At 34.1% G+C, this 72089-nt stretch overlaps 4 protein-coding genes and 1 long non-coding RNA gene across 5 annotated transcripts; 3 read left to right on the plus strand and 2 right to left on the minus strand.

The window, feature by feature from the left end:
* Positions 1-14451: 14451 nt before the first annotated feature.
* On the minus strand, positions 14452-15146 carry LOC136067811 (L10-interacting MYB domain-containing protein-like). The gene is made up of 2 exons (XM_065774125.1): positions 14751-15146; positions 14452-14660 (listed from the first exon to the last, which is right to left on the minus strand). The coding sequence occupies exons 1-2, from the start codon at positions 15096-15098 to the stop codon at positions 14556-14558; spliced, it is 453 nt and encodes a 150-aa protein (XP_065630197.1). The 5' UTR covers positions 15099-15146; the 3' UTR covers positions 14452-14555.
* Positions 15147-22223: 7077 nt separating this feature from the next.
* On the plus strand, positions 22224-26201 carry LOC112027862 (MDIS1-interacting receptor like kinase 2). Its single transcript, XM_024060510.2, is given in 5 exon segments — positions 22224-22569; positions 22572-23036; positions 23039-24094; positions 24097-24756; positions 25768-26201. Coding segments are annotated over 5 exon segments (2835 nt in total). The 3' UTR covers positions 26076-26201.
* Positions 26202-26928: 727 nt separating this feature from the next.
* On the plus strand, positions 26929-39329 carry LOC136067820 (serine/threonine-protein kinase RIPK-like). The gene is made up of 4 exons (XM_065774134.1): positions 26929-27183; positions 37194-37472; positions 38197-38254; positions 38953-39329. The coding sequence occupies exons 1-4, from the start codon at positions 26929-26931 to the stop codon at positions 39327-39329; spliced, it is 969 nt and encodes a 322-aa protein (XP_065630206.1).
* A 4874-nt stretch (positions 39330-44203) lies between these two features.
* On the minus strand, positions 44204-49665 carry LOC136067822 (uncharacterized). Its single transcript, XM_065774135.1, has 2 exons — positions 49630-49665; positions 44204-45043 (listed from the first exon to the last, which is right to left on the minus strand). Exons 1-2 carry the CDS (start codon positions 49663-49665, stop codon positions 44204-44206), a joined length of 876 nt encoding a protein of 291 aa, XP_065630207.1.
* A 12643-nt stretch (positions 49666-62308) lies between these two features.
* Positions 62309-65425, plus strand: LOC112030902 (uncharacterized). The gene is made up of 3 exons (XR_010629219.1): positions 62309-62323; positions 64265-64443; positions 65005-65425. It is a non-coding gene; the product is annotated as an uncharacterized LOC112030902 (long non-coding RNA).
* The last annotated feature ends 6664 nt before the right edge of the window (positions 65426-72089 follow it).

Below are 72089 nucleotides of genomic sequence, written 5' to 3' on the forward strand. Positions count from 1 at the left end.
ACTGGTCTATTCTTGGGAGGGGGAAGCTGTCCTTCGAGCATGCTTTATTCAGGTCTATGAAGTCTATGCACATTCTCCACTTCCCATTTGCTTTTTTCACCAGGACGACATTTGGGAGCCAATCTGGGTAATATACTTCGCGGATAAAGCCAGCAGCCAAGAGCTTATTAACTTCGTCAGTAACCGCTTGATCCCTTTCTGATGCGAAAAAGGTCTCTGTTTGACAGGCTTCCTTTCTGGGTCTACATTCAGCCTGTGTTGGATGACTTCTGGGGATATGCCTGGCATGTCATCATGACTCCAAGTAAAGACGTCTAAGTTTTCTTTAAGAAATTGAACCAGCTTTGTCCTCATCTCAGGACTTAAGGTCGTCCCTATCCTGGTCGTCTTGCTTGGTTCTTCATCGGATAATTCTACTGTCTCCAAGGCCTCCATTTTTTCTTTCTCCTTTTCTTCGATCGTCCATGTATGGTTCTCCTTTGCGCCCACGACGGCCTGGTAACACTCCCGAGCTAAGACTTGATCTCCTTTGACTTCTCCTACCCCATTCTTCGTTGGGAATTTTATCTTCAGGCAGTAGGTTGACGTGGATGATTTCCACTTGTTAAGCGCTAGTCTTCCAATGATTACATTGTAAGTCGAGGGACAATCCACCACCAAGAAGTCCAGATCATAGGTCAACTGTTTCGGGTAGGTTCCCACTGTCACCGTCAACGTCACTATGCCCTTGGGGTTTACCCTGTCTCCACTGAAGCTGACAAGTGGGGAGTCAAACGGGCGTAATTTTTTTGGATCCAGTTTCAACTGCTAGAACGCAGGGAAGTAAATGATGTCAGCAGAGCTCCCATTGTCCACGAGGATTCTCTTTGTGTTGAACCCTTCTATTGTAAGTGTTATGACCAGGGGGTCATTGTGAGGTTGTTTCACTCCCCTAGCATCTCCTTCATTGAAAATCATGTCCTGATAGGTTCGTCTCTGTTTCAACGAGGGTGTCATGTGGACGCTGTTCACCTATTGTTGATATGCTATCTTGAGGGACCTGAATGACCCACCTGCCATGGGTCCTCCTACGATCGTCTGTATTTCCCCTATCACATTTTAAGGGGGCTGGTACTGGCAGTTATTTCCCCCAGAGGTGGACTCGCGCTGACCTTTGTTTCCATCTCGGAATATACTGTGTTCCCCTTTCTTGATGAACTTCTGTAGCTTTCCCCTCTGTATTAACTCCTCAATCTGTTCTTTGAGGTCTGGACAATCCTCAGTGTAATGGTCGTGGTCCTTGTGAAATCGGCAGTATTTATTCTTATCACGGACGTTAGGGGATGAGTGCAGTGGTCACGACCACTTAAGGTAATGCTCGTCCTTAATCTCGATCAAGATTTTATCGACTGGCATAACGAGAGGGGTAAATTTTACCGCTTACGGCCCTTTGTCATCCTTCCTTCTGATTCCGTCACTGGTCTGATGATTTGGACGCTCCCGCTTTTGCCCTCTACGGTCGTCATCTTTCCTTTCTTCTTTGTCTCTGGGTCTTCCTCCATCCCTGATGGCGACTAATGCGTCTTCGATGTTCATGCACTTCTGTGCTTTCAGGAGCATTTTGGCCATCGTTTTTGGGGGATTCTTTGCGTGTAACGAAACAAGCTCTCTGGATCTCAACCCTGCCTTGAAGGTCGTCAGTTGCACCTTATCGTCTGCGTTGTCCACTTCCAGTGTTTTGCGAGTAAAGTGTTTCACGTATGACCTTAGAGTTTCCTTTTCTCCCTACCTGATGGTAAGTAAATGATTCGCGGTTCTCTTAGGACGCTGTCCTCCAATGAAGTGACGCAATAAGGCATTGCTCAGCTGCTCGAAGTTGTCTATGAACGACGTTGGCAGCTTCGTGAACCATTCCCTTGCAGCTCCTTTGAGGGTGGTGGGGAAAGAGCGACACAGTATCTCATCTGGGGGTTGCTGGAGCCCTAGGGTCGTCTTAAAAGTATTCAAATGATCCTGAAGGTCCTTTAGCCCATCGAATGGTTCAAGCTGGGGCAGCCGAAATTTCGACGGTACTAGACACTCAAGTACTGCTAGGGTGAATGGCGAATCCGTTGCCCTAAACATTCGGTCTACACTTCGATCTATTTTCTCTTTGATGGCGTTTCTGAGTTTGTCCATCTCCTGCCTCATCTCCTAGAGAAGGTCCGAGTTGTGCTCGGTTGGAGTAGCGGGCCTTTGATGGTTACTTATTCTGTGGCTATCTCCTTCGTCGTTTTGGTTCCCTTTAGATCGATTCTCTTCTTGTTGAAGCCGTAGTTTCAACTCCTAATTTTGTCTGGTCAGTTCTTCAACGGTGGCTGCAAGGGCTTGAACTTGTTGAGCTAAGGCTGCAGAATCCGAATTAGACTCCATGTGAGACTATTTTTCTGTATTGAACATGAAAATGTCGATTCCCACAGATGGCGCCAAACTGATAAAGTGTGAATTCGTCAGCCAATGCGTGTAGACAGAAATGATCTCTGGCCTCCTGCAAGTATGTACCCTCGAATGTGGTCACCGGTGTGGTGCTTGCCACAACGTCTCTGATGCCAAAGTCAGTATTGGAAATTATCTAAGAAAGGGCAATGTAATGTATCTGAGAAATTTTACAGTAACTATCTCAATGTGCACATACCTTTTTCTTGGGCATTTGAGGGCTTTATATATATTGTTGTAACCTCTAGCCGTTGGGTAATTATGGTGGTTCTTAATATCCTTATGGGTAACGTTTTCTGACCTCATCATGTTGCTTTAATTCTGTCCCAACGGTCTGTACAACTGGTTTTGTAATCGTCCATGGCATTGAATGAGATGTTTAACTTCATCAGTGAAGTGGATACTCGTCACTGCAGGCTTGTCTCGTTGGTCCAAATTATCTCGTCTATGCTTGACTTCGTCAGTCCCATCATCTTCCACCCTATTCTCCTCCCAATCCCAAAGAAAGCCATTCACTGTATTGGCTAATGTGAGGACGTGGAGGGTAGAAGTTCTCTACCTTTTTTTTTCCATTGATTTTCTCGAAACCCAGAACGGCAAAGAGGCTTTTGTATTTTGGGTAACTAAATAGGCTTTACTATACATAAAAGGCCAAACAATCTGAGACTTTATTTATTTATTTATTTATTGCTTATAAATTCCCAAACAAGGCCCAGAAAAACACCAAAACAGTCCTCACTGAAAAATCATGCTAAAAACAGAAAATCCCACCACAAACATCACAAGTGATCCCAGAAAATTACACAAGAAACTACACATATCTTTCGAAAAATCCCCCCATCCAAATCAACCAGAAAACTCATTTGAAATCCACCATTAATAGAGCACAGCAAGCACAATAGAGAAAAGAGAAGAGCAAGGAGAAAGAAGCAACAAATAATGTGAATGCTAATTTATAACTCTAACATCAAAATCTCATTTTATTTTACTCATTTGTTCAACCGAGTTGACCCAAACAATGGGTTGTGTACGATTGAAAAGGAGTTTGTGTTTTGTGTTTTTTGCAAAAATTTTGTAATCTCCGTGGGCATTTGATTTTGTACCTTGTTTGCAATTTTAAACAATTTGATTTGTAATTGTTCTAAAAATTTTAAAACGTAGCTTTTTAATTCATGCTGTTTATTTTTGTCTAAAAATGTGTTTTTCTAATGGCAAAAGGAGAAGTGGGTTATGGAGTCCTAACCGAACCAACTTCAGGTAGGCAAAGTAACATTTTTGCTACGTCCACAATATTTTTACAATATTTTTACAACAAATCATAGGTGGTTGGTTATTATTAGTTCAAATTTGAACCTAACACTAAAATTACTTTTTTACTCCAACAATAACAACCAATAACAATTTGCTATTTAGGATTTGTTATAAAAATGTTGTAAAAATATTGTGGACATATCATTTCTCTTTCAAATTACGGCAATATGAATTCGGATCAAACCACAACTAAGTTTGCTGTAATTACCCATTTTTTATTTATCAAGTCAATTAAATAAAAATTATTTTTATTGTTTGTTAAAAAAATAAAAGGAAATGTTAATGAATGCCCTTAAGACAATGATAAACAATCCATTTAAAGAAAGTTTTTATAAGAAAGAAAAAAAAAATATTTTGACTGCTTTTTCCATTTCTCATAAAAGTAGTGTCAAAACTTTCTTAAAATAAATTGTTAACTATTGCCCTAAAAGCACTCTTTAGCATGACCCAAAAATAAAATAAGTGATGTGATGTCTCCTTAAAATTTTCAAAACTCATTATTTTCTAAAGAAAACTTCGGTTATGGCACACAAAGTAGGGATCATTATTTACTCTAGAGTATCATAAATACATACTCTTCCTTCTGATATAATTATGAGTCTCACTAATTAACTTCATGATTAGACTTACAATTTATGTGAGAGAGAGAATACACATTTCAATCATTTTTCCACGAAGTATGAGGTTGATAGATCATAGATGAAACTAGTCAAACTACACCGTATAGAGACATGCACTTTGTCAATAATTTTCCTGACTCAACTGAATTTTCTTTTTCTTCGGGGAGGTAGACTTATTAGGGACTTTCGATGCATTAATTTACCCTTGCTCTACGGGGCAATGACATTTCTTTTTCGAACCGACTGAATTTAACGAGATGTGACATGCATGTGTGTGACTTTATAGATGATACAAAGGCTTTAAAAATCGAATAAACCGGTTTATACGACTGTGTTTTTGGGAATCATTTAAAAATTAAAATCTCATATAGACTTTGATTTTTCTTTAGTCGAGGTCAAGCTTTTGGCTGAATTTTACTTTTGATTTATTTATTCTGACTTTTTTATGGAATTATTTGAAGGAGAAGATTTGGGTTTCAATTTTTTAATTAAAATTAGCAGCTAATCCGCACGAGATAATTTTGCAGTATTTTAATCACATATATAAGATTGTTAATTTAATATATATATATATATATATATATTCATTCTTTGAATGGTTTAATGTTTAAAAAATTGATAATGTGGCTATTTTAAAAAATTGGTTCAACTAGATCTCGAGTCTTTGACTAAACTTTGGAAATCATCTCTTCAAGAACACTTCAATTTTATGTCTTTTCCTAAGAGCACCTATTAACAGGACACATGTTTTAATTATGAAAAAATTTAATGGATGCATTGATTTAGAACTATTTTTAGAAAATTTTCATTGGAAAAAAAAGTAATTGGTTTTTTTTTTTTTTTTTTTCCATAAAAGTTGTATCAAAACTATCATAAAATGGTTTATTAATAATATTCTAAGGCATCTATTAATCGGATCCTTTTAATTATTTATTGTTGTTTCCAATCCCTAAATTCTTTTCCTCCTGTACTTCCTCACAGGCTCACGCCCTATCACTTCAATAGTTACCTATGTTAAGAAAAAATAATTTTCCTATATTTTGACTCGTCCTTTTTAGATAGTTCCCTATGTCTTCACAAAATTTATAATCACTTTTAATAAATTGAATACTGAATTATTATTATTGCAAATTGCAAAACTTATAACTTTATTTTATTTTTATTTCTTAAGAGCCATAATACGCGCTTGTAACTGATAGCTATATATATAACTATAATCTTTGTCCTAGATAGGGGTGTCAATTCGGGTTAGCGTGTCAGGTTTGTATTGTATCGAGGTAGGGGTATTCGACTAAATGGCTTAACCCTAACCCAACCCATTTAATCGTGTCATGATCCTTCAACCCTAACCTGACCTGTTAATAAGGCGGGTTGACTTGACCCAACTGCTTGCTCACTCCCAAGTGCAGGAGATCGTAGCAATATAATTCTCAGAGTACCGAGGTCGAACCACAGGGAGCAGGGTAAATTTAAAGACAATATAATTAAGCAACAATTTGGGTGAAGAATAAAAGTACTTTTGCTTGGTGATTGTTAACAAGAATAAATATAAAAACTTATTTAAATCAATAATGTAAATACCAGGGCATCGGGGTGTTTCCCTATATCAATATGAAATTATTTGTGATCTAAGAAAATATATATTTCATAATTGATTGTTCTTATATAATTAAAAACTTATAATTCGGTTAAACTGAGACAATTCAAGAATGCATGATAACCTTGATTAATAATGCGGTTAGAAACGTTTTCAAAAAAACCCATTCACTTTAAAACCTGATTTTGATTTGAAACTATTAGAAATTCATCTAAACAATAAGAAAAACATGATTGAATTTATTGAAAGTATGGAAGAACTAATACATCAAAAGAAATCTAATTGAACAATCAAATACGTCGTTAATAAAATCCTAGAAAGAATCACATTAAATATTCATATCGTATAGAAGAAACATAACTCTTATCCCTAGCAAAGAGTTTAGGCTGCCATTAGAGAAAGAAAAATACAAGGTTTTCTCTGTCAAAATTCATTCTACTCAGCCTCCCTTCCAAACCCTAGCATCTTAAGTATCCAAAGAAAATAAAACTTTTACTATTTTAATTTCCATCCAAGTTTACAGCAGTAACTTGTGAGTTAATTTCAACCTTCAAAAATTAATAATTTTGAAAAATTCAAAACTAGAAAGTTGTAGATATTTAAGTCACGGTTCCAACCCATCCAGCCTTGTGTCAATTGGAGTTTTGAGGAGAGAGATACACCCAAAATAATGATCAGTGCTCAAATCAGATTTTTCCTTTTCAGATTCTGCCTCTTTAATTTCTTTCCTTATTTGAAGCTTCCAACCATGGTAGACGATCCAAGCACTCCAGCTGCACCTCCTTAGACATTTAAGCATGGTCCTTTAACTCCACTTTAATTCTAGTCTGGCCTCCATTCTCTCACAAATTCCTGTAAATTCATCTTTCTCATATGACTTCCTAAAAGTAGAAAATTACACACATTGAATAGCATCTTATTCAAGAAATTATGTAAAGATAAATAATAGGGACTAATGCCAATCATGGCTTAATTATACAAATTAAGCATAGTAATAAGAAGACAACGCCTATATAAATATATAACAAGTATACATTTTAAGGCATTATCATCAACCCATTTGACACGTTTAATAAACGAGTCATGTTGGGTTGACACGAATGTAATACAACTCATTTCAACTTGCATAATATTAAATATAACATCCATCTAGAAATAATTTTTTTTACATCTCAAAAAGCAATGCATATACTTCAAGTTTTCAACCCACATTCAAAATGATATAATTCAACAAAAATATAACATTCATCTAAAAATAAGTTCTTTACACTTCAAAAGAAGTGCATACACTTCAACCAAAATTCAAAATAACAAAGTTTAACAAAAATAAAATAACATAGTTCAACAAAAATATAATATCCTTAGAACTCGCCAAATGCTAAGTATCAATATTGAAAAAATTTGAGCAAACAGAAAACTAATCCTGACTATGACCACGATTATCATCCCTAGATTCTTTGTTGATGTCCAAATTCATAACATCTTCCACAAGCTCATTTAATTTCATTTGTGCATGTTCTATGCCCCAAAAAAAAAAAGTATTAGTAGTTCTAGGGTTTGTAAAGTTTCAATTTCCAATTATATCTCTTGTAAATTTTTGTAATTACTCACTTTTCTTTTTAAATTTAAAATATATGTTGGATATAAAAGGTATTTGACAAATCTAAAATAAAATAAATATTTATTTGTTATACGAGTTAAACATGTTGTGTTAAGTGGGTCATTTCGAGTTGACACAAATAAATTAGTGTGTCAAACGTGTCTATTACGGGTTATGTGGGATGACCCGCTTATGACACGTTTTTTATTGTGTCGCTTTCGGGTCGACCCGTTTATGATCCAAACCCATTAAGGCCCAACCCTAACCTGAAAAAGCCCATGTCAGGTTTGTGTCGTGTTCGTGAGTTGGGTCGAACATTAACACCCCTAGTCCTAGACAAGCTTTTGTGTGCTAAAAGACCAAAACAATGTCTTATAAGAAGTTCATCACCTTGCTGGTTCTCTTCATTTTGATGTTTTCCTACGCCTCAAGTGCGCATCTCAGAACGGTGTCTCGATTAGCAATCCACCCTGGTATGACAACTATATCTGCCCTTATTCATGGTTTTAATGTTCAGTTTATTTCATTTTGGTTGAAACAACTGAAGAGAAAGCTATATCATTTTCCATTGATCTTCTCCCCTCACTTATTGCTTGCAGAAGGTTTTAATTCTCCTAAAAGCTTTTATCTACGTTTTAAGGGAAAAAATAACTAATACCCTAAGGTATTGATTTAGAAAGTATTTTAAAAAATTTATAGGAAAATAAAGATTAAAGAGTACAAAAAAGTTTTAATAACTTTTTATATTTTCCATAAAAGTAAGTGTGGGCGGTGTCTACCGTAAATACTAAAATTTTCCTAAAATAATATATTTACAAATCTCCTAATGGCACCTTAATAGATGCCCTAAGAGTATTAGTTTAAAAAAATATTTTTTTAAATGTTTTTGGAAAAATAAAAATAAAGTAATTTATTTTTTAAATAATTTTTTATATTTATCATAAAAGTAATATTAAAACTTTTCTAAAATTGTCTATTAACAAATATCATAACTCCTAAGAGTAACCGTTAACTGGATTTAAGTTTTAATTATGAGAAAAGTTAACGAATACCTTAAAAGGGTATTGATTTAAGAAATTTTTTTAAAATTTTTTTATGGAAAAATAAAAAAAGTAATTAATTATTTTTACAGTTTTTTATATTTCTTATAAAAGTTGCATGAATACTGCCATAAAATAGTCTATTAACAATATCATATGAGCACCCATTAACCGGACCATTTAATTAATGTTGTTTTCAATCCTTAAATTATTTTCCTTTAGGATTGAAAACCAACAATAATGGGTCACACCCTATTGTTGTGTAGTTAGATTTATAGAGAAATATATATATATATATATACATACACATATACCTTAAAATTTTCTTGTTCTTTCAGATGATCGTCCCAGATCGGACAATTATTCTCCTGGTACGTACTGAGGGCCCTTAATTTCAAGTGAAACTGTCTGTTTAAGTCTTGAATAAAAGGAGTGAAGAAGCTGGCTGGACTGCTAGTTGGTTTAATAAATTACAATCCTTTGCTCTATCTGTGTTACTGCCGCCTTAGGCTTTTACAGCGTGGCGTGTGCGTTGTGCTTACTGTTGGTGTATCTGAATTCAATGTGACAGTATGATTAATAAAACAGTGAAGCACGTTTAGTGCACAACTGCACATTTTAGTAATGTTATCCTCCAGGTCTTAAAGTTATTAATATGGCCTATCAATTTTCAATTAGTAAAGGAGGTGTTTAAAAAAAAAAAAAAACAAATTAAGAAAAGGATGGAAATTTTATAATACCTCTATGATATTTTAATAAGTCGGAAGGTAAATAAATAAAATAAAATAAATTTAAAAAAAGTTCACAATTGCTTAATTGACAAGTTGTTATAGATAGGTAAAAAAATAATATCAATTGTGAACCCAAATAAGAACCATTAAAAATTTAATTAACCGTTGTGAAAAAAAGTTGTATTTGTAGTGTTACTCATGATATTTTGGGGTATAATAATAGAGATTAAATTTTATAAGGACATGGTGTAAAACCCATGTTTTACCCCTCCAATCCCAATATGTCACATCATCTTATCACATATTTAAGAATAAACACAATCACACTCAAACAATTCTAATACCCATATATAAATCCAACCAAATTAGGAATCTATTGAGATGTTATTAAGTGTAGTAGGATATATTAAATTTTAAGTGAAATGCTAATATGACAATCACTTATTAAATGGTGTAAAACTCATGTTTTACATCCCATCCTTATAGAATTTAATCTTATAATAATAATAATACTCATAATAAGAAATGCTAACAAGTATTATTCATGTGATAATTTATTACAAAATATATCAAAATGTATGTACATCCCTGGAACAAAAAAAATCTCATAATCCGCCTTGCATAGTCAGGATATTAAAATAGTTGGTTGAAAAGTTTTAAAAAAAAATGTTGGTTGAAAAGAGCCATCTTAGATAAGTACTGAAGCCTTCTACATATTTCAATTTTCACAATAAATGAATTACTACTAAAATGAAGAAATCACAATGGAAAGAAGTCCAAAACCTTTAATTTTCATGAGTAAGCACAAAGACGTAGGATACGCCAAGAAGACCCTTGAAGTTCTACCAACTTTTTCGTGTTTTTAATGAAGACATCTAACGTTAAAATCTTCACTCTTTTATTGTAACTGTTGAATTATAAAATAAAAATAAAAACGTGAGATATTGTTATGATCATGTCAAATTATTAATATCAACTGGCAAGTGTGAGAAACACTATCCGAACAAGGTTGAGGTTAAATAAGTTCTTAAAATGATGATTTGAAGGACAATATCTCACATTTTGAAGTCATCACTTATTTTATGAATAATTTAAAAAATAAAATAAAATAAAATAAAAACTAAGAGAGAATAAAACACATCTCTACTTTATTGAAAACTCCATATTAAATGATGATAGAATGAAAAATAGAAAATTATAAGCCTTATCTCTCCTAGTTACAACCTAAGAAATCACATGGTTTTGTGAAAGCTCAATAATCTAAATGCTAGAGCTAATTAAGACCCCAAAATTTTAATTACGACTTGATTAATTTTAAGCTTAACACGCTTGGTGTTCATTTGACATGATTAATTTTGCTAACTTATTTTATTATTCAGCTTATTTTTACTATTATTCATGGGCTCTACTGCATTTTTTTTACTATTTATGGATCCCACTATACTATTTCAATAAACTTTTACTTTTATCTACAGTACTTTCAACAGAAACTTTTCAGTTTCAGTAAAATAAAAAGGATCTCAAACAAACCCTTGATGCGGAATATATGTGATTAACAAATTAATTAATCAAAACATTCAACAATTGCATGGATGAACATAAACATGCAATGCTAAAATGTAAAGGGCAGAAGGGAAAAGAATAACAAACCCAAAATAACACACAATGTGTTATCGAAGAACTTAGCATAAAAATCTCTTCACGGCCCACTAAGCCAAAAGATTCACTAATGAATAAGTTGGAGTACAAGGATATTTTGTCTTCACTAGCTTCTCAGATCCTGCAATACCGTTTGATTGCACCGCCAAACCTTAATGACTTAATTTGGCAAAAACCCAATGCTTTCCAAGCTTCAAAACACTCTGCACTTTGAATGTGTATGTATTGTGTTTGGGTAAAATCTCCTCTCAAGGTATAACAATAGGAGAAGAGAAGAGACTAGAAGAATTTCTCTCTTAAGGATGAGTAGTTCTTTTTAAAAGGTGGGTGTTGTGAAAATCTCAATCTTTGGGGTTTTCTATCTGATAGTCTCCTTGCAATTTTATGGGTAATGGAAGTATATATAGTGTGGGTGAAGGATAGGAAGAGTCAAACTTAAAATTCAACTGTTCAAAGTGTCTCATGGATCATCTCACGGGTTGGCCAAGTCACAAGTTACTCGCGAGGTATCCTGACTCTTGAACTTCCACATGTACTTCTCACATGGCCTTTCGTAGGTTCTACAATCCCGAGTTAGTCGTGAATTCTCTCTGTCTTGAACAATCTACAACACTAAAGATTAAACCCATTACAATTAAATATCACAAAATGCAAAAAAANGCAATTATGAATATATGTAAACCCCATAAAATAACTTGTATAAACCTCGAAAATGAACTAGGGGTTGTTGGTAGCTATCACTTTTCTAGTTTTGTCGTAGCAATGTGAGCCTAATTATTTATAACAAATTTCCAAACAATATAGCCTCAATGTGAATTAGCGTTTATACTGGAAACCAGAATAATTTGGTGACGGAAAGTTTTTAAACATTAATTATCATGGCATTTAATCTCGTATTGATCGACTTTGATATTTTAGTTTTGATTTTTTTTTTTTGCTAGGTAAGTGCGGGGGATAGAACCCCTGAGCAACAGGTTACCAAGGAACCCAGGTGCCACTAAAGGCCATTGGCCTTTAGTTGTGATTAAGCATATTCTTAGTTGGTGGACAAAACATGTACAAACTCAAAATTTTCCCTAGGAGTAAAATTTATAGTGTGTTTTTGTGTTAGAACTATATCACCTCTCCCTTATGTGTATTTATTTCAAAAAAAAAAAAAAAAATTGGTGGACTAAAGACCAAGAGCCTTGTAATTGACTCTATGATATATACAACCTAATATTTTCAAATGAGTTGTTTATGCATGGTTTGAATCTACCACTCAAAGATGTGTATAAAAAAAATGTTAAATTGTAAAATACACCTCTAAAATTGGGATGTATTCAAATTTTACATTAAGAAATTTCAAAATGTAAAATTTACTCTTAAAATTTTAGTTGTTTGAATTTTACGTACTAGTATTTCAGAATTTAAAATTTAATCTCTAAAATTTGGAAGGGTGCAGTTGCACACTTGTACTACTTAAAAAAAAAAGTCAAAGTCAAGACATGAATATTTTATACAGGACTTGCCCCGTTGCAAAGTCAAGTCAATTTAGCAATTAACAAAAAGAAAGGTCTTTTATACAGGACTCGCACGGTTGCACTTGTCCCACAAAACATTAGCAATACCAGGGAAAAAGTCAAGTTAGTCAAGGCTTCTTGAATGTCGATTAATGGTACAAAACTAATACAAGAGTTTAAAAGTCAAGTCAGTCAAGGGTGCTTAAATGCTGTTTAATGGCGGTCAATAACAGTTATGTAAATACCAATCAACTCATTAGTCATGACGCACGGTAGTCAAAATAGTTCGACATTTTTTTATTTGTTGAAGAAGAAAGATAGTGTACAAACTACAAACAGTGTGACTCTGTTGCAGTCTTTAATGAGGAAATGTTGCAGGGGTTGATGAGGAACTGTGGGACTGTCTATTACGAAGAAATGATATAGGTGTGGCGTTTTGTAAAACGCTGCTATAGGTCCCTCCATTGTGTGAGTTTATAATCTTAGAAAAAAAAATGTTGGTGAACTAATGATCAAGAGTCTTATAATTAACTTAATGACATATATATCATAATATTTTCAACGGATATGTCCTTAATTTGAGTTTGTGGCCCTCCCTCACTTAATGTGTATTTTAAAAAAAGAAAAACAAAACTGGACCAAGAATTTATCTTTAATGGACCAACTCAAAACCATTATTATTATTATTATTATTATACATGTACACTATATATATTATGATAAGTAGTAGTATAAAAATTGTAAATGTAGTTCAAGACATGAAAAAATTTATTTATGTCCTATAGTCTCTATAGGAGCCTCAAATGAGAAAAGAAATCCCAAATTTTGAATCTACTACAAAACTTAGGTGGGAAAAGCAATTGATTTGAGTAAAGAAAGATCATTTGAAAAATAAAATCAAAATCTGTCAGAAATCGTTTGATGGAAAGTGTATCACATTTGGTCTATGGAAACTGGAAAGTGGAAACGTGAATGCCATTGGGAGAATGTTTTGTAGTATGTAATTTGTTTGAGGTAGCCAATAAGATGAGTAATGTATGCAACATTTCAAAATGTTGGGCCATGCCAGGGCACCGACATTAAAAATTTTCTATAATTTATTAATTTTGTTGAGAACATTTATATGGCACAAAATGTCCGCGTTTTGTTCTACCGTCTACCAGCTCTAGTCAACAAAGCTGTCAATGTCATCCTCTAGAAAACATTAACATAAATAGTCAAAAGTTTAACTAATATTAAAAAACAAAAAGGGGGGATGATTTTTAGCTTAAATTGTCCTAGTGATATAGATTTACTTATAAACTAAATAAATTTCTACAATATTATATACATTTTCAAAACTAATACAATATAAACCTATAATTTCTAATAAATCATTAAGAACTTTGTATTTCAATTAATATCTCTTACTGTTGTTAATATTTCTTACGGTTTTCAACAGTAACGTCAAGAATTCTACTAGTCATTACCTACTTAGGGTGAGTTTGGTTCAGTTTTTTGTAAAAGTGCATAATGAAAAAGTTGAGTTTTCAAAAAGTGCATAATGAAAAAGTGCATTTTCAAAAAGCTGAGTGTTTAGTAAAAACTGTTAAAAGTGCTTTTTGAAAAAGCTGAGTGTTTGCCTAGCACTTATAAAAGTGGCAGTTTGAGGGGTAAATTACCAAAAAGGATAATGTATATATAAGGGAGTTTATTTCATACTTAAATCAACTACTTCATATACTTAATATTAATAATAATAATAATAATAATAATAATAATAAAATATATATTATTGGTATTATTTTAATAATGTTTGGGCAATTTCTCTTTTTCAGTGTCATAATTATTTGTTATTATCATTAATGACTTCTTCTCAATATTAATTAAATCTAAATAATTTTCATCATCATGAAGCACAAAATGAAAATGTAAAAAGATGATAAAATACATACCAATAATCCAAATTTAAATTGTATTACATAAAAATGTAAAAAGATAATAAAATACATACTAATAATCCAAGTTTAAATTGTACTACATAAAAATGTAAAAAATTGTACTACATGAATTCTGCTCCAGTTGCTGTAACATCCCTAAACATTCTATCAAGTTGTTGTAGATTCTGCGGACCTTTATGTCGAAATTTTGAAGCTTTGGGTACTTCCTACAAAATGTAATTGTCATTTCACTCATATTACAATAATATACATAACTATTTCAAACTAACTACACATTAATAAAATGCTCAACTCACCTTCAACTTCATGTCCCACCAATCATCACTAGCATCAATTGTTCCCTTCACTGCATCCCATCCTAAATTTGTGTCAAGACTCTTCAATTTTTCCCACACTCTCCAATCTGCTTTTAATACATCCCACCTACATTTTAATTGTTCCTTATCATAGTTTAGACCGGTCTCATCACAGAATTTGATTACCAAATTGCTCCAACCTTTGGCACTTAAGGCAGCAAAGAATCCTTTATTCCCAGCTTCAATCTCTTCCACACAAAGGTTACAAAAAGTAGTTGTCCAACTTGGATCTCCCCATAATGCTCTTGTTTTGTTTGCCTCGGAGTTGGAAGTGGTGTTTTTACCCATCTATAGAGTTAAGCAACCATAAGACACAATAAATGGATCAACTTTGACATACCAACTGAAAATGTATAGCTTAAACCTCAATTCTTAAACTAAGCAACAAATTCTTACACCAAAGCATTCAAAACCTAGAAAATCACATAACTAATACTCAACAAAAACCACAAAAACCAACCCAAAAAACTCAAGCTACCACTCAGATAATTAAATAACTAATAATCAACATTAAAACACAAAAACTTTTGGTTCTGTGGGTGCTGATGAGGTGTACGTGCTCTGCTGATGTGGGGTGCGTCTGCTGCTGACACGCATGCCCTATCAGCTGTAGACACACCCCACATCAGCAGAGCACGCACACCCTGCAGCACCTCACCATGCAGCACCTCACAATAATAATAATAATAATAAATTTAAAAAAAACTGTAAAACCCAAAACAAAAACAAACCCATCTTCACGCACAAACACAATGACACACACAAACAGAGCATCCACAAAATTGCAGGGAGAGGATTAAACAGATCATCCACAAAATTAAAAAAAAAAAAAAAAAAACAAAAAAAAAAAAAAAAAAAAACAATAGATCATCCACAAATTTTGCAGGGGAGAGGACACAGAGCATCCACAAAATTTAAAAAAAAAAAAAAACGAATAGATCATCCACAAATTTTGCAGGGGAGAGAACTTAAACAAAGCATCCACAAATTTTTTTCAGTTCCCGGCAAGAGAACAAATGATCTTTAGCAAGAACAAAGCATGCAAGATCTAAAATTTTTTGATAGGTAAAACAAAAAAAAAAATCAGATCAGTGTTGTACCTGGCGTTTTGGTAGCAGATCGACCCTAGTTGGTGTTTTGTTTATCAAAACTCGACCTTCAAAACATATTCCTCAGATCAGATTAGACATAAAAAAAATATATATATATATATATATTGCAGAGGAAGGCCCGCTGAAGAAGACGAAGAAAGAAGACGAAAGAGGAAGAAGATTTTTGAGGACAAAATAAAAGAGAGAACGGTACTTACGCACGGCAGAGCAGAGCTGAGAGAGACTTCTGGGGTGAGGGAGCTGCGCACAGAGATGAGATGAGATGAGAGGAAGAAATGAGGGCACTGTGCGTGATTCCTATAAAGACCCCTTGCCCTTTAGTCAAGGGCAATTTCGTATTTCTACTCTCCAACGGATATATGTAAAAAAGCCCAGACCCAACTTTTCAATTATGGACCTCAGCTGAACCAAATTTGAAACGCGCATATCTTCAGAAATGTAAAAGCCAACTTTCTTCAAAAAGCTGGGTTTTATTCTCACCAAACGCACATAAAGGGCCAGCATTTTTGAAAAGCCAATTTTTGGGCTTTAAAAGTTGAACCAAACGGGCACTTAATATTTATTGGCAATCAAAACGGTGGAACAAAGGATTCCTGATGGCTATTCAAGGAAAACAATCCAAACATGTTTCACTTGCACCATTAGTTGCGTGGTTGATTTTGCTATCCACCTGCAAGGCTAGTCCAAGATCAAACACAGAAATTGAGGCTCTACTCAAATGAAAGAAAGCTTCCCAGACCAACAGATTCTGCAGTCATAGGTCAATTCCTCTGCTTCAAGGCCATGCAAATGGAGTGGAATAGCATGCAACAATGAAGGAAGCGTTAATATATATTGAACGCAGACCATGCGTCCTTTAAGCATGTCACGTTAATTTTCATGTATTGTGGAGGAATATTTTGGATGAATAGATTCATCTTATGCATTAAAGTCCCACTTTAGCTAAGTAGTTATAGAGAAACCTAGATTACCTTGTTCTTTTTAACTACTACTAATTAAGTTTTTGAAAAATTAATAATGCAGAAAATATTTTCTTGTATTCAAAAACTGGCAGTTACCACGTGCCAGAAATAAAACACCTAAAGCTACAGCCAATTTCAATTAAAACCTCACTAAACGACACCCGCTCATCCTTCAGGTTTCTCTTCTCTTTTGCTTGTGAGCTTCGATAATTCAACATGAAACTTGAAATTTGCAACTTATTAAATAATATATATTTTGTAATATTTTTTTAGAATAATATATATTTTGTAATTAAAAGGTCATTATAAATTTATTGTTAATTTTCTTGTAGATACATTTTATCATAAATTTCATTTTTTATTTATATAATTAGAATTGTGAATTAAATTATTTATAAAATCAGGGGTTCGGCCATTGATCCAACCATAACTGGAACAGAAAATCGGGCATTTTCCAATTTTTTGACCTAATTTTTAAAAACAGGGATGAAGCCACAAAAATCTTATAATGTGCATTAAGTCAATACTTGTCAATTCTTAAAAAAAATTATCCTAACTTAAAGGTGTCTATTTTTTTTACTAGAGTCAATATGCCTTGTTGAAACTTGAAAGTCCAAAAACTTCGAACATGACCTCCAAAATGACTCGGGACTTGGAAGCTATCACTTTTCAAGTTTTTTTTTTTTTTTTTTTTTTTTTTTTTTGCTGAATCATTTTTCAAATTTGTCAGAGCAAAAATGTGAAAAACTAATTATTTATAAAATATTTATTCTATTATTTTTTTTACCACTTTATTTAAATACTCTTTCTTTATTCTTTTTAATTACTCTTTTATTTTTTTTTCTTTTATTATTTGTATGGAAGAGAGAGAAAGTTTGAATAATGAAATTCGATTAAGAGAGACAGATGGAAGGGAAAGAGGAAAGGTCAAGAGAGATGAGTGGCTGAAAGGGAAGAGGAAGATATTTCTTATGGAAGAGAGAGAAAGTTTGAATGAAAAATACCAAAAAAAAAAAAACAAATAACACATTTGCCATTATAATTCTATTGTTAGAACATCACTATAGCAAGTGTCAAATTTATTTAGCATTTGGCACATATCATGAAGTAATTTTTTGTGTGGTATGCTAAATGCTAAAAATTTAGCATTTAACACATTTGATACTAGTGCTTAGTGTAGAGTCTTATTAACTTGAAATAATACCATAAGGTCATTAACATTGCGCACCATCATCTTGCATCAATTCTAAGCTTAAGCCTCCTATCAAAAAAAAAAAAAAATTCTAAGCTTAAGCCTAAAGAGTATATATAGTCTAGAGAGATTCCCGTATACGACATTGCCCACGGTAATTTCGTGATGTCAGATACGAAAACCAAAAGCATATCTTGTTCCTATTTTTTTCATAAGCAATGACGTTTAAGAGAGTGACATAAACTTTAACAGTATAGTTTACCACTTTCTCCAAAATGATTTCTTGACAATGTTAGGGACGCAAGAAAGGAGGGCCTGACTTGTATCATTTTAACTTGTAAGACCGCCTTAAAAAACGAACCAAGTTTCTAGTCAAACAAAGTATTCACTATTCCCTAAGAAAAGAAGTATCTGGTCAAACAAAGCAAAATCCTAAACAAAAGAAAAGGAAAACTTCTAGGCAGCTTCTCTTTATTTTCCTCCCGCCAACAAAACTATGCAAAAAAAAAAAAAAGTAATTAAATATTTTGTTAGATCAGGACATCAATTTATTTTTAGTGTAGAAAATGTTTGAATTTTATATCTTTTACTCGACAATAAAAAACTTTATCTATCCATCATAAAGATAGATTTTTTTTTTTTTTTGGGTAAATTAATAAAAATATAAAAAAGGGGAAAGGATCGAGGAGATGATGAGAGTAACTACTCTCTATTTGAGCGTAATCATAATAATACTTTCACTTACTAAAATCAGTCCTGCAAGAGGAACCCATAGAACCATAGCTATTCCCTAGACCCACAAGGACACTTGTGGGCAAAGAGGCCGTGGTGTAGGGCTCCATAAGGAGAGAGTTAAATTATGAGTTGAACTATAATATAAATGGAAAATAAAATTTTGGTATTAGTCAGACATTAATTCCATTTCTTGGACTTTCTTCTCCGGTGTTTGCGGGGCAAGCTTACAAGTTGTCAATGATATTTTGTTAGGGCATGAATAATGGGGATGGAGTTAGTTGTTATTGGACTGTAAATTTGATCAAATGGAGTTGAAACTTTAGCACTTCCTATGATTATGGGATGAAACTAGGATTATGCTTTTTAATGTACTTTATAGAAGTTCAATTACTATATATATATATATATATATATTATAAAAAAAAATTTAATAATTTAATATTCACAAAAATTGAGAGAAGAATTTTTTGTTATTGTTGTTTAGATGAACAGATAGTAGAAGGAAGAGATGTGAAGTTCGAACCATAAACAAAGAGATTAGGCACCACAATAATACTATTACCACTAAGATAAATTGTGGAATTCAAAGAAGGTTATTTTAAATTTTTAAGCATGTGGCAAAAGGCCAAGCCCAACCCCACCTAATATTGGGTTTTCCATATAGATTGAGTGACACCCTACATACCACTAAGATAAATTGTGGAATTCAAAGAAGGTTATTTTAAATTTTTAAGCATGTGGCAAAAGGCCAAGCCCAACCCCACATAATATTGGGTTTTCCATATAGATTGAGTGACACCCTACATACGGAAAATGATCCTTTTGCTTAATTCATAGTTTGTTTGTTCTTGGAAGTAATGTTTGGTAAGTAGCTCTAAGCAAACAAGGCCATTGCGTTGGAATTATGATTAAATCATTAAATTAATAATTTTGTAATAGTTTAAGCTTTTAAGTAATCAATTATTTATCATGTTATCAGAGCAAGTGATCTTAAGTTCAAATATTGNGTGAAGACATCATTTGAGCTTCACAATAATTCAAAGTGACAATAAAAAAGGTACACCCATGTCCTCAAGAAGAGAGCGCAACCAAACGAGCTCAAAAGTGGTGTTGGCCAGAGCACGCATTTAGCTGCTGTAATAGATCAAGCAACAATCTTCTTATTCATTCACTAATAAATCAACACATACCCTTACAAGAAATAATATTTAGTGGTGGAACCACGATCAATGAGGTCTCCTACCTTCTAATGAGAAACTTTAAAAATGTCAACTACAAGTAATTAAGACATTCTTGATAGTTTGGAAGTAATTATGACTCAAAGCTTATAAGGCGATATTGAAAAAAGAAACTTGATCACTCATTTGCTCTTATCTTTTCAACCATGACGAATTTTTGAGTGATACTTACTACATTGAAAAGTAGACATCTATGACTTCAAAATGGATACAATTTTAACCAAATTTAGATTAAAATGAGTAAGTTATAACATTGTTTTAAAAACCAGACTAGATTGATCGATTGAACCAGGAACCGAACTCGAAACTAGTTCGGGAAAATTGGTGGTGAAACAAGTAAAAACTGAAAACCAAACATGTTTTCAATTTTTGATCATCTTGATTTTTAAAACCATGAGTTATAATTATATAAATTTAGAGTGGCTATATGTGTCCAAGACATTGGAGCACGTATGCATCTACTATTCATGCGTATGCATGAACAAATAACAATACAAATGTACACAAAGCTACCAAAAACTCTGTTCCATATTTAAGCTCAAAATGATCAATATCTCTATGGGATGTTGCCTAATCATCTAAGAAGCTTTAGAATCCTCAAGAACCCTCCAAAACCCTAGTTTGGACTTATAAATATTCACCTTCTACCTCTATTCCAAATCATTTTAGAAAGAAAGGATTTTAGCTATTACTGTTGCCAAAATACTATCTTTCTTCAATTTTTTTTTTTTCTTTACACTAGCTCATTAGCACAACTTTTGTCTTTAAAATTTCTCCCTCGTCATCATTTATATAAAACTCATTTTCGCTATTGCTTCAAAACCTGTTCACAAAAAAATCTTTCTTTGAATTGTGATTATTATATTCTAAAGACTGGCTAATGGAACATATATACGACGTTGGGATTGAAAATTTTTATTTCATACAGACAGAGACAGACCCATGGAGGGGGCTGGGCCTCCAGGCTTCTGAAAAAAAATTATATTAGGTATATCTTTAACCCAAATTTTTATTTATTTATTAATGCTTACTTGAATTATTTCTTTTTAGAAATATTATGTTTATAATATTTTATAATAAATATAATGTTAGGTTATTATTGACTGTCGTTATTGATGGATAAAAAAGTAATTTTATTAACAGTTCAAATTTTCTTTTTTTCTTATATTTCGGCCTCCCTAACTTGAAATCATGGGTTCGTCCAATAGACATGACTTCTTTGAAATTTTGGCATTCAATTTTTTCTATGTTGAATTTCACTTCTGAAGCGTGCATTTTGTCAGTATTCATCATCGAAGGACTTTTTTCCGATTTACTGGTTCTCCCTAGGGCTAGAGTCAACTATGAGTTGTTGGAAGAGACCGGAAGTTCCTGACCTCATCTTGTTACTTTGTTTCTAATGAGTACAAGAGATAGAGATTATCAATTTGAACAAATTTCTCATAAACAATCTCAAACTAATTGACCTTTAGCCAATATGGTCTATATCCCATATAATAAATAATCAATACAGTCTAAAATCCCAAGAAAAATTCTTCGTGGCTAGAGTTCAATGGCCGCAATGCTAACAGGGCAATGTCGACATTATTGAAATTTTTGGCCATTTGTTTTGGAAACAAATTGAACTCAAGAGAAGTGACCTCTCCACCATTTGTCAGTGAGATACATGTTTTGGCTTAATTATTAGATGAAATCAAAAAAAGGCCGGATATGCTTTTTAAATTTATTACAACAATTCAAATAATTGTGTATTTAATCACGTGATCAAATACCAACTCATGTGGACCAAGTGGACCATGGCCTCACATGAATTTATTTATTTGTATAATAAATATTTAAATTTGACCCTCAAAATATTAAAATGCGAGTAAAACTTTTGTTTATATATTTAAGTTTTATGAAATTAAAATTCTTTAGTTAAAAAAAATTTTAATAAAAAAAAAATTAGGGCACTAAAATTCTTCAAGAAAGATTACTCTAAAGGGCTAAAAATATTTTAATTATTCGATAGTTACAATGAGAAACTGAGGATTTGAATCTTAAATACTTTTATTTAAAATACTAAAAATGTCAATTGAACTAAAAGACTCTTAATGAGGAATGTTATTTAAGTGAAGTTGATAGAAGTCATTAGCACTTGAAAAAACAGAAAAAAGTGTTCCGACTTCTGAGCTATGGCTTGCCAAGGAAAGAACCCAAAACATGTTTCATTTTTACTCTTAGTTGCTTGCTGGTTTTTTTTGCTATCCTCCTGCAAGGCTAATCCAAAGGCAGAAGTTGAGGCTCTACTCAAATGGAAAAAAAGCCTCCCAGCGGATCAACCAATTCTGAAGTCATGGGTAGCACAATTCAATTCAAGTAGAGCTTCGAGTCCATGCAAATGGCGTGGAATAGCATGCAACAATGAAGGGAGTGTGACTGAAATAAAGCTTAATTACACTGGATTGAAAGGTACCCTTGAAAACTTAGATTTCCTCTCCTTTCCAAACCTTCTTCACCTTGATCTTAGATCAAACCAACTCAAGGAACCATACCAATGAACATTGGTACACTTTCTAAACTCCAATTTCTTGACCTTTCCATTAATTTCTTCAATGGGTCGCTCCCACTTTCTCTTGCTAATCTCACAAAAGTTTATGAGCTTGATGTTTCCCAAAACAATATAACAGGAAAACTAGATAGCCGTTTGTTCCCTGATGGAACCGGTAAGTCTAAAACCGGACTAATTAGTCTAAAAAATTTTCTCCTCCAAACTAATGGCCTTGTTGGCAGAATTCCTGAAGAAATAGGAAATCTGAAACACCTGGCTCTACTGGCTTTAGATGGGAATTACTTTTTTGGTCCTATCCCTTCATCCTTGGGTAATTTGAGTGACTTAACCATTCTTCGTCTTGCTCAAAATCAGCTTTCGGGACAAATCCCCATTAGTATTGGGACTTTAAAACTAACAGATTTGTTCTTGTTGAAAAACAAGTTATCTGGTTCTGTTCAGAAGAAATAGGAAACCTTTCTTCCTTAGTTACTCTACACCTGGCTGAGAACAACTTCACTGGCCACTTACCCCAACAAGTGTGTCAAGGTGGAAAGCTTACTAATTTCAGTGCAGCCTTTAGCAATTTCACTGGTCCTATCCCAGTTAGTCTTAAAAATTGCCGAACCTTATATAGGGTCCGGCTTGAACATAACCAACTAACAGGATATATAGACCAAGATTTTGGGGTTTACCCAAACCTTACTTATATTGATTTGAGTTACAACAGATTGAGAGGTAAACTCTCACCAAACTGGGGTGAAAGCCAAAACTTGACAGTGCTGAGAGTTGCTGGGAATATGATCAGTGGCAAAATCCCCAATGAGATTCTTCGATTGAGCAAAATGGGATACCTTGACCTTTCTTCCAATCAATTGTCTGGTGACATACCAGTAGAAATTGGAAAGTTATCCAATTTAATAAAGCTAATCTTGAAAGACAACAAGCTTTCTGGAGAGGTACCGGCAGGTATTGGAGGACTGTTCGAGTTGGAGTCTCTTGACCTTTCCATAAACATGCTTGGTGGGACGATTCCAAATCAAATAGGGGACTGTTGGAAACTACAAAGTTTATCTTTAAGCAAGAAATGGTTGAATGAGACGATTCCCTACCAAATTGGTAATCTTCGAGCCTTACAAGATCTTGATTTGAGTTTCAATTCACTGATGGGAGGGATACCACCACAGCTTGGGAGCCTTTCAGATTTGGAATACTTGAACATCTCCAACAATAACCTCAATGGTTCAGTCCCCTCGTCACTAGGCAGCATGTTGAGCTTGATAAGCATCAACCTGTCAAACAACAATTTAGAGGGTCCTCTTCCTGAGGGAAAAATCTTTCGGTCAGCTACGCTGGGGGCTTTCAGTAACAACAAAGATCTATGTGGTGAAATCCAAGGTTTGCGACCATGCAATGCTGTAGTTATTAAGAAGGGTGGTGGAAATAAGAAAAGCAAAATTTTAATAGTCATTGTTGCTTCTATAGTCGGTGCATTGTCAGTTTCATTTGCCTTTGTTGAATTTTTGTATTTATCCAAAAGAAGCATTCAAGAAATATGTCGAAAGTTGAAAACACATCAAATACTGAAAATCCATTCTCCATATGGAACTTTAATGGGAATGCCGTGTATGAAGACATCCTTGAAGCTTCAAACAACTTTGATGACATGTACTGTATTGGAATGGGGGCATCTGCAAAAGTTTACAAAGTGAAAATACCAGGCGCTCAAGTATTAGCAGTCAAGAAGCTCAGTTCCCAGGCTGAAGGCATAGGAACTGACAATATAAAAAGCTTTAGCGATGAGTTAGCAACTTTAACAAAAATAAGACATCGGAACATTGTGAAGCTCCTTGGCTTTTGTTTCAATAAAGTGCACAAGTTTTTCATTTATGAATTCATGGAAAGAGGAAGCTTAGCTGACATGCTAAGTAGCAAAGAAGCAAAGAAAGTAGACTGGGCAACAAGGGTACAAGTCATTAAAGGTGTGGCCTATGCTTTATCTTACATGCATCACGATTGTCTTCCACCTATAATTCACCGAGACATCTCCAGTAAGAATGTTTTGTTGAGCTCTGACCTTGAAGCCCATGTCTCTGATTTTGGTACTGCACGGTTCTTGAAGCCTGATTCATCTAATTGGACAACAATCGCAGGCACATACGGCTATCTCGCCCCAGGTAATTAGGCTTCAAAGCTTCTCTCCGATAATATTTTTTCTTGACTTAAACATGTTTGTTTTAGAACTTTGCTTTTCTATTTTGGGATATATGTGCATTTGATGTTATATATTGATTAAATGGAGGAACAAAATGAAATGGGAAAAAAAATCTCCTAAAAATATATATATATATATATATATATATATATATTTAAGTTTAAGTAGAAAGAAATAAAATGATTATAAGATAATAGTCATTCTTCTATTTTTGATAAAAAACTCAAATTTTCAATCTTTAAAAAATGTGAGGCATTGGATTGAATGGATTAATGATGTTTAATGAGAATTTGATCAAAATGAGCCGAAAACACAAAATTGTTTTTTACTCATTTCCTATAATTTTTTTTCTTAATATTTGACGCACTATTACTTGATGATAGCTCATTATTTTTTTAACACTACAGTATATTTTTACCCTTAAAGTTCGGGATTGGTTTCATTTTGACCTTTACATATTTCAAAATTTTCATTTTGATCATTTTACCTTTGATTCCATTTTATATTGGCTTTACTGTCCATTTCTTTTAGTAATCTGATTATTAAATGCTACATAATTAGTGTCCACTAAGCCATGTCACCTATATAATGACAAGAATTACTAACAGAAATGAGCAACATGGCCAATACGAAAACAAAATCAAATATGAAAGGTTAAAATGAAAACAACCCCATCTTTAAGGACCAAAAGTATACTTCAATCTTTCTTTTACTTCTGAATTTTTCTTAGTTTTTGAATTGAATCTGGTTGTCTTGCACACAGTTGGTTTCTTTTCTTTTTCTTTTATAGTAATAATAATAATAAGACAAATAAAATTTGCTTACTTTTTTTTCATAAAAGTAAAGGTATAATAGTAATGTTGTTATAAAATAATTAATTTCAATTCATTATCTGAATAACTTATATTAATTTGTAATATTAGAGTACATGTTTTAAGTCAAATATCTTGTCTTCCCATTTGATTATTTGCAGAGCTTGCTTACACAATGGTAGTGACTGAAAAATGTGATGTTTATAGTTTTGGTGTTTTGGTACTTGAAATTCTTATGGGAAAGCATCCAGGCAAACTCATTGAAGATCTACATTCCTCAATTGGTACAAATGTCCACATCAAAGATGTGTTAGATGATCGTCTCTCACCTCCCACAGATCAAAAGATTGCTTATGAGTTAGCTCTAATGGTGAAAGTGGCAATTTCATGTTTACTTACCAATCCACAATCTCGCCCAACCATGCGAAGTGTGTGTCAGCAGCTGGAGATGCAGGCTTCTAATAATTAAAGTAATCTTCTCTTGCCCTATGTGTGGGCATTTTGTGTATGTCTTTTTTGGTACGTAAGTTTGTAAGACTAATAAAGATGTGTGTAAGACGCATATATTGAACGCAAACCATGCGTCCTGTATGCATGTCATGTTAATTTTCATGTATTGTGGAGGAATATTTTGGATGAATAAATTCATTTTATGCATTAAAGTCCCCCTTTAGCTAAGTATTTATAGAGAAACCTAGATTACCTTGTTCTTTTTAATTACTACTAACTAGTGTGTAACTTCATGCATATGTACGGATATAATTAAAAACAATAACAATTACATAGTGCAAATTATACATTTTTTAAGAAGATGATTAAATTTTGAACTCCCATATATATAATGCCAATTGTCACCAAATTATTAATAGAAATTAATGACATGGTCAATATGAAAACAAAATCAAATATAAAGGTCAAAATGAAAACAATCCCAATTTTTAAGGGCCAAAAGTGTACTTAATCTTTCTTTAACTTCTTAATTTTTTTTATTGAATCTGGTTGTCTTGCACCAAATGGGCATACATCTAAGCCATCATCACAGTTGGTGTTTTTTTTTTTTTTTTTTTTCTTATCTTTTTACTTTTTATAAAAATAATAATAATATTACAAATAACATCTGCTTACTCTTTTTTCATAAAAGTAAAGGTATAATAGTAATGTTGTTATAAAATAATTCATTTCAATTCATTATTTGAATAACTTATATTGTTTCTCAAAAAAAAAATACCTGAATAACTTATATTAATTTCTATTATTAGAGTACATGTTTTAAGTCAAATCTTGTCTTCCCATTTAAGTTTTTTGCAGAGCTTGCTTATAAGATGGTAGTGACTGAAAAATGTGATGTTTATAGTTTTGGTGTTTTGGTACTTGAAGTTCTTATGGGAAAGCATCCAGGTGAACTCATTACAGATCTACATTCTTTAGTTGGTACAAATATCCACCTCAAAGATGTGTTAGATGATCATCTTTCACCTCCCACAGGTCAAAAGATTGCTTATGAGTTAGATCTAATGCTGAACTTGGCAATTTCATGTTTACATACTAATCCACAATCTCGCCCAACAATGCAAAGGGTATGTCAGCAGCTGGAGATGCAGGCTTCTAATAATTAAAGTAATCTTCGCTCGCCCTACGTGTGGGCATTTTGTGTATGTTTTTTTTTTTTTTTTTTGAGTACGTAAGTTTGTAAGACTAATAAAGATTTGTGTAAGACGCATATATTGAACGTATGCAGACCATGCGTCCTGTAAGCATGTCATCATGTTAATTTTCATGTATTGTGGGGGAATATTTTGGATGAATAAATTCATTTTATGCAATAAAGTCCCACTTTAGCTAAGTTTTTTTTTTAAGAGAGTTTCAACTTATAACGTCCGCTTCTGATGATAGTTTTTTATCATCAAACCAAAACACCAATCAGTTTTTGGTGTAAACGGAAATTGAACCCAGATCTCTTATACAACCATCAGAAACTTTACCAGTTGAGTTAACTGAAACTCACTACTTTAACTAAGTATGTATAGAGAAACCTATGTTACCTTGTTCTTTTTAACTACCACTAATTAAGTTTTTTTAAAATTAATAATGCAGAAAATATTTTCTTGTATTCAATAACTGGCAGTTACGACATGCCAGAAATAAAACACCTAAAGCTACAGCCATTTTCAATTACAACCTCACTAAACGACACCCGTTCATCCTTCAGGTTTCTCTTCTCTTTTACTTGTGAACTTCGATAATTCAATATGAAACTTGAAACTTGCAACTTATTAAATAATATATATTTTGTAATTAAAAGGTCATTATAAATTTAATGCTAATTTTCTTGTAGTTACATTCTATCATAAATTTCATTTTTTATTTATATAATTAGAATTATGAATTAAATTATTTATGAAACCAGTGGTTGGGTCATTGATCCAACCATAACTGGAATAGAAAATCGGGTCTTTTCCAATTCTTTTTCTGACCTGATTTTTAAAAACAGGGATGAAGCCACAAAAATCTTACAATCAAGGGCGGAGCCAGAAATTTTTGTTTAGAGGGGCCGATTTATGTTGCTAATTTATTAGTCTATACAAACTTTTATACACATACACAAACACATGTATCTATACACATACACAAAAAATTAGTATCTTTCATAATGAATCCTTAAAATTAAATGCTTCATAGAATTAAATTAATCTTTCACCACCTTCCATAGTGAAATCCTTACCATTTTCATTTTCAATATAAGTTACCAAATTTTCTACCGTTGTAAGCAAAAAAATTTCAATTGAATTAATGAAGTGTTCACAAACATAAAAGATCCAAAACTTAAAAAAAATATGAGAACACATTTTACCATAAAAAATGAATTTGAAAAACAATACGTTCTCTATAACTACTAGACAAATTGGACAATTTTTTTTAAGAACATTATTGGACCAACTCAAATAGTTGGGGGGGCCAAGTCCCATTTTTGAGGGCTAATTATCAAAATATTAAATATTTCTATATAGTAAAAAAAAAAAAAAATCAAAAATTTTGGCCTCCCCCACCCAAACATGTAGCTCCGCCCCTGCTTACAATGTGCATTACGTCAATACTTTTCAATTCTTAAAACAAATTATCCTGACTAAAAGGTGTCTTCTTTTTCTTTTTATTTTACTAGTGTCAATATGCCTTGTTGAAACTTGAAAGTCCAAAAACTTTGAACATGACCTCCAAAATGAGCCGGGGCTTGGAAGCTATCACTTTTAAAGTTCTGTCAAAGCAAAAATGTGAGACTAATTATTTATAAACTAATTATTCTATTTTTACCACTTTACTTAAATATTTTTTCTTTATTCTTTTCTTTTGTTTTTTTTTTTTTTTTTTTACTTGTATAGAAGAGAGAAAAAGTTTGAATAAAGAAATTCAGTTAAGAGAGACAGAGAGAAGAGAAATAGGAGAGGTCAAGAGAGATGAATGGCTGAAAGTGAAAAGGAAGATATTTCTTACGGAAGAGAGATAAAGTTTGAATAAAAAATACCAAAAAAACAAATAACACATTTGCCAGTATTATTCTATTGTTAAAACATCACCGAAGCAAATGTCAAATTTATTTAGCATCAGACACATTTCATGAAGTAATTTTTTGTGTTTGGTATGCTAAATGTTAAAAATTTAGCTTTTAGCATATTTGATACCAGTGCTTAGTATAAAGTCTTATTAACTTGAAATAATACCATAAGGTCATTAACAATGCGCACCATCATCTTGCATCAATTCTAAGCTTTAGCCTCCTATAAAAAATAAAAATAAAAAATTCTAAGCTTAAGCCTAAAGAGTAAAGACTGCAGAGATTGCCGTATACGACATTGCGCAAGGAAATTTCATTTTAATTTCGAGATGTCAGTTACCAAAAATAAAAGCATATTTTGTTCCTACCTTTTTCAAAAGCTATGCGTTTAAGAAAGTGACATAAATTTAAACAGTATAGTTTACCACTTTCTCCGAAATGATTTCTTGACAGTGTTAGGGACGCAAGAAAGGAAGGCTTGACTTGTACCATTGTAACTTGTAAGACCGCCATAAAAAACGAACCAAGTTTCTAGTCAGCATTCCCTAAGAAAAGAAGTTTTCTGGTCAAACAAAGCAAAATCCTTAACAAAAGAAAACGAAAACTTCTAGGCAGCTTCTCTTTATTTTCCTCCCACCAACAAAACCAGGCAAAAAAAAAAAAAAATCAGTAATTAAATATTTTGCTAGATCAAGACATCAATTTGTTTTTAGTATAGTCAATGCTTTAGTAATTAAATAAAAAATTTTATCTGTCCACCATAAAGATAGTTTTTTTTTTTTTGTAAATTAATTAAAAAAATAATAAAAAAAGGGGTAAAGATCGAGGAGATGATGAGAGAGACTGTTCTATTTAAGCATGACCATAGTAAGACTTTCACTTACTAAAATCAGTCCTGCAAGAGGAACCCATAGAACTGTAGCTATACCCTAGACCCACAAGGACAATTGTGGGCAAAGGGGCCGCGGTGTAGCGCTCCATAAGGATAGAGTTAATTATGAGTTGAACTATGATATAAATGGAAAATAAAATTTTGGTATTAGTCAGACATTAGTTCCATTTCTTGGACTTTCTTCTCCGGTGTTTGCGGGGCAAGCTTACAAGTTGTCAATGATATTTTGTTATGGCATGAATAACGGGGATGGAGTTAGTTGTTATTGGACTGTAAATTTGATCAAATGGAGTTGTAACTTTAGCACTTCCTATGATTATGGGATGAAACTAGGGTTATGTTTTTTAATGTACTTTATAGAAGTTCAATTAAGTCTCTAGTTGTGACTCTTTTATTTCTCAATCAAGAATACAATTTTTATATACACACACACACATATATATATATATAATATACAATTTTCGTCCATGGTAAGTCAAAATTTAAATTCATTCACGAACTATTGATCATTTCAAATGTTTAATATAATTATATATATATATATATATATATTTATTATAAAAATATTTTTTTTTTAATAATTCAATAATTACAAAAATTGAGAGAAGCTTTTTTTGTTATTATTATTTAGATAAAAAGATAATAGAAGAGGGAGATATGAAGTAATTTGAACCACAAACCTAATGATTGCCACCACAATAATACTATTACTACTCAGATAAATTGTGCGATTAAAAGAATGTTATTTTTAAAAAAATTTAAGCATATGGCAAAATGCCAAGCCCAACCCAGCCTAGTATTAGGTTTTCCATAATAGATTGAGTAACACCCTACATACAGAAAATGATCCTTCTTGCTTAATTTGTTGTTCGTTTGTTCTTGGAAGTAATGTTTGATAAGTAGCTCTAAGCTTCCTCTATAGCATAGGGCCTATAGTCAACAAATAACCCAGGTAGACAATTTGGAAGTGATGTTTAACATGAAAGGTTGGTTTAGATTGGGCTTTTGGGCTTATCAACCCCTGTGAAAAACTTGAATTCCACTTTTTGATCATTAGAAGTTGCTCTCTACATTGACCCAAACAAACAAGGTCGTTGTGTTGGAATTATGATTAAATCATTAAAATTATAATTTTGTAATAGTTTAAGCTTTTAAGTTTTATGCAATTAATTATTTATCATGTTATCGAAGCAAGTGATTTTAAGTTCAAATATTGTCTCCACTAGTCTACCTTAGGAAACATTATCCCCTGATTCAAACCATAGGATAGAGTTGAAAATGTCATATTTCAGCACATTTATTTTTACTTGAGTACATGATACATATAAATCGTCTTTATTTGGTATCTCGATTAGGACTTGTTAATACAGTTGTGTGTGCTCTTATGATCCAATCTTTGTGGTTTAAACCCACCTACCTCCTCCCCTACTATCTACCTAGCCAAAAACCTATATAAAAAACATTTTTTTTTTTACTAACTAAATCCCTTTCTGTGGGATTTAATTCTAAAATCAAATCTCTTTATTTACTTTTAACCCAAAAAATAAAAAGAATTATTATGTTTGAGTCAATATGTTTACTAGTTAAGCATTAATTTTGGTTTGAACTTGACTCATTTATTAAATAAGCCAACATAAACCCTTTTTTTTTTTTTGGCCGAGCCCAACCTGTTCAAAAACATTTCTATTTATTTATAGCTCTAGTGGTAGGAGCTTTTTGAAGGCGCAAAGGTGATGTGCATGAAATATATACGATAAAGTACTCACATATCTACATATTTAGCTTTACTTTTATGTTATTTTGTGACTAATTATATAATAACTTTGTGTTACAGGTAACAAGGGCTTTACATGCAAAGTGGGGCTAGGCCAATTGAATCAAGCCAACTTACATCCAGCCAAGCATGAATTCAAGAGAAGACCAAGTCAATTAAATTTAAGTCCAATTGGAGTAAGGAATCAATAGAAATTTGCACCAAATCCAAGTCCAATTCAGATTAGGATTCCAACCTGCACATTAGTTAATATTTTCAGCATAACTTTGGGCTCAGATGTCCAATCAAGATGATTCAAGTTGGGCTGAAAAGTTAACTTAAAGGGCTACAACTTTGTAATTAAAGTCAGAATTCTGACGTTAAATGGGCTAAAATTGTCAATTAAGTGAAGCCTAAAAATCTGAGATTTTCTCCAAACGGGAATTCAACTTGTAATAGGATTCTTTGACCTATTTAAAGGCTCTTTATGGCAAAATTCAGACGGGGGTGACGCTAGTGCTAGGGCTGAGGGCTGAACATAGAGAGTGCAGCTACTTCTTTGGTTTTCTTCCATGACAATTAGTTTTATTTTATTTGTCTAGTTTAATGTTTAGTATTTTATTTTTGTGTTTTCTTTCAATTACTATGAGTAGCTAAATTTGTAATTAGGGTTGAGGATGAAACCTTGTTAAGGATTATCAATAATATTTATGTGAATTGATTTTTCCCACAATAATTGTTCTTTAATGATTTAAATTGTTCTTGCTTCATTTCAATTGACTAAGATGGGATTCTAGATATGAGTTCAATCATGTTTTTCTCATGATTTAGGATTTATCTTAATTAATTGAATGCTTAGTTTATTAATTCTTGATTATAAAATTGGATATCGCTTGTGATTTGTCTGTCAATGGATAAAATTTATGATTTGATTTTTAAAATTGGATATATCTTGTGATTTGTTTAACTACAAATACAATTGATAATTTGATTTTATACTTAAGAAGCGAAGAAGAACATGCTTTAGATTTTTAAACATAAGTTTTAATGATGATATTTTCCATAATAGCAAGATTGATTTCTAGATTATCATGCAGTGGTTGGGAAAAATTAGTTATCATAAATATATGCTGATATGACTTACAAGGCGGATTCCAAAACCTTAATTCATTTCTCTAGATTGTTTACATCTCTTTACTACTGTATATTATATCTTTGCTTAGTTTAATTATTTTTTTAGTTTATTTAATTGCAAACAAACAATTTTTATTAAACTAGATTAATTAGGATTAATTTGGTTAAGATTTAATTAATTTTCCTACGTTCATTCAAGTCCCTGTGGGTTCGACCTCGTTCTTGTCAAACTATACTTCGGTACGGTTCATACACTTGCGAGTACTTTAAAATTTCACAACAAGAGGCAACATCAAACCCTTTTTGTATGTTATGTACAGTACAAGTATTGAATAAACTCTTTTTATATAAAGATAATTTTATGGATAACGAAAGAAATTACAAAGTATGTAAATCCACAATTACTAACAGATATATAAAGGGAGGACACTTTTCCATCCAAATACAAGTTTCAGATTTAGAAAAAATTATTATTATTATAATAATTAACTAAGCAATGTGCATACTTGTTGGCCCTTGTACCACATAAACATGCCATCCAATTCCAATTACTACTACATGAAGTAAGCTGGCCTTTTATATCCTCAAATTGGTTACGGCCCATGAGGGATTGGGCTTGAACTGTACATTAATAGACATGGCAAAGAGAGTGAATGGGCCGGACTGGAGATCGAGTCCAATTATTATTGTCTTGATTAAATCTAATTGACTTTCACGTGCTCATGAACAAGAAACACGTTGAAATTTTTACTGAACCCAATCAAAGAAGACTTTGAATGGGATAATTAAGAAAATGAAAGGCAACTGCTCTTCGGTTATATAGACAGTGTATCATGTTGCAGACATATATGCTTGTATGTGCGAAAACAATGGCCTTTAAGAAGTTCAATTCATTGGTTCTCTTCATTTTCATGCTTCTATTTGCCTCCAAAGCGAAATTAAGGAGAGTAACCATGACTTCCAAGCTTGGTGTGACAAGTAATTAATCTGCCCTTATTCTGTTTTTTATATTCTGTCTGTTTTAAAGTTTAAGAAAACGATAAAACAGAAAGAATAATATTCAGAAAACGATAAAGATTTAAATTTTGCTAATGTTAAGATTCGTACCATAACATTATTAATGTGCCCTTAGGGCATCCGTAAACATCTTTTTTTATTAAATGGCCTCTAATCAATATATGCTACTGAATAGAAAAGGTATAAAAACATTTATGGTTTAAGGATATTGACGTATTGTTGTAAAGTTAGTTGTCCTATAAATCAGGCATATAGTGATTACTTATTTTGCAAGTATAGACTTACAAATGTGTGGAATTTACAAAATAATATGTTTGGGCCCAGTAGATCTAACATCCCTCTTGAATTCAAGGTAGCAAACCTAAGATGAGATTGAGTTTGGACAGAAGCATGAGAAAATGATAAGAAAATCAAAAGAAACAGGTTGAAGTTGGAAAAGATCAGGAAAGAGATGGTGACCAATGAAGTGACAATCACTCTCAAATTTCAATATGATTTTTCTGTTCATTAAAGACATCATTTTGAGCTCACAATAATTCAAAGTGACAATTAAAAAAGGAAATGCCCATGTCCTCAAGAAGAGAGCGCAACCAAACGAACTTAGTAGTGGTGTTGGCCAGAGCACGCATTTAGCCTCAGTAATAGATCAAGCAACAATCTGCTTATTCATTCACTAAGAAATCAACACATCCCTTTACCAGAAATAATATTCAATAGTGGAACAACAATCAGTGAGGTCTCCCACCTTCTAATGAGAAACTTTAAAAATGTCAACCACAGGTAATTAAGATATTCTTGATAGTTTGGAAATAATTACGACTCAAAACTTATTAGGCAATGCTGAAAAAAGAAACTTGATCGCTCATTTACTCATATCTTTTCAACCATGACGAATTTTTGAGTGATACTTACTTCATTGAAAAGTAGACATCTATGACTTTTAAATGAGTACAATTTTAACCAAATTTAGATTAAAATGAGTAAGTTATAAAATTGTTTTAAAAACTAGATTGGGCTGACCGATTGAACCAGGAACCAAACTTGAAATCAGTTCGGGAAAATTAGTGGTCAATAGGTAAAAACTGAAAACCAAACATGTTTTCAATTCTTTGATTGTTTTGGTTTTTAAAATCATGAGTTATAATTATATGAATTTAGAGTGGCTATTTATGTCTGAAAGCTCGGATTTGTGTGAAAACACAGGAGCTTGTTCAAACCCCCAAATAAAAATTACGACTAGATTACTTTTACTCTAACTTAAACTAATGGCTCGTTTGGATGGAGGAAAGAAGGTGGAGGAGTGAAGGGGAGTAGACAAGAGTTGGCTAAAAATAGGTTAATTTTGAGCTAAATCTACTCTACTCTGCTCTACTCTCCCTTTCTCCCCCTCAATCCAAATGGACCATAAGTGCGGAATAAGAGTATATGAGCACAAACAATCGATACAACTACCCTAAGCCATATTCATCCAATATCAAAAATAAAAGATAAGCTTAAAGAGTAGGAAAGAGAGATGCAAACACAAGATAACACCGCGATGTGTTATCGAAGAGGAAATCAAAGAACTCGGCGAAAAACCTCTTCACCGCCCTCCAAGCGGTAAATCGATCCACTAGAGAATAAGTTGGAGTACACGAATAACAAAAGACCCTCCAAGTCTTGTCTACCTAATGTACTTGAGCCCTCCAAACTCCTGCTACTAACTGGCTTCTCGAAACCTTGTCTTCTCTAGCTTTCCCGGATTCCACAATTCAGCCCGATTGCATCCGCCAATGAATGACCTTTTAATGCTTCCTAGCAACACCAAAATCTCACTTGACACTCAGATTAGGTGTGGTAAGTGTTTGGGCTATCAACCTCTCATGGATTTAGAGATGGAGATGTAGGAGTAGAGGAAAACCACAAGAAAATGTGTAGATGATTTAAGGTCTAACAATCTCTAACTCTCAAGTGTATTTTCTAGAGTTTTCACTCTAAAAAGCACTCCTTACAATATAGTGTGGGTAAAGACTTCGTAAAACAAAACATGACAAATTAGCTAAACAGAATATTTCACAAGAAGACCTTACCCTCAAGACACTTGCAAAAACTCCAGGCTAGCATGACTCTTCGCATTCCATTCATGTGCTCTACACCTGGCTCTTTCCCGAGATAGCTTATTGCGAGGCACTTGCAAAATCCACTTCTTCATTGTTTTAAGCTTGAGTCTTCACACACTCTCACATTCATCCCTTACAATTAAAAACCCACAAAAATACAGGGAAATGATTGAAGAAATTACAATCAAATTTGGCACGAAATTAAAGCTGATGATGAACAGAATCAGTAGGCTCGACAATTCGGCTTCGATCGGCTGAAAGTGGTAGCGAAGGCCTGAAAGGTAAACAAAATATTAAAGGGGACCGGGGTGGACCGGCCTGAAACCCTCTGATGGCTAAGTTAGTATCTTCTTACCAATGAAGTTCTAATTGTATTGGGAGTAAAAATTTCAGTATTTCATACCTTTGCTTGGTTCAGACCGGCCCTTATATAGGGAACTTTAGGGCGATTATTGGTTCAATAACTTCCCTCAGATTTGTGGAATCCAAACATAACTTCCTCAACGGCTATAGAAATTATAACTGCTGCTGGAAGTTACATACTTGGGAGGAATTGGTGGCGATGAACACGGGCTGATTAACCGCTCTAGAATTTGCTAAGTGTTGTGTGGTCGTCCATGTGCAATGCCCATGGACAACTCTTTGTCAGACTGTTATGGTCGTCCATGCGCTTTGCACATAGACGACTCCTTTGATTTGATCCCCTGAGGTTTATTCCATTGATCCATACTCAGGGACAACATATCTAGACGAATCAGAGATGGTCTGGCTGCTTGGCTAACTGATAATCATGGACAACTCTTATGGACGAACCATAGATGTAATTTTTGCTATCCCATTAGTTGCCCCCTGTCCAGGGTGTCGTCCAAGGACATTATAAGGATTTAATACCCTTTATGTAGCCATGTGTTGTGATTTAATTTGTTGAGTAGTTAAGTCAATTACATTTTTCCACGCAATTGCCATGTGTCATCTTCTTAGTGGATGGTGTCGCTTTGCTGACCCTACTCTTGGGCCCTATAAATAGGCATATTCTCTTTCTTGCCCTTTACCTTTCTCATAAACTCCGTTCTGCTATCTCGTCCAAGATTCTCGTCTAGCCTTCATCCTAGTTCTGTCAGGTATTTCCTCTTCCTTTTTAGGTTTTCGTCTTATTCTTTATTTTAGTTATGTCTTCGCCTAGTAGTACAGAGAGAGAAATAGACGAGTATCAGGACGTCTCGTCTGGGAGTTTTAAGAGTGGTGAGGGTAGTACTAGTTATAGTAGTAGTTCCTCGGACGAGCATTATTCGTCCGAGGTTCCTGGCATTTCCTCAGAAGAATTTCATGAAATGCAACGTAGGACGGCCTCTAGAGCTGGGGCTAGCTCGTCCAAAGTGTCACCTAGCCCTTCTCAGGATGAGGAGGAGGAAAAGGAGAACGTAATATACAGCTGTACACCTGAAGTAGCATCCACCTTAGACGCCCCTAAGTTAAAAGTATTAGTAGATAGATACCAAATCCCTAGGGAGTTTGAACCTTGTATACCCAAGGAAGGAGAGTGGTGTTGTTCTCCTTCTTCTGGCTTGGAAATATGCACATCTTACCTCTTAGCTGGTCTTAGGTTTCCCTTAAATTCTTTTTGTAGAGGTCTTCTTCATAGGTTAGGCATTGGTCCTAACCAGCTTAACCCCAATGGTTGGAGGACGATAGTTGCCATGCAAGTGTTAGACGAGTTCCCCTACTGTTATAAACCCTCAGAAATAAAAAAAAGTCAGCTAGTTTTTACCAGTTCTCGTCCAGAGGCTCTCATTATAGCTTAATAAAGGGTCGTAGCTCATCTAACAGGTTCTGGAAAAAAGAGTTTTTTATTATTTCTGGAAATTGGGCTAGGGACCCAATAGATGTTGGTCATGCCCTCTTCCCTCCTTTTACCAGCCCCATAGGTCACCTTTGTCTTGAGGGTATGTTTTCTTTCTACATTATTTCTTTTATTTCCTTACACTTTTTCCAATTCTCAATCGTCTAACCACCTTGCTTTTTATTGATGCAGCTGTTATTCGTCCACGTTTGGATAGATTATACTTGGATCGAATTGACCAAGTCCGTGCCTTCCCTAGAAGGACTTTTCACGATTTAGTAACTTTCAGCAGTTTGGCTACGTAGGGGCTTGGTCCAGAACCAATTGCTGAGAACCTAGGCCACGAAGAAACTACCCGTAGAAGTAAGTATCGTCCATCTTAGCTTTATTTCCTTTCTTTTTTTTTTAACTAATTTCTTTTATTGTAGGAATAATTACAATGAGAGAAAACAAGGAAAAAAACAGTATCGAGTGGGGACGAGGATGCTCATGTGCCTCTAGTCGTCCAGAAGGCTACTGTCCAAGCTGGGAAGAGAAAATCCAAGAAGATTTCAAGTGCTATGGACCTGAACGACCTTCCTAGTCGTCGAGGCTCCAAAAAACAAAAAACCACTACTTCATCTCTTCCCAAGGTCCCTAAATTTACTCCTCCGATGGTGAATCTGGACGATCCTCCTGCTAACATGGAGCCCGTCCAGATAATTCATCCTGTTACAACTGATCCTACTCCCCCTCCAACTAAGACTCCTCGCAAGCCTCATCCGTCAGAACCCTCTGATCGTCCTTCTAACTTGGTGCTGGACGAGGGTTATGCATGGAGGACGTTCAAAGGAATCGTCACTGACAATGAAGTTTTTCTTCTTTTCTTTTTAAATAGAATTTCTAACTTTCCTTCGTCCATGCACAGGCTATGTCAAAATTTTATATAGCGACGTGCCAGGCCAAGGAACTTGCTGAGGAGGCCAAGACGGCAAAAGAGAAAGCTAAGGAGCTAAATAATGAAGTTCTTTTAAAAAAGGGGGAAGTGATCAGGTTGTCTGAGGATCTCAACCGCTTGTAAGGAATAGAGACGAAACTGAAGGACGAGGTTGAGGAACTTAAAGCAGATGCTATTGAGAAGGATACTCGCATCGCTTACTTGGAGGGACAAGTTTCATATTTTACTTCGTCCTTGGAGAAAGCACGTGAGGAAGCCATATCAGCCTTCAAGAAGTCTGACGAATACAAGAATCGTCTAGACAACCATTATGCTGCTGGGTATGAGGACTTTCGTGCTGATGCCAAGAACGCATTCCCTGACTTGAACTTCGATGCATTTAAGATCCCCCTTGCCACAGAGAGTTCCTTGCTTGTGACGAGCTCTGAGGACGTCAATGTGGAGGACGATGCCAATAACGAGGTGAGCCAGGACAATCCGAAGACCAACCCAGCAAAATGAGTTCAGCTTTCAAAAAGTTTTTATGTTTTTGTTTGAAAGTGCCCTAGTGTTTTGGGCTTTTACTTCTCTTTTTTTTTTTTTAATTTAAATTTATTCAAGTACTATAATCTCGTCCAAGTTTTATGGACAAGCTTTTATTAACAATTACTCATTACTTTCAAGGGTTTTTGGACTGTGGTGGTCTAGCCTTAGATTTCATGAATGAATGATTTTCATTTCCATTGTTCCTATCATTTTTGAATATGTTTTAAGGATTTATGAACATACCTTATTAGTATCGTCCATGCTATTAGGAAAACATTTCACTTCGGCTTGGGCTTATGGATGAAGTTCTTTCATCATAAAGCTGGAGTGAAAATGAACCCTTAAAATACATCTCTAACTCGTTTATGAACATCGTCTTTTAGCTAGCTCAATCATTTATTCAAGCTAGAGGCGATCATTTATTCGTCCTTGACGATAGTATTCTCAGCGAATTCTCGTCCATGAAATAAATTATTTAGCCATTTAGGCTCGTTTATGGACTGTGTGTTTCTTCACACTTAGTATCCATGTGATAAATTATTTAGCCGTTTAGGCTCGTCCATGGACTGTGTGTTTCTTCACACTTAGTATTCATCCATGGTTTGGACAATGATATCCCAATTTCTATCTCGCCTTGAACTTGGACGGATATATCTGGGATTTTATCTCGTCTTGAGCTTAGACGGAGATACCATAGGTTTTATCCTATCCTGAGTTTGGATGGACATACCTTGAGTTTTATTTTTCTTACTTTATCCTTTCGCCTTCCGTGGATCAGCTTGAATCATAGAAATTTAAGGATTCCCATACAATCAAACATATACTTAGAAATACATCATATATATATTTGGAAATCCATACTCTATGATCATTTGTCCACAATATTAGCACATGCTGGAGAGCTAGTGCTTTTTAGGAAACTAAGAATACTTAAACATAACTTCGTCCATGAGCAACACAAAATACATATACACTTAAAACACAATAGTAATAATAAGCAAATCTAAGAAAATAATACTATGTTTCAAATCGTCCATGGCACTCGTCCTGCAGCGATGTTCGTCCCTGATCACCCTTTATTGATAGTACCTTCTTAGGTGTTCAACATTCCAAGGGTGTTCAAGCTTTCTTCCATCCAAGGCTTCCAAGTAGTAAGATCCTTGCCTTTTGCAGTTGACTACCCTGTAAGGTCCTTCCCAATTTGGTCCCTGTTTCCCATGGGCTGGGTTTTTGGAGGCCAAAGAAACCTTCTTCAGGACGAAATCCCCAATGTTGAAGTGCCTAGGTTTCACCATAGCGTCATGCTGCCTAGCCATGAGATTTTTGTACCTTACTGCTCTTTGCTCCGCATCCATCCTTACCTCGTCTATAAGATCGAGGTTAAGACGAAGTTGCTCACTGTTTTCCTTATCTTAATACTTTATTACCCTATGGCTGGCCATATGCACTTCTACAGGTATGACTGCTTCGCTCTCATAAGCCAGTTTGAAAGGAGTCTCTCTTGTGGGAGTCCTCACCGTTGTTCTGTAAGCCTACAAAACACCAGGTAATTCGTCCAGCCATACTCCCTTTGCCCCTTCAAGCCGAGTCTTGATAATTTTTAACAAGGATCAATTTGCCACTTCTGCTTGTCCATTGGCCTGTGGGTGGAATGGTGAGGAGTAGTGATTCTTGATTTCTAGTTGCTCACAAAATTCCTTGAAGGGTGTGTTGTTAAACTATCGTCCATTATCAAACACTAACACCCTAGGCACTCCAAATCTGCATACAATGCTCTTCTAGACAAAGTTTTTGACATTCTGCTGTGTGATTTTCACTAAGGGTTCAGCTTCTACCCTTTTAGTAAAATAATCTATCCCTACCACCAAAAACTTCATCTGTCTAATTCCAGTTGGAAAGGGGCCTAAAATATCCAAACCCCACTGTGCAAAAGGCCAAGGGAACATCATTGGGGTAAGGTATTCTGACGGTTGTCTAGGAATATTACTGAAACGTTGACATTGACCACATACCTTAACATATGCCTTAGCATCAGCTTGGATGGTTGGCCAATAGTATCCTGCACGGATGACCTTGTGGACGAGTGATCTAGCTCCTGAATGGTTACCACACGCTCCTTCATGAACTTCTTTAAGTATTTAATTCGCCTCATCTGGGGCTAAGCACCTTAGGTATGGTTGTAAAAAACCTCTTTTGTACAGCACTTCGTCCATAAGGACGTATCTAGCTGATTTAACTCTGAGCTTCTTAGCTTCGTCCTTCCCTTCTAGAAGCCTTCCATCCTTCAAATATGATACTATTTGGGTCATCCAATTTTCTTCACCTTCTATCTGCAGTATTTCTGGGAGGTCTATACTTGGCATGTATTGTATTTCATCAATCTTGTCCATCGCTTCATTAGCGAAGGCTTCCTTCGCCAAGGTATCTGCTTCTATGTTCTCTTCCCTCAGGATTTGAACAAAATTAGTTTCTTTGAATTTCTTCACAAGGCGTAACACCCTCTTCAAATACCTCTTCATTTTATCTTCCTTAGCTTCACATGTTCCATTTATTTGGCCTATGACCAATTGTGAGTCTCCCAAGATGAGCACCGAGCCTGCTTTTACAGATTTAGCCAACTCCAACCCTTTAAGAAGGGCTTCATACTCCACTTCATTGTTAGTTGTCTGGTACTGCAAGCGAACCTTGTAATTCAGTTTATCTCTTTCTGGTGACTGCAAAACAACTCCTATACCTCCTGCATACAGCGTAGATGATCCATCTACATGGACGACCCATTTTTTATTACCTTCTTTCTCTTCCGGGTCCTCATGGCTCGGAGTGAACTCTACAATGAAATCTGCTAGGGCTTGAGCCTTGATTGCATTCCTCGGCTGATACCGAATGTCAAACTCATTGAGCTCAACTGCCCATTGGATCAGTCGTCCCGCAGCTTCTAGTTTGTTCATTGCCTTCTTAAGTGGATGGTCAGTCATGACATTGATGACATGAACCTGGAAGTAGTGCCTTAACTTCCTAGAAGCTGTTATCAGTGCAAACGCTAACTTCTCTATCAGTGGGTACCTTCCTTCTGCTCCTCTCAATGCTCAGCTAATGTAATACACAGGCTTTTGCACCTTTTCTTCCTCCCTAATCAACGCTGAACTCATGGTATGCGGGGAAACTGCTAAATAGAGATATAGTTCCTCTCCTAGCACGGACGGACTCAACAATGGAGGCGTAGTAAGGTAGTACTTCAGGTCCTGGAAGGCCTTCTCACACTCGTCTGTCCACTCAAATGCCTTCCTAAGAATTTTGAAAAATGGCAAACACTTGTCTGTGGCTCTTGAAACAAACCTGTTAAGCACTACAACTCGTCCAGTAAGGGATTGGACTTCCTTGATGTTCTTCGGTGGTTCCATGTTCAATATGGCTTGGATCTTGTCTGGATTTGCCTCAATTCCTCTCTGTGAAACCATGAATCCTAGAAACTTTCCTGACAATACTCCGAATGCACATTTACTTGGGTTCAGTTTCATCTTGTATCGCCTAAGTGTTTCAAAGGTTTTCTGAAGATCGTCAAAGTGGCTTCCCTCGTCTAAGTTCCTCACAAGCATGTCATCCATGTACACCTCCACATTTCGTCCTATCTCTGGATGAAACATATGATTCACCAACCTTAGATAAGTTGCCCCTGCATTCTTTAGACCAAAGGGCATCACCTTGTAACAAAACAAACCTTGACTGGTAATAAAAGAGGTCTTCTCTTGGTCAGCCTTATCCATCTTTATCTGATTATATCCTGAGAAGGCGTCCATGAAGCTCAGCAACTGATGGCCAGCTGTGGAATCCACCAATTAGTCAATGAGTGGTAAAGGATAACTATCCTTAGGGCAGGCCTTGTTCAAGTCAGTGAAGTCTACACACATCCTCCACTTGCCATTTGCCTTCTTTACCATCACTACATTTGCTAACCAATCCGGGTAATAGACTTCTCGGATGAAATGCACTGTAGTCAGTTTCTGAACCTCTTCCTTGATAGCCTCGTCTCTTTTAGGAGCGAAGACTCTCTTCTTTTGTCGAACAGGCTTAGAAGAGGGGAACACATTCAACCGATGAGTAATTACCCTCGGATCAATACCAGGCATGTCGTCATGGCTCCACGTAAAAACATCGGTATTCTTCCTCAGAAACTGGACAAGGCCTTCTTTCACTTTCTCTTTCATACCTGTTCCAATCTTAGTGAACTTCTTAGGATCATTTTCTTGTAATAAAACATCTTCCAATACTACAGTTGGTTCTGCAACAATTCTTCTTTCTTTTATACTCATAATCTGCACCTGCTCGTCCACAGCCAACATGGCTAGATAACACGCTCTGGTTGCCAACTTATCTCTTTGTGCTTGTCTAATCCCGCATTCCGTAGGAAATTTGACTGATAGATGGTAGGCAGATGTTACTGCCTTCCAATTGTTTAAAGTTGGTCTTCCAATGATGGCATTGTATGAGGATGAACAATCCACCACAAGGAAATTCACTTCCTTAGTTATCTGCTGCGGGTATGACCCCACCACTACAAGTAATGTAATGGTGCCAACGGACTGCACTTTCATTCCTCCGAATCCTATCAGTGGTGAGCATGCTAGACGAAGTTGATCTCGTCCAAGCCTCATCTGCTGGAAGGCGGGATAATACAATATATCCGCCGAGCTTCCATTATCCACCAACACCATCCTGGTTGTATAACCTGCAATAAGTAGGGTAATGACAATCGCATCATCATGTGGATGATGAATCCTCTCAGCTTCTTCGTCTGTAAAAGAGACTGTTGGCTCGTCTGCTTCTCCCGTCCTTGGGGGTCGTCTAGAGAGTTAGACATTTTGCACCGCTTTGAGATACATCTTCTTTACTTTGGAGGATTGTCCTGTCGAAGTTCCACCAATGATAACCCTTATTTCTCCGAGTGGGGGTTGTGATGATTCTTCCATCTTCGCTTTCAATTTTTCATCTTTATGATCCCTTCCAACGAAATGCCTCAACTTTCCTTGTCTAATAAGATTCTCAATCTGCTGCTTCAAGTCATAACACTCGTCCATATCATGCCCATGATCTCTATGGAAGCGACAATATTTATTCTTGTTGCGCTTGTTAGGATCTCCTTTCATCTTCTCTGGCCACTTCAAGGAAGGGTCATCCTTGATTTGCATGAGCACCTGATCGAGTGGGGCATTTAAGGGTGTGTAATTCTGATTCCTCGTCGATGGGCCTACCTTCCTGCTATCTCTATCTCGATCCTTTTTATCTTCCGTTCGTCCCTTCTTTGGACGAGGCCCCTGATCAGAATGACGCGTGGGGTTGACTTCCATTCTCTCAACTCTCTTCCTTTTTTTAGCTATGATTGCATCTTCTGTGTTCATAAAATTTTGGGCTGAGTGGACAAGTTCAGCCATGGACTGGGGCTCCTTTTCATACAGCTTGTGAATAAATAAATCCGAATTAACCCCATTATGGAAGGGTGCCAATAGTAGCTTGTCGTCCACCTCATCCACTATCAAGGCTTCCCTGTTGAAGCGCGTGATGTAGAAACGCAGGCTTTCATTCTCCCCTTGCTCTATAGTTAACAAGCTGGATGAAAAACGCTTGTGTCTCTGTCCCCCTACTCTCTTGGTGGCCTGGGCTAGTGGCCCTCGATCTAGTCCGAACCATACAGTCTTTTATCGGAGAAGAATAAATCGTCAAACTTAAAGTTTTCACTGATAATTTCTCCCCACAAACAGCGCCAACTGATGATGAATAGAATCAGTAGGCTGGACAATTCGGCTTCGATGGGCTGAAAGTGGTAGCGAAGGCCTGAAAGGTAAACAAAATATTAAAGGGGACCAGGGTGGACCGGCCTGAAACCCTCCGATGGCTAAGTTAGTATCTTCTTACCAATGGAGTTCTAATTGTATTGAGAGTAAAAATTTTAGTATTTCATACCTTTACTTGGTTCAGACCGGCCCTTTTATAGGGAACTTTGGGGCGGTTATTGGTTCAATAACTTCCCCCAGATTTGTGGAATCCAGACATAATTTCCTTAACGGCTATAGAAATTATAACTTCTGCTGGAAGTTACATACTTGGGAGGAATTGGTGGCGATGAACACGAGCTGATTAACTGCTTCAGAATTTGTTAAGTGTTGTGTGGTCGTCCATGTGCAATGCCCATGGACGACTCTTTGTCAGATTGTTGTGGTCGTCCATGCGCTTTGCACATGGACGACTCCTTCGATTTGATTCCCTGAGGTTTATTCCATTGATCCATACTCAGGGACGACATATCTGGACGAATCAGAGATGGTCTGGCCGTTTGGCTAACTGGTGATCATGGACGACTCTTCTGGATGAACCATAGATGTAATTTTTGCTATCCCATCAAAAGCTAACATAAAATAGTTGTAAATTAAAACTTTATAATGTCCAAGACATTGGAGCATGTATGCATATCCTATTCATGTATACACATGAACAAATAACAATACATATGTACACAGAGCTACCAAAAACTCTATTTCCATATTTAAGCTCAAAATGATCAATATCTATGAGGGATGTTGCCTAATCATCTAAGAGCATCTCCAATAGGTTCTTTAAAACCAATTTTGGAGAACAAACACACCAAAAACTCACTTCAACAGCTTCTCCATCTCCATTTTTTAGATTAGAATTGCTACAGTGTTTCTTTACAAGTAGATAACACTGTAGCAATTACTGTAGCACCTCTAAACAATGTTCTCCCTTAAAATAATATATGGTTGAATAAAAAAAGACTTTTTTCTCTTTCCTCCATTTCTGTTTCTTCTGCACTCCCTCTCTCTCTTGCTTCTCATTAGAAAACAACGGTGAAGCACAAAATTGACGGAGCTCTCAATCAAAATACAAACTCAAATCACAATTTTAAAACTAATCAAATTAGAACCAAAAAAAAAAAAAAAAAAAAAAGAGCAAACCTAACCCATCTGAGCCTCGATGGGGAGGAGGACATGCAATGGTGGGAGGAGGAAAAAGGTTGTCCACTTGTCCTCTAGCCTTTGTCATCCGCCAACGATCTTTGTGTGAGAGAGAGAGAAAGAAAGAGAGAGAGCTTCTTGAATGCTCTGGAGTAGACGTAGTGCTAGAGAAGAAAAGAAAAAAGAAAAGTGAAGGATAGAGCTCTAGATGAAGTGCTAGAGAAGAAAAGAAAAAAGAAAAGTGAAGATAGAGATAAGGGAAAGGTGTGGAGGAGAAAAAAAGAGGAAAAAAAAAAAAGAAAAAAAGAAATGTGTGGATGAAAAAGAAAAGAGATAAGGGAAAAATAAAATAAAGAATAAGAAATTAAAATTGAGAAATGCTACTACAATATTTTCACAATACTTTCATAATAAATCTTAAGTGGTGAATTGTTACTAACTAATACTGATAAAAAAAAAATATTTAAGTGATGTGTTCAAATTAAAATCAACAATAACTTACCAGATATGATTTATTGTGAAAATATTGTAAAATGTTAAGAACGTAGCACTTCTCATTAAAATTAGATGAATGAAAGAAGATTGAAAAGGAAATATTAAAGAAAGAATGAAGAAATAATATTTAAATCGGATAGAGAAAAGGATAGAGAGTTTGTTGGAAAGTGTATTTAAAAAAGTAGGTAAGTAAAAACTAAATGTCACTGTTCACTGTTCAAATAATATAAAAATTTGGTGAAGCTGCTCGAAATGCTCTTAGAGGCTTTAGAATCCTCGAGGAACCCACCAAAACCCTAGTTTGGACCTATAAATATTCACCTTCTACCTCTATTCCAAATCATTTTTAGAAAGAAAGGATTTTAGCTATTACTGTTGCCAAAATACTATCTTTCTTCAATTTTTTTTTTTCTTTACACTAGCACATTAAGCACAACTTTTGTCTTTAAAATTTCTCCCTCATTTTCGCTATTGCTTTAAAACCTGTTCACCAAAAAAAAAATCTTTCTTTGAATTGTGATTACTATATTCTAAAGACTAGCCAATGGAACATATATACGACATTGGGATTGAAAATTTTTATTTCATATAGACAGAGACAGACCCATGGAAGAGAAAGTATAAAATGTTTCGGTAATACTAACTCAGCATCTGTTCTAGTATTTCCTACCCAATAAATGAGTAATACCTATTTCAAAAAACCACATCAGAATACTCCAATAAATGATTAATTTATCTTCCCGATAATATAGAAGATTGTGATTAATTTATTAGAGTAGTCTGATATGATTTTTTGAAACAGACGTCACTCATTTATTGGATAAGAAATACCAAAACAGATGTTAAATTGGGATTACTGAAACATAGTATACTTTCTCCTCATGAAGGGGGCTGGGCCAAACTCCAACTAATTGACCTTTAGTCAATATGGTCTATATCGCAATTATAAATAATCAAGTACGGTCCAAAATCCCAAGAAAATTTCTTTGCGGATAAAGTTCAACGGACGCAATGCTAACAGGGCAACGACATCATTGAAATTTTTGGCCCTTTTTTTGGGCACAGATTGAACTCACGAGAAGTGTCCTCTCCATTTGTTACTGAGATACATGTTTTAGCTTATTAGATGAAATCAGAAAATGGCCGAATATGCTATTTAAATTTATTACATGGCAATTCAAATAATTTTGTGTATTTTAATCACATGATCAAATACCAACTCATGCTGGGATCAAGTGAATTAACTATGGTCTCACATAAATTTATGTATTTGTATAATAAATATTCATATTTAAATATTTAAATTTGACCCTTAAAATATTGATATGTCAGTAAAACTTTTTTTTTTATTTGTGTTTTATGAAATTAAAATTCTTTAGTTAAAAAATATTTTAATAAAAAAAAGGGGCTAAAATTCTTCAAGAAAGATTACTTTTTTATTCGATTCTAAGATAATTTCTTACTCTATTTGTGCAGGCTCATGCTCCCCTCTTTTCTTCTTCCTCAATTCATCAAGCTCCTCGTGATAAATCAATTAAAGAGGTATAAGGAGGTTTTAAGCACCAAAACGTTGGCTTACTAATTAAACTTAAGCAAATGAATTGGGATTCCCTTAGGCTAGTTATGTAGGTTGGGCTCAGTTTATAATAATGGGTTTCATAATTTAGTTAATAGGCCTACGGAATGCTCACACTTGTTTTGAATCCCATCCTCTCGCTAGTTTAGATGGTCTTTTGGCACCAAGATCAAGTCCAAATCAGAGAATGAAGAATGGCTTTAATAAGAAGGCCCAATTTTCAACCCACTATGACCCCGATGCTTCTTTTCAATCCACAATTTAAAGCAAGAAAATTTTAACTTTGGCCCATCCATGCTTATGAAGTTAACCTTAAAATCATGCTTTTTATAATAAATTGATTTTATTACTCACACTTCTTGTTAATTTCATCATCATCAAATCATTACCATTATCGCATGTCTTGTCACACAGCACAGTTTTAGACCATGATGCCATGAAAATAAAATTCACTACTTGAGATGTTGTAACAAATTTGAATAATGGATTTTGTGTTCATTGATTAATGGGTCATGTTAACAAGTATGTTTAAAACAATTGTTAATAAACTATTTTAGAAAAGTTTTGATACCACTTTTATAATAAATGTAGAGATATTGGGCCCAAAAGTCTATCATTTGTTTATATTACAAGCTTGTGGCCCAATTCGAGGATGAATGATTGTCTGAGGAGGAGAAATCTTTATTAGAAAAGATTGTATTAGTAAATAGAGGTCAGCTTTGGACCATAATGACTCAAGGGAGTGGGCCGAGGATAAATGCATCCTCGGCTGACCACTTCTAAGGTTCAAAAATGTTATCTGTCGCTTAGAGTGATTTCCAAGAAGTCTCATTGGTGTCGATAAGCATTGCAAAGATGGTAGACAGGGAAGTGCCCTAAAATATCTAAGGAGAAAGCTACTACCTGCATTAAATACTCTGTAGCTAACTCTCTGACCGCATTAATGTGGAGGTGAAACCTGAACAGTATCTTTTCAGCCTTACAGCTATTACATGAAGACTTATGAAATGGGCTGATGGGACAAGTATCAACACCAAACATCTAGCATACAGGTAGAAGATGAAGATGAAAAGGGGAGGGAGTATAAAAGAATGAGAAGGCAACAAGACTGGGGATCGAGAATTCAAGAGAAAAACATTGAAACATTCAGGAACCAAATTTGTAACTAAACTTGAGAATAATATATAAGAACAGACATTCTCAGACCTTACCGAGGACGATTTTCTTCAATACAAACCTTCTTCTTTTCATTCTCTTTATCATCTGAGCTCATTCTAGTGTTCGTTTGATTAACTAAATCCCAGTTTTCTAACCATCTCTATAAATTTGTTGTTTTGGATTTTTTTTAGTCTAAGTCCATCTACGTAGTAGGCTAAGAGTTCAAATCTGGTATTTACAATAAATATAGAAAGTTATTAAAAAAATTAATTACTTTATATTTTTTTTTCATAAAATATTTTTAGAAATAGTTTCTAAATCATTTCCTAANCATTCTCAGACCTTACCGAGGACGATTTTTCTTCAATACAAACCTTCTTCTTTTCATTCTCTTATCATCTGAGCTCATTCTAGTGTTCGTTTGATTAACTAAATCCCAGTTTTCTAACCATCTCTATAAATTTGTTGTTTTGGATTTTTTTTAGTCTAAGTCCATCTACGTAGTAGGCTAAGAGTTCAAATCTGGTATTTACAATAAATATAGAAAGTTATTAAAAAAATTAATTACTTTATATTTTTTTTTCATAAAATATTTTTAGAAATAGTTTCTAAATCAATTTCCTTAGGACATTTGTTGACTTTTCTTTTAATTAATTAATTAATTAAACAACACCCTTTAACTTTAGAAGAGGTTGGTGAACACATGGGGTGTACCTGAGATTGTCCGTAAACTAATTTTTTTTTTTATTAAGTCAATTAAATAAAAATTATTTTTATTTTTATTATTAAAATCTATATATATATATATATATATTAATAGCCAAAACTAAGAGTAAATTCAATTAAATTCTAAATTATAATATACTTTTGCGCCACGTGTCTTATCTAATTTTTAAATTTATGTGTCAAGTGAATTATTAAGTTCAAAAATAAAAAAGTATAAATTCAATTAAATTCTAAATTGAATTTTAATTAAAATTCAATTTTGCTCCATGTATTTCACTTGATTTTTTAATTTTTGTAACAAGTAAATTTTAAGTACAAAAACTGAAGAATCTAAATTCAATTAAAAGTACAAAACCGAAGAGTCTAGATACAATTAGATTCTAAATCTCATATATATATATATATATGTGTGTGTAATTATGATTGTTTTTAAATTATCAGTATATATGCATGAAATTACACTCAAATATAAAATAAGTGATGTCTCCTTAACATTTTCAAAAATAAACTTCCGCACATGAGGTTGATAGATGAAACTAGATACTCCAGACATGTACTTTATCAATAATTGTCAGTTCACAAAATAAATTTTCCTGACTTAGCTGAATTTTCATTTTTCTTTATGGAGGTAGACTTAATTATTAATTAGGGACTTTCGATGCATTATTTATCCTTGCTCTACTGGGCAATGACCTTCTTTTTTTTTTCTTTTTTTCTTTTTTTCACCGACTGAATTCAATGAGATGTGACCTGTGCGTTGCTTTATAGATTATAAAAAAACGAGTTCCTCAAAAAAAAAAAAAAATTATAAAAAACGAATAAACCCGTTTATACGACTCTGAATTGGACAATAATCCGGTCCAACCGGTTTGAAAAGAAGCGGCTTTAGAGCATCTTCAACCGAGTAGATAAGCCAAAATATAGAGAATGAAATAAAATAAAATAGAGGAAAAAAAAGCTTCAACAGTCTCTAAAATTCAAAAAAAAATTTGCTCATGTGATTAATTAGCAACTGATTTTTTTCATTAAAAAATTCCAGCACTTAATATTTTATCACTTCTTTCTCCTTCTACTCTTTGTTTTTGGGTCTCACACTCTCTCTCTTTGTTTCTTCTCACAAAACAATTATTGTTCTCATAAAACCAATTAAATTTAAACAACAAATCTAAAATTAGAACAACAACAACAACAACAGATCAAGAACAGAAAAAATAAATAAATAAATAGAACAGCAATAAAAAGATCAAGAAAAAAAATAGAACTTGATCTGATAAATCAAAAATCAAAAACAACAACTAATCAAAAACAAGGAAAAAAAAATAGAAGCAGATATGACCCCTGGCTACATGCACTCCGCAGTGAGGAGGAGGAGCGGCGATGGGGGCATGGTGTAACAAGGGTGATTTCTCCTCTCTCTCTCTCTCCATGCGTGTCTGTGTGTGTTTGAAGATAATGAAACCAAAAGGCAAGCAAGATTATGTGAGACGTATCACAAAGAGAGCTAGAGAATGTTTTGCAATTAAGTAGAAAAAGAGAGCTGGAGAATGTGTTCTGGAATTAAGTAGAAAAGGAAAATAAGAATGAAGGATAGAGATAAGAGTAGGTATACGTGTGTGGAGGAGAAAAAATAAGAAGAACAAAAGAAAAAGAAAAAATGTATGGATAAAAGAAAGAAAAAATAATATAAAGAATAAGAAATTACAATTGAAAAATACTTTGAAACTCTCTAAAAAAAATTTATTTATAACTGTGGGGCCAGAAAATCAGGTAGCCTCAGCTCACTCCAAGCAGGGCCCACGCCGAGGATACGCGAGGGGTCCGAGGATACGTGAGGGGTCCGAGGATGAAAGCGCGAGGACCAACTCCCGAGGAACATATCCGAGGAGGACCCACCCTCGGGTGTCCGAGACCTCGGGAGAACACAAGGACCACCCCATCAAAGGAGATTCCTTTGCTGTCCGAGGAGGAGAGGGCCCAGTGCCACGCGTTGGCAACAGAATTATGGGGAAGGGGCAAGCCCAGGGCGAACTGTCACCTCGGCATTGAATACGCTCACCTAACCCTCCTGGCTGCATTAATGGGGATGTAACCCCTTGACAAGGCAGCATCGATCAGGGTGAGCCACTTGAGCACGTATATGACCTCTGATGGGACAAACGGTCAGAAGAGAGACCAATAGATGATCAACAGGAGGAGGAAGAGAGGGATATATAAGAAATGTGAGCAAAATGTTGAAGGGGGGTGAAAATGTGAGTTTGGGGAGGAAAAACCTCATCGGCCATGGGCCGAGGAGCATCCCTAAGTTGTAAATGAGGCTTAGCACCCATCAATAAAAGGAAAATAGTTTATGCTTCGTTAAGGCCGGCGAGCGCCTAAACCTTCGATCCACTCTCTAAAAATGTATTGTTGGGGAACTTGGGCTACAAAAACAGTCCCTACAATAATCTTATTGGTTTTTCTTAAAAAAAAAAACATAATAATGATAATAATAATAATAACCCCTATTTTCATATGCTATTAAGCAAGTAAGACTTTTAAAAATTTTACTTAACCCGTATTCAAAGAAGATTCTGAATGTTCTATAAAAAGTTTTTTTAAAAAAATAAAAAATAGAAAAAAGGAAAAAGAAGAAGACTCTGAATAAGATAAGAAGATGAGAGGAACTGCTCTTCTGTATATATGCTCTTCGGTATATATGCTACCATGTCCTAGACAAGCTACTATGTGCAAAAAACAATGGCCGCTAAGAAGTTCATCACTTTGTTGGTTCTCTTCATTTTGATGCTTCTCTTTACCTCATCAAAAGTGGAATCCAGAGTAGTAGCCGAGGCTTCCAAACTTGGTGGGTAAATCTGCCCTTTTTCATGGTTTTTATGTTCTGTTAATTTGTTTAATGTTTCAGAAAACAATAAAGTTTTATTATTTTCTAGGCGTAAATGCACTTTTAGTCCCTACATTTTGCACTTTTTCCATTTTAGTCCATACATTTTATTTTTATCACTTTTAGTCCCTAAATCAATTAATGCCAGACATTTAAGTGCTTGAAGCACTATTTCGTCAGCCAACTAACAGGGAAACTAACGTGAGCATTAAAATATTATTAAAAAAATTATTTAACATTTTTAAATGCCAAAATTAAAAAAAAAAAATTAATTACTCAATTTTAATTAAAAAAATTGTACTAGAACCATAAACTCCTTTGGTTTATTGTGTACCAAGAAAATTCATATCTTCCTTTCCTTTATAGCCTTCTACAACAAGTCTTTTCTTGTAATAGTCAATAATTCCATCAACTCTCAAACTCTTAGGTGGTAGATCCACCAATCACTATGCATAGATTTCCAAGATGGATTTATTGCACTATTGACAATCTCTTTTCCAAGAAGGCACTTTAGGATTTTGCTTCTTTGAAGCTTTAAGTTGATCTTCTAATATATCAATTAGAAAATCTAGACCAAACAACCATGACGTTTGTCCTTTTACTACGTTTAGGCTCAACCTCTCTTACATCAACTCTTGTTCATGAGAGATACTAAACGTAGACTCAAACCTTCTTTAAGAAAGTTTAACACTTGAATTATATTCTAATTAATTGTCATGCATATAAAAATAATAGATACATAAATTAGAAAAGCACTATGCACTACTGTTATGACCATAACCAATGAAAACACAATCAATGGTTCTTTATCAAACACCCCCACATTTAAAGAATTTATAGAAAGGCGATCACTCTTTCCATAATTCACAAGGTGTCTTAGTGGTTTTCTTTTTAAGGCATCTCAATGATCAAATAATTGGTGGAAATATAGCTTCCCCCCACAAGTTCTACAATAATCAAGAACTTATTACATTCATTGAGTTATTTTTCAACTTCATTCTTATAATGAATGAATATCTCTAATGCCTCATCCTTGCTTACTTAATAAGCACTCATAACAGACTCTTGTGCATTTCAAAAGATTAGACAACTTAAGCATATCAACTAAGGCATGTAACATATATTTCATCCAAAGAAATATTACAAAACATATATTAGGATTAAACACATTAATATCCAATCAAGCTCACACATGCCCAAAAAAAAAAAAATATATATATATATATACACACACACACACTTATGTATACATGTATGTAATTAAATAAGATTTTTTTTTTTAGATTCAATTAAATAAGACTATATGTGCTCAAATACAATAATCGTGTGTCCTCCATACCAATACAAATAATTATGCCTTAAACTTTATAAATAAATAACACCTTTGGCCAATGGGTGAACTGTACGCTCTCTAACTCAAAGTGAAACCTCATAATTACATCCCCACTAGTGTGTAATTAGTCTCATTCCTGGACAGTTGGACTTATATCCACACATTTGAATTATTAATAATAGCTCGCACAATGCTATTTTAATTAACAAATAGATGATCACTTGATGAATTAGTAAAGGCTAATCAAAATCTAAAAAATGACAATCATNTCTCTTCATTTTGATGCTTCTCTTTACCTCATCAAAAGTGGAATCCAGAGTAGTAGCCGAGGCTTCCAAACTTGGTGGGTAAATCTGCCCTTTTTCATGGTTTTTATGTTCTGTTAATTTGTTTAATGTTTCAGAAAACAATAAAGTTTTATTATTTTCTAGGCGTAAATGCACTTTTAGTCCCTACATTTTGCACTTTTTCCATTTTAGTCCATACATTTTATTTTTATCACTTTTAGTCCCTAAATCAATTAATGCCAGACATTTAAGTGCTTGAAGCACTATTTCGTCAGCCAACTAACAGGGAAACTAACGTGAGCATTAAAATATTATTAAAAAAATTATTTAACATTTTTAAATGCCAAAATTAAAAAAAAAAAATTAATTACTCAATTTTAATTAAAAAAAAAACAAACAAAAAAATTTATTTTCTTTCAAACAAAAAATTTACTTTCTTTTAATTAAAATGAATTTTTTTTATTCCAATTTTTTTTTTTTTTTTTGTTCAGAAAGAACATATTATTCTTTTGAAGAACTTAGAAGAACATATTCATGTTCTTTATGCCCTTCCTCGTATATGATTCATATTCTTACCAAACACAAAAAACACAAACTCAAATTTAAACATTAACACAATATCACAAACACAAAGAATACAATAACAAACATAAACCAATTAAAAGAGTAATTAATTTTTTTTCTTTTCATTATTTTTAGAAGAACAAAGCAACATGTTCTTCATGTTCTTCAGGAAAGAACATGAAGGTTGCCCAGAAAATTAAACATGCAAAAATTCATTCAAAATCACTTTCCTCCACGAAATCCTCCAACAAATCAAACCCATAAACCCAGAAAAATAATAAAAGCCACATGAAAAAACAAACCCAGAAATTTAAAATAAACACAACAGAAACCCGAAACCACCAAACCCAAACAAATCTCATCCGCCCCTCTTTTCACTCTCATCCACTTCTCTTTTTTCTCTCTAGACCATTCCCCAAAATCAAATCTCTCTATCTTTCTCTCTCTCCAAACCCAATCACTCTCTCTCTCTCTCTGTGGTGAGACCCTAATTTCAAATCGATTCGCAAATGCCGCCTTCGAACAACAAATCGATGATGATGAACACCAGGCCAAGAAGAATCGATGGCAACTCCGACGAATCGAAGACGTCGTCGAACAATCTCTGGGTCGGTAACCTAGCTAGCGACATTGCAAACTTAGATCTCATGGATCTCTTTGCCTAGTACAATGCGCTCAATAGCGTCACCTCCTACTCTTCTCGCAGCTATGCTTTCGTCTTCTTCAAGTGAATTGAAGTCGCTAAGGCCGCCAAGGATACCTTACAAGGTGTCGATCTCCATGGCCACCCTATCAAGAGCGAATCGGACTCCGAGGCGAGGACTGGATCGGGTGGGGCCGAGGTGGAAGAGGAGGAGTCAGGTTTGAAGATCGGGCGCCAAGAGCCAGGGTCAAGCTCGTCTTCGGACTTGTGAGGTGAGTGAGACTCGGAGTCAAACTCGTCCCACTCAGACGAGTCATGGGGAGTGGTGGGATCGATGGGCGAGTTGTCGGAGGAGGATGAAGTGGCGTCTTTGAGATCGTCTTGAGAGAGAATGAAGACGAAAGGGCAAGCGGTGAGTGAGAGAGGGTAGAGAGAGAAAATTAGGAGAGAGAGTATGAGGTTTTTGGTTGCTGGGTTTTTATTCTTTTGCTGGGTTTCATGTTCTTTGATTCGGTGGGTTTCTATTCTTTTGCGTAACATTTTTTTAATTAAAATTGAGTAATTAATTTTTTTTTTAATTTTGGCATTTAAAAAATGTTAAATAATTTTTTTAATAATATTTTAATGCTCACGTCAATTTTCCCATTAGTTCTCTGACGGAATAGTGCTTCAAGGACTTAAATGTTCGGCATTAATTGGTTTAGAGACAAAAAGTGGTAAAAATAAAATGTATGAACTAAAATGGAAAAAGTTCAAAATATAGGGACTAAAAGTGCATTTACGCCTATTTTCTATTGATTATGTTGACCAAATAGAGAAGAAAATTTTGGTGTCCTTTTTCTTTATTATGTTAGAACTCTTTCCGACAATATATGTAGAAAGAAATTTTTAGGTGGGTTAGAGTGGAAAAACTTTTGAGTTTTTATTTTTTATTTTTATTATTATTTTTATTTTGTCTTTTGTGAATATTGAATGGATACTGATTGAGTTTTCATTGGTACATTTAACATGGAATTTTAGGGGCTGTTTTTTTTTTTTCATCACTCATCACTCTTTACTCAATTTTCGTCACCTATCACTCATTACTCTTCATTTAAAATACCACAATTTCTCAAATCCCCATTTGGCACCTTAACTCAGACCCATTTTTCAACTTCAAAAACAGACTCCTTTTTAAAACTTAGGTCAATAGTTGCGGCTGGGTTTCAAACACACACACACACAAAAAAAAAAAAAAATCAGTCCATTTGTCAAACATTGCGGCTGGGTACGTGGGTTTAATTAAAAAATGTCATCATAACTCTGTTTTTATAACTTAAAAACACCTAAAATGTATTTTCAATTTTCGTAACTTATCACTAAAAAATCAGATAATTGAATGATGAAAATAAAAATTGAAAACAATATCAAACACATTTTTTAACCATAAAACTCACATATTTTGAATTATGGACTATAAAAATAGAGTTATCCGCGATGGAAATCCAAAATTCAAACAGCCCCTCAGTGTTTTTCCTATTCATGAATTATAACATATTTTTACTCAGGCTTTGGTTGCCCAAAACTAAAGTCCAGGATAAAATATCTGATTGAAGGATAATGTGTGGTTTGTCAATACCTGTCGATTCATAAAATACCCAATAAATTTTCCTGACATAGGTGCTCCCTGGATTAGAGTCAAATGGCTAATGTTGGGTCAAGTGGGCCATCCAGTCTCCAGGCAAGAGCTATCATTTTCATCAGAGTAGCGATGTGAAGTGTGAACCACTCACAAATCAATCTCCGTCAAATACGGCCTTTGGTCAAGAAATCCAGGCAAAAAGTTTTTGAATTTTTAAAGCTTTAGCCATCACACCATATAGACTTTGATTTTTCTTAGTCGAGGTCAAGCGTCTCGGCTGAATTTTACTTACGATTTATCTATGGGTTCCTCTTGCAAGACCGGTTTTAGTAAGCGAGAGAGGTCACGCCCAAATAGAAAAGTCACTCTCATCATCTTCTCCTTACTCCTTTTTCATTCATAATTAACTTAAATAAAATATTTAAAAAAAAAAAAACTCTATCTTTATGGTAGATAGATAAAGTTTCATATTGTCGTGTAAGAGATATAAAATTCAAAAATTGTTTATACTAAAAACAAATTGATGTCTTAGTCTAGCAAAATATTTAATTATTGTTTTTTTTTCCCTAGTTTTGCTGGTGGGAGGAAAATAAAGAGAAGCTGCCTAGCAGTTTTCCTTTCTTTTGTTTAGGATTTTGCTTTGTTGACCAGAAACTTCTTTTCTTAGGGAATGCTTTGTTTGAACAGAAACTTGGTTCGTTTTTGAAGGTGGGTCTTACAAGTTACAATGATACAAGTCAAACTAGGACTGTAAATAAGTCGAGTTTTGTTAAGTAGTGCATGTTCAAAATTGGCTCATCAGAAAAAATCAAAAGCTCAAGCTTGGCTTGAGCTTGTGACAAGCTTAAAAATAGTGTTTAACCTTGAGTTCGTGAGAAAGCCAAAAAACTTGAGCTTGACTTGGTTTGACTTGATTAATTAGTCAAGCCAAACTGAAACTTAATATCAAGCTCAAACTCAAGCTCAAGTCAAGTTTTTGAACTTGAGATCTAAAAAAATTACATTATTAAATGCTTAAATCTCTAAAATTAAGAAGAAGAAAAATAGTATACTCATTTTATCATGCATTTAGTCTTACTTATGATTAGATATTATTCAAATTAATAATTTATATAATTAAATTCATTCATTCACTATTCCTTGTTTATAGCTTCAACAATTGTTCAAAATACAATTTTTACATTTACGTTAGATGGTGAAAGACTAGAAAAATACTTGTTTGTAATTGTAGGGACTGCTTTCGTAGCCCAAACCCAAAAGATGTGGGTCGAAGGCCCAACGAACCCAGAACAATGAATTTGTAGAGAGTGGATCGAAGGTTTAGGCGCTCGCCGGCCTTCACGGAGCATAAACTACTTTCTTTTTATTGGAAGATACTAAGACTGATTTACAACTGAGGGATGCTCCTCAGCCCATGGCCGAAGAGGTTTTCCCTTCCCAAACTCGCATTCTCGAACCCCCCTATTACACTTTGCTCACGTTTCTTATATATCCCTCTCTTCCTCCTCCTGTTGATCATCTATTGGCTTCTCTTCTGACCGTCCGTCCCATCAAAGGTCTTATCCGTGCTCAAGTGGCTCACCTTGATCGATGTTGCCCTGTCGAGAGGTTACATCCCCATTAATGCGGTCAGGGGGGTTAGGTGAGCGCATTCAATGCCGAGGTAACGGTTTGCCCAGGGTTGCCCCTTCTCCACATTTCTGTTGCCAACGCGTGGCACTGGGCCCTCCCCTCCTCGGACGACAAAGGAATCTCCTTTGGTGGGGTGGTCCTTGTGCTCCCCCGAGGTCTCGGACGCCCAAGGACAGAGCCATCCTCGGTCATGCTCCTCGGGGGTTGGTCTTTGTGCCTTTATCCTCGGACCCATCATGCATCTTCGGCGTGGGCCGTTTGGGCCTGGCTTTGAGTGGGCCAAGGCTACCCAATTTTCTGACCCACAGTAACTATTATGAATGAGAAAGTACTAACATATTTCATAACTTACTTTAGATGATTAATAAGGAATGATCATATGTGACCTACTTAATTATTTATTTATTTTTAAATGTAACTATAGTTTAAAATGGTTCTTGATCAGTTTAAAGGGAAGGAAAAAAATTAAGGTAACATAGGTAGTGGTCTCATGTTGGCCATGTTATTATTAAGAAAGGTGTAATGAGTATATTTAGCTAACACATATAAACTTATAAATGAGTCTATGCTTGAATTGTTGTGTACCAAGCCTAATAGCTCACGAGCTTGTTTGTGAACAATATTTTTTGCTTGGGCTCGGCTCGTTTATTAAACAAGCCTAAAATTAAGGCTCAAGCTTGGCTTATTTATAAACAAACAAACATGAACAAGCTTTTTATCGAGCCGAACCAGAGTTATTCATGATCGGCTTGGTTCATTTACAGTCCTAAGTCAGGCCATCCTTTCTTGCATCCCTAACATTGTCAAGAAATCATTTCAGAGAAAGTGGTAAACTATACTGTTAAAATTTATGTCACTCTCTTAAGCGTCATATTGCTTATGAAAAACGTATGAACAAAATATGCTTTTGATTTTGGCTTTGGTCAAGCGTGCACTTGGCTGAACTTAACTTATGATTTATTTATTTGATGGAAGTTTTTTTTTTTTTTTTTAAATCTAAAATAAAATTCTATTCTAGCATAATTTAAATGTATATATGTGAGAAACTCTCTCTTAGAAACTTGAATATTGGTCTTTGCCCCTCACACCTCACAAGTACTTATACTTGTAGAGTGATTATTTCGTCAAGAGTGCATGATGTGTGTGTGTGTGTGTGTGTGTGTATATATATATCCTCATCAATTCAAATACAATCTAAAAAAAAAAAAAAATTTCTTCAAGACTCATAAACTTTATGAATGCAACATACTAATCTCTCACAAATATAAACTAATACAAATCCATTACACCCAAAATAAACTCTAAATATCAACTCACAAACTTGAGACTCTCAGGAGCTGAAAACCACAATTCATTTATTGGTGCTCTAGCTCATACCAACAATAATAACACACATGCCCAAAAAAAAAAAAATATATATATATATATACACACACACACACTTATGTATACATGTATGTAATTAAATAAGATTTTTTTTTTTAGATTCAATTAAATAAGACTATATGTGCTCAAATACAATAATCGTGTGTCCTCCATACCAATACAAATAATTATGCCTTAAACTTTATAAATAAATAACACCTTTGGCCAATGGGTGAACTGTACGCTCTCTAACTCAAAGTGAAACCTCATAATTACATCCCCACTAGTGTGTAATTAGTCTCATTCCTGGACAGTTGGACTTATATCCACACATTTGAATTATTAATAATAGCTCGCACAATGCTATTTTAATTAACAAATAGATGATCACTTGATGAATTAGTAAAGGCTAATCAAAATCTAAAAAATGACAATCATGCCCAAAATTTAATGCATTTAAATGGATTAAAAATTTTTTGCCTCCATTAAAATTTTCAATTTCCTTTATTCATCTAGCCCATACACCATTGCACATAAAAAGGCCAAGAACATCATTTTGAACTAGCACCACCAAACGTGGTCATCGTTATAAAGTTTAAAGTTAGATATCAATATAAATAATTCATCTAACAAATAATCATTGAAATATCTCGTGAGCAAAGGCCAAATGAAAATAAGCATGTCATCGTTTATATATACCAACATATATGACCATTCGAAACAGTTTCAAAAAAATTGTATCTCATAATCAAACTGTTAAATGCCAAAAATTTATCAAATATTATGATCCGCAAATATTTACAGCACAGTACGAACACACCAAACAAAAGAATCTAAAAAATGCCCAGCAAAGCAAATAGAACAAAAAAGCTTAATATCATATGGTATATTATAAGCCAACTAGGCACGGGGTGCAATAGCTGTAATACCAGCCATAGATTAAATCTGATTCTCAGAAAATTGACATGTCATATGTCCAAGCTGGCAATCCACGTGCTTCAAATTTCTCCCATTTTCCCCTCTTTTCAGTTTTCACTTCAGCAGCTGTTTACGAGTCCAAATCTTCTGTCCCACACTTCCTGTTCCACTATATACTCCACAAATAAAAACATGCCACATGTCCATCTAATTTATTAAATGCTAAATTTATGCCTTCTATTATTACAATTTCCTAAAATAAATAAATAAATAGCCCATCATATTTAGGTAATTGAAATAATAGAAGGCATAAATTTAGCATTTAATAAATTTGATGAACATGTGACATATTTTTATTTGTGGAGTATATAGTGGAGTAGGAAGTGTGGGACAGAAGATTTGGACTCACTATTTACACCCCAAATTTGAATTTCAGAAACTCTCTCTCCTTTCTTTTTTCCCTCTCTTCCACCAGGGTTTTTCTCTCTGCCTCCCTCTCCCTGACGCTCTTCTCTGCTCTTTTCTCAACCCTGACTGTCCCTCCAGCATAGCCATTACTTCGCCTCGCCGGTTTTGACAAGAGTGGGCTCGGTCTCGTCGGATTACCCCAAAATCCACAAATCTCTTTCCGCCTCTACCACACACACTCTGCTCTGAGCTCTTCTAAAAGCAGCAGAGGGTGTCAATTTCAACGGCTTGTTGTTTGTCCTCGTTGAAGTCCGATCGTTAGGTTTTGGTTTGGGGTTTGGTTTGGATCGGTTCTTGGAGCACACTACTTCGGTTGTTCCAGTCATTTCTCTAAGGTAGTTTTTCTAAAATTCATTTTCAAAAAATCTATATAGTGGCTTTTTGCGTGTGTTTTTGGGTAATGGAAATTGTGATGGTTGCAGAATTATGCTTATAGTTCTAAGTTTGGAATTTTATGAGTTTTAATTAAAATCTAGTTCTTATATTGCCTGCACCTAATAAGATGCTTGGAACATATATATGGGAAAGGCCTAGTCTTCTTGGACAAATGAGGCTTACTTTTTCTGCAAACCATTGTAAATCCAGTTCTTATATTGCTAGAGGACATTTACATGACAGTTGTATGATACTGATAGAAGCTCTTAAATTTTGAACTGTACGGACTTAGATGTCTCATTCCTTTTGCAATTTTTGGTGAAAACATTTCAAACATGCATGAACTATGTCACATTTTCAACCTCAATAAATTCCAACCAACCCCATATGTAGATGAAAGGTCCCATATATAAACTGTTTATGAACTTTGCCACTTTTTCAATTCAAGCATTGACATGATGTTCATATTGCATGTTTAATCATTCATTAGCTTTTTTGTGAATATCTGACTGTGGTGCTTTGAGACTTTCTTAAAAAAAACTATCATGGCAAATGCATCTTCATAAATCACTGATACAACTAGTTCTGTTTTTGACCTTTCCCTTCACTAATCTACTACAAATAGATTAGATTATTTGGACGAAATTTCTCATATTCCTGAAGATAGTAAGATCCCTATTACTGATTTTCCTAATGTAAATCCTTATACTGTATTTGATAAACCTCAAACCTCTTTTAAACAATTTATAAAAAAGTTGTTAGGTCCTTCTTGCCCTTTTACTGTAAAAGAATATGTTCAAGCCTCTAAATTTGACCAGTTGTTAGGTCCTTTTCGCCCTTCTGCGAACTATTTAATGTCTCTTTCTCTCCCTTTGAGACAAAATGAATGCACAAAATATTCTCGCTGGAAAGGTTTTTTGGAAAACTTATTTTTTATGAATGGGGGACTATAAATTATTATATGTTATTGAACATGCATTCTGTTTTAATAATAACTATTGTGCACCGACTAATTGACCCAAAAATTAAAATAATAAAATATTATAATTTGGACAAATAGGCCAATTCACATATGCCAAAAGCCTAACCTAATATCTAACTCATGAACATATAAACTTATATATTATTTATTTCATTTTTTTACGTAACACTTAAAATTTTTACCACTTTTAATAATATTTTCGAATGAACATAGAAAATATCACTTACTGCTATTTTTACAACCATCAATAATACACCCACTGACCCACGTGACTTATTACAGTACCACTGCTACACGTTAGATTCGAATATTTTACTGCCATCCAACTGTTAAAAACAAATAAATGAAGTTTTTTAATAATATTTTCGAATGAACATAGAAAATATCACTTACTGCTATTTTTCCAACCGTCACTAATACCCCCACTGCCCACGTGAATGACTTATTACAGTACCACTGCTACACGTTAGATTCGAATATTTTAGTGCCATCCAACTGTTAAAAACAAATAAATGAAGTTTTTTAATAATTTTTTCGAATGAACATAGAAAATATCACCAAGAGATCGTTTGACCAGTGCGTTAGGCGTTGCACGTTTATGTTTTCAGTTTTTTTTTTTTTTTTTTTTTTTTTTTTTTTTCATTTCACGCGTTTTCAGTTTTTTCAGTCACTTTTTACTGTAGCAATACTGTTGCATATACCGTTTATTGAACAGTAACCGTAACATATGACTTTTTCACACAATTTTTACTGTTTATAAACCCACAAATTTCACTTTTCAACAATTTTTTCAACAACTTTTTCATTAAAAATGAGAGTCTTACAATATTATTTACACATTTAAAAATTATTTATTACACTATTATTTTTCCAACCATTACTAATATAACCACTGACCCACGTGAATGACTTATGACAGTACCACTGCTACACGTTAGATTCGAATATATATGCTACCATGTCCTAGACAAGCTTCTATGTGCAAAAAACTAATGGCCTCTAAGAAGTTCCTCACCTTGGTGGTTCTCTTCATTTTGATGCTTCTTTTTGCCTCATCAAAAGTGGAATCCACAGGATTAGCCGAGGCTTCCAAGCTTGGTGGGTAAATCTGCCCTTTTTCTTGGTTTTTATGTTCTGTTAATTTGTTTAATGTTTCAGAAAACGATAGAGGTTTATTATTTTCTATTGATTATGTGGATCAAAAAGAGAAGAAAATTTTGGTGTCCTTTTTCTTTCTTATGATAGAACTCTTTCGACAATATATGTAGATGCAGTGTTAACGTATATAGTGATATGGGTTGTAGGTCCAAATTAGGTTATTTGTATAGCACACATATTTACTTGTACTGCATATATATGCTTCTTATATAAAGGGACCTATATATATTCTTTTATAATGAAATACAATACAATTACATTCAGTATTTTTAACACCTAAAAAGAAATTTTTAGGTGGGTTAGAGTGGAAAAACTTTTGAGTTTCTTTTTGTTTTCCTTTATTATTATTATTGGTTAATTAATCTTTGTCCTCTTTTATTTTTATTCTGAATTTAAAGCACCTAAAATCGATATACTTAATTTTGAAAGTCCTTGATCATATGGCATTAATCCCAATTACTTTTTCTTCTACATGTGTGCATTTGTTTCTTGCTCTTTCAGGTTCCAAGAGACGGAAACTAACAAAAGGTCCAGTACCTCCGGCTGCTCCAAATCCAGGCACTCATCCAGATCAACCTGGGGGCCCTGGTGATCGTAGACCTCCTCCATGATTGTGATCCTCGCTCTATAAGCGCCATAACGTTCGAGGTGTGTAGCTCATGAGTAAAAGGAGTGAGGGATTTCGGCTTCTACTGCTTGCTGTATGATTTTTTTTTTTAAATTATTATTATTTAAATTTGGCATTGTACTAGGTATAAGTGAAGCACGGCCAGTACCGCATATGCTTCTTCGATAAAAAAATAGAATACAAAATAAAGGGCTACTCTATCATTTTGGTAAATTGGTAATATTTTGTGTATCCACTCGGACCACTCCGGCAGCTTTGAAATTATATTATGTGACGTCCTCCCATTACATATTACTGATTAGAAAAGGTATAAGAACACAAATGATATTATTGACATTGTTGTAAAGATGATTCTCGATTCCAAGCCCTATATTGACCATCTCATCTTTGATAGTCTAATCCATCCTGCAGGCTCTAAACGATATATACGTTTGAATCTAAACATGAGAGGGGAAATGAAAATTACTTGGGGAGCGTGGGGTTGCACAGTGTATATATATATATATATATATTTATATATAATATGGAAGGAAAGCTTTGTTTTACTATCTAAAGAGTTCTGGTTTAAGGGGAGGAAAATTAAGAAATTCAAACTAAAGACTTTGGTTTTATTAATCGTTCTCTTCAATCACTTGTGTTACCCAAGAGTACAATTAAAATTTTAAAATAAGTCCAGAGTCACACAAAATAAAAAAATTACAACTATCGAGGAAACAAATTGTTATTAATAATTTAATAGATAAAAATATAATATTAGTAGTAAGCTTAAATAAAAATTAATAAAAATAATAATAATTGTACGACACCCACACCGGAGCCCACTTGGGCCATTAATTCTCATACTCCTTACCGATCAATGTTGTGGACGGCGTCCGAACATGGTGTCCAGTGGATGCCCGGCATCGCCTTTGGGTGCACCGCTGCCGAGCATATTTGCGGAAGTGGAAACCAAGTTCCAAAGCTATCCTCACCGTTTTCCACTCCCACCTAACCACCTACTTATGTTCGATGATACTAGACCACTCGCTGCACTAACTAGAAAATAATCATAACCTCTCCACTAACTTAGAACTATAAATATGGGAAGTTTGGGGAGAAGAGGGGGTTGGAAAATTTATTGAAAAAGAAGGAGATATAGGAAGAAAGCAAAGGGAGCATAAGGTGAAGAGGGAGATATATATAGGAAGAAAGCAAAGGGAGTAGAAGGTGATTCTAGCAGTTGATGAGAGAAAAGTGATCTCATTGAGTCTCTGTGTCGAGGACGACTCAGTGTAGGAAACTCAAACCCACCATACAAATAAGTGTGAGCCCGAGCCCATTAGCCTCATTTTTAGCGCGCACAATAATAATAATTAAAAATTTAATTACTATGAAAATTACTATGTTCATAACATTACTCATGTAATTATTAGGTCTAGAAAAGAAAAACTCTTTTTTATGGGAGAAGGCTTTTAAAAACCAGATTTTTTGTTATTAATAATTTTTTTTTTGACCAAAAAAAAGTATTAAACATTTTTTCAACTGGAAACAAATAAACACAACTTTTTATAGTGGAAGATTTGGGAGACTAGCTTTTTTTTTTTTTCCCCTCAGAACATATACCACTTCATTGACTTGTTGACTTGTTGGCCATCTACTAAGTACTAAGCCGTGCCTCTATTCTCTTCACGGCAAGTGTGTGGGAACAGAGAAGGTCATACAGCACGCAAAAGATTAGTCTTACTCTTTGGTTGATGTGTTGCAGAGAAAATGCTTATTGCATGTTATGAAGTATACTCTACAAACATCGAACAAGAATTTATTCCAATATTTGAATGTTTTTCACTTGACAAATTTTATATGCTAAGAGACTAGCATTAAAATTGTGATTTTAATGAGTAATGTTTATTTCACACAAACTATTGCACGTAATTATACATACACTTTGCACTGAAATCATGACTTCAAAGTGTGTGTCCAATAACCAATATTTATTTCACACCGGTTGTACACAACCATATACATTTTGTTCATTTTTTGAAGCTGGCCTCATGACACTCTTGGTTGTATTAGTAGTTCTAAATGCATAATATAATGAGAAAACGTGTAAACCTCAAATTAGAATGAATGAAAAATTATGACACTATAATTTTTTTTTTATAAAAAAAGCCTCATCACACATGCTTGATGAGGCTAGTGTGTGTGTGTTTATATATACAATTTTGATCCATGGTAAGCCAAAATTTAAATTCATTCATGAACTATTGATCATTACAAATGTTTAATATAATTATATATATATATATATTATATAAAAAATATATTTTTTAATAATTTAATAATCACAAAAATTGAGAGAAGAATTTTTTGTTATTATTGTTTAGATAAACATATAATAGAAGAGAAAGATGTGAAGTTCGAACCACAAATATAGGGATTAGGCACCACAATAATACTATTACCACTCAGATAAATTGTGGAATTAAAAGAATGTTATTTTAAAATTTTAAGCACGTGGCAAAAGGCCAAGGCCAAGCCCAACCCAACCTAATATTGGGTTTTCCATAATAGATTGAGTGACACCCTACATACAGAAAATGATCCTTTTTGCTTAATTCGTAATTTGTTTGTTGTTGAAAGTACTATTTGATAAGTATCTCTAAGTAAACATGGTCGTTGTGTTGGAATTATGATTAAATCATTAAATTCATAATTTTGTAATAGTTTAAGTTTTTAAGTTTTAAGTAATCAATTATTTATCATGTTATCGAAGCAAGTGATCTTAAGTTCAAATATTGTCTCAACTAGTCTACCTTAGTAAACATTTTCCCCTAATTCAAACCACTGGATAGAGCTAAAAATGTCATATTTTAGCACATTTATTTTTACTTGAGTATGTGATACATATAATTATTATAAATGGTCTTTATTTGGTATCTCGGTTAGGACTTGTTAATACAGTTGTGTGTGCTCTTATGATCTGATGTTTGTGGTTTAAACCCACCTATTTCCTCTCCTACTATCTACCTGGCCAAAAAACTATATAAAAAACATTTTTTTACTAACTAAATCCCTTTCTGTGGGATTTAATTCCGAAATCAATCCCCTTTATTTACTTTTAACCCAAAAAAAAAAAAAAGAATTATTATGTTTGAGTCAATCTGTTTACTAGTTAAGCTTAAATTTAGGTTTGAACTTGACTTATTTACTAAATAAGCCAACATAAACCATTTTTTTAGTCGAGCCCAACCTGTTCAAAAACATTTCTATTTATTTATAGCTCTAGTGGTAGGAGCTTTTTTGATGGCGCAGAGGCAACATCAAACCTCTTTTGTATGTTTGTAAAGTACAAGTATTGAATAAACTGTTTTTATGTAAAGATAATTTTATTGATAATGAAAGAAATTACCAAGTATATAAATCCACAATTACTAACAGATATATAAAGGGAGGACACTTTTCCATCCAAATACAAGTTTCAGATTAAAAAAAATAAAACATAATTAACTAAGTAATGTGTATGCTTGTTGGCCCTTGTACCACATAAACATGCCATCCAATTCCAATTACTACTGCATGAAGTAGGCTGGCCTTTTATATCCTCAAGTAGGTTACGGCCCATGAGGAATTGGGCTTGAACTGTACATTAATAGACAAGGCGAAGAGAAGTGAATGGGCCGGACTGGACAGTTGAGTCCAATTATTATTGTCTTGATTAAATCTAATCGACTTTCATGAGTTCATGAACAAGAAACACAATGAAATTCTTACTTAACGCAATCAAAGAAGACTTTGAATGGGATAATTAAGAAAATGAAAGGCAACTGCTCTTCGGTTATATAGACCGTGTATCATGTTGCAGACATATATGCTTTTATGTGCGAAAACAATGGCCTTTAAGAAGTTCAATTCATTGGTTCTCTTCATTTTCATGCTTCTCTTTGCCTCAAAAGCGAAATTAAGGGGAGTAACCATGACTTCCAAGCTTGGTGTGACAGTAATTAATCTGCCCCTATACTTTTTTTTTTTTTTTTTAATATTCTGCATGTTTAAAAGTTTAAGAAAATGATAAAACCGAAAGAATAATGTTTCAGAAAACGATAAAGATGTAAATTTTGCTAATGTTAAGATTCGTATCATAACATTATTAATGTGCCCTTAGAGCATCCGTAAACATTTTCTATTATTAAATGGCCTTTGATCAATATATGCTACTGAATAGAAAAGGTATAAAAACATTTATGGTTTAAGGATATTGACGTATTGTTGTAAAGTTACTTGTCCTGTAAATCAAGCTTATAGTGATTACTTATTTTGCAAGTATAGGCTTATAGATGTGTGGAATTTACAAAATAACATGTTTGGGCCCAATAGATCTAACATCCCTCTTGAATTCAAGGTTGCAAACCTAAGATGAGATTGAGTTTGGAAAGAAGCATGAGAAAAAGATAAGAAAATCAAAAGAAACAGGTTGAAGTTGGAAAAGATCATGAAAGAGATGATGACCAATGAAGTGACAATCACTCTCAAATCTCAATATGATTTTTCTGTTCATTGAAGACGTCATTTTGAGCTTCACAATAATTCAAAGTGACAATTAAAAAAGGAACGCCCATGTCCTCAAGATGAGAGCTCAACCAAACGAGCTCAGTAGTGGTGTTGGCCAAAGCACGCATTTAGCCTTGGTAATAGATCAAGCAACAATCTGCTTATTCATTCACTAAGAAATCAACACATCCCCTTACAATAAATAATATTCAGTGGTGGAACAATAATCAGTAGTGAGGTCTCCTACCTTCTAATGGAAAACTTTAAAAATGTCAACCACATGTAATTAAGACATTCTTGGTAGTTTGGAAGTAATTATGACTCAAAGCTTGTAAGGCAATGCTGAAAAAAGAAACTTGATCGCTCATTTGCTCATATCTTTTCAACCATGACAAATTTTTAAGTGATACTTACTTCATTGAAAAGTAGACATCTATGACTTCAAAATGGATACAATTTTAACCAAATTTAGATTAAAATGAATAAGTTATAACATTGTTTTAAAAACTAGACTGGACTGACCAATTGAACCAAGAACCAAACTCGAAATCAGTTCAAGAAAACTGGTGGTTCAATAGGTAAAAACTGAAAACCAAACTTGTTTTCAATTCTTTGACCATTTTGGTTTTTTAAAACCATGAGTTATAATTATATGAATTTAGAGTGGCTATTTGTGTTCAAGACATTGGAGCATGTATGCATCTACCATTCATGTGTACGCATGAACAAATAACAATACATATGTACACAGAGCTACCAAAAACTCTATTTCCGTATTTAAGCTCAAAATGATCAATATCTATGAGGGATGTTGCCTAATCATCTAAGAGGCTTTAGAATCCTCGAGGAACCCTCCAAAACCCTAGTTTGGACCATAAATATTTACCTTCTACCTCTATTCCAAATCATTTTTAGAAAGAGAGGATTTTAGCTATTACTGTTGCCAAAATACTATCTTTCTTCAATTTTTTTTTCTTTTTTCTTTACACTAGCACATTAAGCACGAATTTTGTCTTTAAAATTTCTCCCTCATCATCATTTTATATAAAACTCATTTTCGCTATTGCTTCAAAACTTGTTCACAAAAAAAATCTTTCTTTGAATTGTGATTATTATATTCTAAAGACTGGCTAATGGAACATATATACGATGTTGGGATTGAAAATTTTTATTTCATACAGTCAGAGACAGACCCCTGAAGGGGGGCTGGGCCTCCAGGGCTTTTGAAAAAAAAAATTATATTAGGTATATCTTTAACCCAAATTTTTATTTATTTATTAATGCTTACTTGAATTTTTTTTTTTTAAAATACTATGTCTATAATATTTTCATAATAAATATAATGCTAGGTTATTACTGACTGTTGTTAGTGGATAAAAAAGTAATTTCATTAATAGGTTTAAATTTTTCTTTTTTCTTATACTCCGGCCTCCCTAACTTGAAATCATAGATTTGTCCCATTGACCAATGACTTCTTTGAAATTTTTGGCATTCAATTTTTTCTTTGTTGAATTTCACTTCTGAGGCATGCATTTTGTCAATATTCATCAACGATTGACTTTTTCCCGATTTACTGGTTCTCCCTTGGGCTAGAGTCAACTATGAGTTGTTGGAAGAGACCGAAGTTCCTAACCTTATCTCTAGAAAACCTATAGCATGAAAGCTATCCTATTATTGCTCAAGTTCATGCATGTATTGCCATCTGTTTGAGACTATCTTGTTACTTTGTTTCTAACGAGTGCCATTTGTTTTTTAAGACAGAGATAGAGAGTATCAATTTGAACAAATTTCTCATAAACGATCTCCAACTAATTGACCTTCAGCCAATATGGTCTATATCCCAAATAAATAATCAAGTCCGGTCTAAAATCCCAAGAAAAATTCTTCGTGGCTAGAGTTCAATGGCTGCAATGCTAACAGGGCAATGTCGACATTATTGAAATTTTTGGCCATTTGTTTTGGAAACAGATTGAACTCAAGAGAAGTGACCTCTCCACCATTTGTCAGTGAGATACATGTTTGTGGCTTATTAGATGAAATCAGAAAAAGGCCGGATATGCTTCTTAAATTTATTACGTAACAATTCAAATAATTTTGTGTATTTTTAATCACATGATGTCAAAGCTTGAAGGAAAATGAGAGCATTTCAAGATGAGGTTTCAGATTAGGCAGAGAGGCAGAGTATTGGGGCAGAGTATACATGTATTGAGGAGGTTTGCCCAAACGACCTGTAGCTTTCTGCAGTAGTGTAATCAGTTTATATTGTAGTTTTCTGTTGTAATGTAGTTAGTTTATTTGTATTGACACGTGTAAGGTGATGATCATTTGAGTGTTGTCATGATCAGATGGTGGGAAGTTGATCCGTGTAACTCGGAATTGGTTAGAGGTGGTTAGATTATTTTCTTTGTTCTTTAGACTATATATATATATA

Source organism: Quercus suber, unplaced genomic scaffold (genome assembly GCF_002906115.3).
Source record: "Quercus suber isolate HL8 unplaced genomic scaffold, Cork oak 2.0 scaffold_86, whole genome shotgun sequence".
Lineage (NCBI taxonomy): Eukaryota > Viridiplantae > Streptophyta > Magnoliopsida > Fagales > Fagaceae > Quercus > Quercus suber.

Bases quoted from the DNA above. Each gene is read 5' to 3' on its own strand.
- LOC136067811 (XM_065774125.1), bottom strand. From the start codon at position 15,098: ATGGGTAAAAACACCACTTCCAACTCCGAGGCAAACAAAACAAGAGCA. The intron at 14,661-14,750 runs GTGAGTTGAGCA...TACATTTTGTAG, and splicing joins GGTGGGACATGAAGTTGAAG to GAAGTACCCAAAGCTTCAAA.
- LOC136067820 (XM_065774134.1), top strand. From the start codon at position 26,929: ATGGTAGTGACTGAAAAATGTGATGTTTATAGTTTTGGTGTTTTGGTA. The intron at 37,473-38,196 runs GTAATATACAGC...TTGGCTACGTAG, and splicing joins AGGAGGAGGAAAAGGAGAAC to GGGCTTGGTCCAGAACCAAT. The intron at 38,255-38,952 runs GTAAGTATCGTC...ACCGCTTGTAAG, and splicing joins CGAAGAAACTACCCGTAGAA to GAATAGAGACGAAACTGAAG.
- LOC136067822 (XM_065774135.1), bottom strand. From the start codon at position 49,665: ATGAGCTCAGATGATAAAGAGAATGAAAAGAAGAAG. The intron at 45,044-49,629 runs GTTTGTATTGAA...CTCCGATAAAAG, and splicing joins AAGAGAATGAAAAGAAGAAG to ACTGTATGGTTCGGACTAGA.